Below are 72,089 nucleotides of genomic sequence, written 5' to 3'. Positions count from 1 at the left end.
CTTTTATGTAAGATAGAGGCTTGCTTGAACTCGCGACCGATCTCTCCACTTAGTGACGATCCGTCCGATTATACCGCTTTGACACCTGGTCATTTTCTTATCGGCCGACCGCTCACGAGCATACCGGAGGAATCCGTCCTCGAAATCAATGCGAATCGGTTGTCGCGATGGCAACACGTACAATTAATGCTCGAACAGATCTGGCGTTCTTGGTCGTCGGACTATTTACATTCATTGCAACAGCGCGTGAAATGGACCGAATCTCACGATAATCCGAAGGTTGACGAGTTAGTTTTACTTAAGAGTAACCTACTCCCTCCTTCAAAGTGGGAACTCGCAAGGATTCAGCAGGTCCATCCCGGACTTGACGGTCGCGTTCGCGTCGTCACATTACGCACCGCCAATTCCGAGCTAAAACGACCAATAACCCAGATCTGTCGGTTGCCCGCGTCTATCAGTCCGCCGGGAACCGCGGAATCCCGTTAGAATTAAGCTCGTTCGTTTTTCATTAGATTTAAGGACATTGTAAAAATAGGTTAAGTTCTCAAATGTATATATTGTATATAACGCTTTGAACCAAGACGTTCCCACGCTCCTCTATGCGACCTTGTCAACCCCCGTTTGTTTCGCATTCCGTCGAATGCGAGGCGGGCGGCATGTTGAGAATTGGATAAATGCGAGCTGAAAATTCTCGAACTTCGACGAGACAGCAAGCATTATTCGAGAACGCTTGAAAGGCTCCAAATCGCGACGGTTTCCTCCCCCCCTTTTTTTGTGTGTTTTCGAGCAAACGGCACAGGTGTTTCTCGCGTGATCGCAAGCACCGCGACCAATAGACGATTTGGAGCCAACGAGCGTTTCTCACGTCACCGAATTCCTCGACGCGAAGCTCCGGCCGCGATCCCTCGCCTGCTCCGTCCGGGACGGCAGTGAGCCATCATAACTCGCACGCGATACATGATCGACGTCGAGAAAACGGAGGAATGTAGCGAGTGCGAAATCGCGAGTGCGAAGTCCAGTGTAACCCACTTTAATAAAAAGGACTGACTGTTATTTCGTGTACTCATTTTTGTACTTTCCACGGCGCGCACCGCGAAAACGTCGAGCGGTCCACTGACAATACATATATAAATTATGTTGTACATATCACATCATTTATCCCCCTTTTTTGCGTAACGATACAAAAAATATATATATTTTTTATTATTACTTACTAGTGATAAGTATACCAAGTATCACATGTGTTCAGTTCTAATAATATCATTAGTAGTATTATAATAATAAACAAAACTTAAAACCATTTATTAAATCAAGTATCACATGTGTTGAATTCTAATAATATCATTAGTAGTATTATAATAATAAACAAAACTTAAAACCATTTATTAAATCAAATATCACATGTGTTAAATTCTAATAATATCATTAGTAGTATTATAATAATAAACAAAACTTAAAACCATTTATTAAATTTTTCTCAAAAGAAACAAAATAAACTTGAAGGAAAAATGAAATAAACTTAAAGGAACTTAAAAACTTAAAAAATAAGTTATTACTTATATATAAACAAATTGTGCAAAAATAAATGATATTTGTAATAAATTATTTTTTACTCAAAATATCTACCATTTTTTCAAATGAGTCAAGAAGTCTCTCACGTATCTGCATGTTTTTTTATGTCTTCTTTTAATTGCTCCTTCGGTTAGCTTTTTATCTTCTTTTAAGTCTTCTATTAATTTTTCCGTATTAGATGTTTGTCGAAGTTTTTCTAAACAAAATAGAATATTATTACCACTTGCATAAGATAAATACACGACTTGTTTGAATATGTAATCATCTTACTAGGCTTTTCGTTTGTACTCGAACAGCTATCGTCACTGGACGTACATTCAGATTGCGACAGTGTCCTTTTTCCAGTTGATGATACAATGCTTACAGGGGACATAAATGGCTTTTCACCTAGTAAAGTATCCATATGCTGGAAAAAGATTTTAATTAATAAGTTACTTATATATTAAATATTGTCGAGACAGTGCCATAAGTTAAATAACTTACAGAGAAATATGTCCATGATCGGGTTCCATTGCCGGATTTATTATTGTGATCTTTCACGGCTTTGTATGTTCGTTTTAGTCCAGAAAATTTAGACAAACATTGTGCTCCTGTCACATTATGGCCATGTTTCATCATTTCGCCCGCAATTAAGGACCATACTTTTTTTGAGACATTTTTCCACTGACGAAATTATTTTGTCTTATATTATATTCTTCAAGCAATAATAGAATAGTTTCATGTGGCCATTTAAAACCTATAAAAACAATTGTATTTAAAAAAAGAAATTATTATATAAAGTTACTAGTAAAAAAGTTATGAAAAGTACCTCCAATTTCTTCATTTGAAGTATTGTGCAATTTTTCGTGTACTTCGATAGTATTATTATTGTTAGTATTATTATCGGAAGTATTATTATCTTTGATAGTATTATTATTGGAAATATCCTGTATCTCTTCATTAATACTTTCATCTAAATAAAGAAATTATAAATAAATTTATTATTAAATAAATATTACATACATAACTAATATATAAACTTACATATACATTTTTTTTTTTTTACTTACTTTTATTAGTTTCTACAGAGGATTGTAATTGAGAGGTAGCTCCGTATATATATTGTTGTGCAAAATCAGGATCTGTAATAAGACAAACTTTGTACATGCACATTTTTAGATCATTTGAGAAGTAAAATTAGATAATTAATTTGGTATACTAATTTTGTATTTTAACAAAATTTGTTCAATTAAATATTACGTTATATATATATTCAATTTACCACTTCGAATTCTTTGATGAATTTGGGGAGTTTCCGTAATGTTATATATAACACCATCAATTAAATATTGTTCCTCTTGGAAGTCCATATTTCAGGCACTTACAAACTCTGTATTATATTACGTTAAATACTAGTCTTAAGGCCAATTCCACAAATTACTTTAACTGGACGTTCACATTCAGATTGCGACAGTGTCCTTTTTTTCCAGTTGATGATACAATGCTTACAGAGGACATGAATGGCTTTTCAGCTAGTAAAGTATTCATATGCTAAAAAAAGATTTTAATTAACAAGTTACTTATATAGATTAAATATTGTCGAGACAGTTCCATAAGTTAAATAACTTATATAGAGAAATATGTTTAAGTTTAATTAACGATACCCAATAGGAATATGTTTGTTTAATATAAAACAAATTGTGCATGAAAAGGAACGTGATTTTAAAGGTAGTATGGGCAGGACTCAGAGAAGAGTCTTTCGTTCACGAAAATGAACTTTAATACAACTCTTAAGACTAATACAAATGATCTGTAGGTCGGTAGTTAGATTTAGCACAAGCAACGATATCCGAAGTATCCACACGCAATGGATTTAGCGAATTTGCGGAATGTCAGTCAATACAAAATACTCAATACAAAAAAAATTATAACATCGGTTATACAGCCTATGATAAGATTTTCTTTGCATTGACTAAAGTTTAAGGTTATGTATCTATCTAACTTAAATTTAAGATCAATACTTACGTATTGAAACGTACAAAAGAGCTTGTACGATGAGTATTCCCCGAGAGTCAATTCCTTTATCAATTTCTTCACAATGCTGTTCACGATAAAAATTAAAAGAGTTATGAATATCCGTCTTAAAGAGAATGAAACGTGAAAAGTAACGTTCATTTAAAATTTATTCAAACAAATTTGCATAGCTGCATAATCATATGCATAATGAAAATTATCTAATTGCTTGGATGTAATTATGTAGCTGTGCTAATTTGTTGGTTAGGCTCTTACCGATGCGACAACACAACGTTCCTTTTGGACGCTTATACGCATAAAGCGCTCACGCTTTCGCTGCCCTACCTCGATGGAATAAGCGTTTGTGAGCACGAGTTATGACGTCACGCTGACGTCATCAATGTTCTTACAAGCGCTCACAGCCCCAAAAGGAACAGCGTAAGCAACGCTTATAAGCGCTTTAAGCGTGTAAGCGCCCAAAAGGAACGCACCCAAAATCATATATTGCATATTCTGGTAGGGCACGGTCCACAGAATATTTAAATAACAAAAAAACCCGAGCAACAAATTCTTTTACTTAATTTTTAGCCATCGAAGTCGTAGGTAACGGTCGACGCGGAGATAAATAATTTGTTTATTTGCAGTTAGGGGCAAGCAACAAAATCATACGTTGCATATTCGGGTAGGGCACGGTCCATAGAATATTTAAATAACAAAAAGACCCGAGCAACAAATTCTTTTACTTAGTTTTTAGCCATCCAAGTCGTAGATAACGGTCGAAGATGCAATATTTATTAGTGGCATTGTTTACAGAACCTTATATTTCGAAAATTTGTTTACGCTATCTTAAAGCAACAAAAAAGCAACAAATTCTGGTGTATTTGTTTTTTGGATTTGAGCACTCTATATGTGTTTTTTAGTATGTGGTGGGGCTAGAACTTGTGTCAAGCTGGCCCCCCCATGCGAAAAAAATATATAGTGCTCTCAAATCGAAAAAACGTTTATACCAGAATTTGTTGCTATTTTGTTGCTTTAAGATAGCGTGAAAACATTTTGGAAATATAACGTTGTTTAAGATGTAGTCAATATAGTGCTGTCTGTTAAGTATTCGGATATACGTATTTTCTAAAAAAACGTTATATTTCAAAAATGTTTTCACACTATCTTGGAGCAACAAAAAAGCAACAAATTCTGGTGTATTAGTTTTTTGGATTTCAGCACTCTATATAGGTTTTTTATTATGGGGGGGGGGCTAGCTTGACGACAAGCTGGCCCCACCCATTTTGATCGCGATTTCCTGCTAAACGGTTTGAGCAACAAAATCCGGACTAGAGCAACAAATTAGCACATAATTAGCACTAAATTTTTTAATAGGTCCGGATTTTTTTGCGATGGTGGGGGGGCTAACTTGATAGGGGTCGTGTGTGCAACACGGTCGTGTGTGCAATACGGTCGTGTGCAATGCGCTGTGTGCAATATGATCGTGTAGACAAAGCGACGTGTGCGCAATAATGCCTGTAGGCAATCGCTCTGTGGGCAAATTGAAATGTGTGCTATCGGGATTGTGTGCAATGGGTGTGTGCAAACGAAGCTGTAGCCAATCGTTTTGTAGGCAAATGGAACCCTTTTTTTCTTTTTTTAACATGGGTGAAATCTTCCACTACTGGAATCCTCACGCCGCGATGGCAACCAGTCATGGATCCAGTCGGGGAGCGCCCTAAGGCAACCGGTCATGGATCTGTAGCGAATTGCCGCTACTGCAATTAATGTTCTGTCGGTTAGATTAATAAGATGCACTTTTATTGAGGCTATTATATAAGTTTATTTAATATCACAAAGTACAGGAGACTCGAGTGTAACGAGTACGACGCAACTTATCTTACACAGGACGCTAACGCGTATGTGTGTGTCGGTGTTCTACAAGAGACTGTCGCAGTAGCGCAGCAACGGAGGGGCTCGGCTTTCCACAATCACGAACTCACTAGATGAGTAGTGGGGAAACTCGACGGTCGCCACATACTCCCCCCCGAGTGTTAACGAAAGGAGAATAATATTGCACAGTAGTTACGTTGCTTACTTGCTAATTGAAGTGTAACAATATAATTGAAACGCTGAACTTACTACTAATAATGCTACGCTAATGCTAGACTTATAGACTAAAGGGTTTACAATAGTATAAGGGAAAAAACGCTAAAATTACGAATACGCAATGAAAAGAATTATGGCTCTTTATTTAGATTAAATCGTACTTGCTTTTTTTGGGCCGGATACGTTCTCATTAGTTTAGGCGGTTGCTCTACCGAAGGGGAACAATTACTAGGCTGATTGGAAGTAGAAGAAACGTCTGTTGAAGATGTTTCGTTAACGTTATCCCTTAAAAAATGCGCGGGCTTAAGACGTTCTACAGAAACACTGAGCGGTCGATTATTGACTTCAATTACATAGACTTTATCGGAATCTCTTCGCAGAATTTTGAAAGGGCCAGAATACGGTCGTTCCAGAGGTCTTTTAACTGCGTCGTGTCGTAGAAAAACATGAGAACACGAGTTCAATTCCTTAAAGAAAAATGCGCGCTTTTTGTAGTGGTGAGCCACCGGAACAGGTTTTACTTGGCGCATGAATTCTCGAAAGTCGTTAATAAAGATCTGAGGATCTGGAGAAAAGTCTTCCTGAAGAAAGAATTCTCCGGGCACTCGAAGAATGGTGCCATAAACATATTCAGCTGGAGAAGCTTGCGTATCCAAACGTATATGCGTTCGTAGTCCAAGGAGGACGGTTGGAAGGGTGTTGACCCAATTTTCTGTACCATGGCACATTAAGGCTGCTTTTAGTGAGCGGTGCCAGCGCTCAACCATACCATTTGATTGAGGGTGGTAAGAGGTTGTACGAATGCGCTTGCAGCCTATTAAAGATAACAAAGCTGCGAAAAGCTGAGATTCAAATTGAGCTCCTTGATCGGTTGTTAAAATTTTGGGAGCGCCAAAGCGAGTAATCCAATGATCGTAAAATGTTCTAGCTATTGTTTGGGCTGTAATGTTAGCTAACGGAATTGCTTCCGGCCAGCGAGAGAATCTATCGATCATGGTGAGGCAGTATCTATAGCCGTTGATAAGTGGTAAGGGACCAATAATGTCTAAGTGAATGTGCTCAAAACGCCCATCAGGAGCGATAAAAGAAGCAGGAACTTGTTTGACATGACGAGAGACTTTAGATTGTTGACAGTCCAAACAGCTATGTGCCCATTTGGTGACGTCACGATGTAGGTTAGGCCAAATGTATCGTTGACGTATGATGCGGTCAGTGACCTTGGCATTGGGGTGGGCAGAATTATGAAATAAATCAAAGACCTCTTTCCTAAGAGATGCTGGAATGTAAGAACGGATAACTTCTCCTGACAATTCACAGTAGAGCTCTGTATTAGGAGAACCCCATACAAATTTTTTAAATTTGAGGGACGATGTGTTAGAAGCGAGTAAATGTTTAAGCTCGTCATCTTCTTTTTGTCGAGCGGCAAGATCAACTAACTCAAATTCGGTAGGTAAGCAGAATGCTTCGATTCGCGATAAACTATCAGCTACCACATTATCGGGACCAGGAAGGTAATCGATGTTGGTGGAAAATTGAGCTATAAAGGATAGTTGTCGCACTTGCCTCGGGGAGGCTTTATCCGAGCGCTGTTTAAACGCGTAAATTAAAGGCTTATGGTCAGTTAGGATCTTAAAAGCACGACCTTCGAGGAAGTGCCGAAAAAATTTTATGGATTCGTAGATCGCGGTAAGTTCGCGGTCATATGCACTATATTTTTTCTGCGATTCGGTAAATTTTCGAGAGAAAAAAGATAACGGTTTCCAGGTATTCTCGATATTCTGCTCGAGGACTGCTCCCATAGCAAAGTCTGAGGCGTCGGTAACTAATCGCGTTTTTGCGTTGGTGGAAGGATGCGCTAGGAAAGCTGCGTTGGCCAGGTCTGATTTAGCTGTTTCGAACGCTTTTTCGGCATCAGGAGTCCAAATGATTTCGCGCTTATCGTTCTTTCGCGAGTCTTTCAGGTAGACGTGGAGCGGAGCTTGAACGCGCGCTGCCTGAGGGAGGCTACGCCTGTAGAAATTTAAGGCCTAAAAATCGACGAAGTTCGACGATGGTACGCGGTTTAGGTAAGTTTTGGATGGCGGCAACTCTTTCTGGAGTAGGCTTAATGCCGTCACGGTTAACCGTGTAACCTAAAAAATTTACTTGTGGGACGCCTAGAATGCATTTAGATGGGTTTAAAAATAATCCGTATTCTTTAACCCTTAAATGCCACCCGGGGTCCAGCGGACCCCAGACCCTTTAGAATGATATATTTTCAAATGTTCCCGCCAAATATGGAGCTCATATTTATTTATTTATTATTTTTTATTTTTTTGATTTTGGAGCCAACATTTTAACTGTTGGCGATCTTAATTTTTTATACTATGTTGAAATTGAAATTTTAACAATATAAGCATTTTATTCTCTTTTCTAAGCCTTGAACAACATTGAAAATAATTTTCATAACTAAATATCAAAAAATCAATAAGTAAGGAGACATTTTTCATGCTGGGGTCTTTTAGACCCCATGTGTCATTTACGAGATTCTTGAGAGGTGTGGCATTTAAGGGTTAAGTCTCTGAAAAACTATACGAAGATGTTTCTTATGCTCTTCTTCTGAGGAGGATGCAATAAGAATATCATCAATATACGCGAAGACGAAATCTAAATCTCTAAGTGCTTGATGAATGTAACGTTGAAACGTTTGCGCCGCGTTACGAAGACCAAAAGTCATGTAAACATATTCAAACAACCCGAATGGGGTGATAACGGCTGTTTTAGGTATATCTTCTTTAGCCACCGGGATCTGGTGGTACGCTTTAAAAAGATCTAAAACCGAAAAAATGGTTTTTCCTGCAAGGTTGGCAGAGAAATCGTGGAGGTGAGGAACGGGATATAGGTCTGGTTTTGTTATCGCATTTGCCCGGCGGTAATCACCACATATTCGCCACTCACCGTTCTTTTTGCGAACGAGGTGAATCGGGCTGGCCCAAGGGCTACTAGAAGGTCTGCAATTGCCTAACTCCATGAGACGTTTAAATTCCGCCTTAGCCGCCGCCAATTTATCTGGCGGTAAACGCCGAGGACGTTCTGCGACTGGTGGACCAGAAGTTAGAATGTGATGTTCAACGTCACGAGTTCCAGATAGAATTAGTTGACTAACCCCCGTTATCTCAGGGAATTCTGAAAGAATATCCGCGAAATTGGCTTTGCGATTTACCGTTGATATCTTGTTTTTCCGAACGACTCGAATTTCACCCGTAGTGAAGAGCTTAGTGCTAGTGTCGATAAGTCGACTATTATGTAGGTCAACCAGGAGTTGATAATGTTTTAAACAATCCGCGCCTAAGATTGCATTAGGGACTGCCGCCACGCGAAAATTCCAAACTATAGGTCGCCGTAGACCGAAATCTAAAGCAAGGCGACGTTCGCCATAAGTGTTGATACTCGAATTATTAGCCGCAAATAATTTAAGTTCAAACGGCGTTTTTTTATCGAGAAACGTTGCGGGGAGAATTGAAATTTCCGCGCCGGTGTCGATAAGGAATTGTTGGCCTGTAATGCGGTCGAACACGTGAAGACGGCTTTGCTTCGCCCCGTTACCCCCGACCGTCTCTGTGCGAGGAGAGAATTTTAGTTTTCCTGCTTAAGGGGATCCTATAGTGGCAGTAGTTACCGACATTTGCAGTTTAGTGGAATTCTTTGAATTGGCTTTACAGAATTGCAAGTTTTTGGTTTAGAATTAAAGTACACACAAAAATCTATTTCCCGATACACGATTTCATATCAGAAACGAAAATTTTGGGCACATACAGCTGTCACCTGACGACAATATTTGCTTAAACAAAAATACTGCAGTTTATATATACAAAATGATACCCAAGGGAAGTAGCGACAACATTTACGAACAATTTCGTGTAAATAAAACTAAGATTGAATGCCTAGAAAAAAAGATTTTCACTAACGCAGCTTTATTGATGCAAAGGCACATGCAGATTGACAGAATGAGCTGTATTGAGGGTAAAAGTAGTTGCCGGATCTTGTAAGAGATGGCGCTGCAATCGCTGACAAAAACAGACATATCGTACAGACAAGGATAGATATCTCTCATTCTGTCAATCTGCATGTGCCTTTGCATAAAACTGCCTTAGTAAAAATATTTTTTTCTAGGCATTCAATCTTAGTTTTATTTACACGAAATTGTTTGTAAATGTTGTCGCTACTTCCTTTGTGTATCATTTTGCATACACTGCAGTATTTTTGTTCAAGCAAATAGTGTTATCAGGGCCGCGTTCCGTTACGTGCATATGCGCGCATTTATCTATAGTATACGTAACGTTTACTATGTTCATGCGCGCATTATGCGAGAAACGGAACGCACCCTAGGTGACAGCTGTATGTGCGCAAATCTTTCTTTCTCTTCTATATGTATATGTAATTTACATGCACGCACCCATTCATTTCTCTCTCTCTCTCTCTCTCTCTCCCTCTCCCTCTCCCTCTCCCTCTCCCTCTCCCTCTCCCTCTCCCTCTCCCTCTCCCTCTCCCTCTCCCTCTCCCTCTCCCTCTCCCTCTCCCTCTCCCTCTCCTCTCCCTCTCCCTCTCCCTCTCCCTCTCCCTCTCCCTCTCCCTCTCCCTCTCCCTCTCCCTCTCCCTCTCCCTCTCCCTCTCCCTCTCCCTCTCCCTCTCCCTCTCCCTCTCCCTCTCCCTCTCCCTCTCCCTCTCCCTCTCCCTCTCCCTCTCCCTCTCCCTCTCCCTCTCCCTCTCCCTCTCCCTCTCCCTCCCTCTCCCTCTCCCTCTCCCTCTCCCTCTCCCTCTCCCTCTCCCTCTCCCTCTCCCTCTCCTCTCTCTCTCTCTCTCTCTCTCTCTCTCTCTCTCTCTCTCTCTCTCTCTCTCTCTCTCTCTCTCCATGTGCATACTCTCTGCATATGCCTTTGCGTAAAGCTGCGTTAGTGAAAATCTTTTTTTCTAGGCATTCAATCTTAGTTTTATTTACACCAAATTGTTCGTAAATGTTGTCGCTACTTCCCTTGTGTATCATTTTGTACATATAAACTGCAGTATTTTTGTTTAAGCAAATATTGTCTTCAGGTTATAGTTGTATGTGCCCAAATTTTTAATTTTGTTTTGTTTCTGATATAAAATTGTGTATCGGGAAATAGATTTTCGTACGTACTTCTCTGTACAAAAATTTTGTAATTCTGTAAAGCCAATTCAAAGATTTCTTCTAATTAAAAATGTCGGTAATTACTGCTACTATATTACTGCTAGTAAACAAAATTTGTCGAAAAGGTAGTCACTGGGAAGAAAGGTTGTACTATAACGTGGCCTACACTAGCAGTAAATTCTCCTAAATAAGAAAAAACAGCGACTCAGGGCCGTCTTTATACATATATATCTACGATGTGTAAAGACTGCCCCGTCATGTAATCGCTGTTTTTGAGAATTTACTTTCACGCGTATGCATATAAATATATTTTAAAATAATCTAAAATTGAAAACACAGCTTTATTTTATAATTAATTTCTCATTATCATTGCAATAATCATTATTTTCATATATCAGCAGATATTTTGTGTACGTATTAATAAATATGAAAAAACACAGGTCAAAGATATAAATATTAATAAAACAATTTGTTAATTTATATTTCATAGTATTGCTATATAATATTAACAATGTTAATTATACATTAATACTGCATTATATATAAAAAGAATTATACTTATACGTAATACGTTCAATATTTTGTGCATATATAAAATACACTCCCACGAAGACCGAAACGTTCAAAACGCAAGAAGTTATCTGGCAATTAGTGCATATTGAACACAAAGTGAAATAAAGCAGTTAGTTTTGTGATCTGCTACGTTCCTTTCTTTGTAACAAGTTGCTGTTTTCAACGCTTCAGAATAGCTCTAAAAGTATAAAAAATAAAAATACTTCACTTATAGATATTTTGATAAAATAATAGAGAAATACAGAATAGAGTCGGGTAATATGGAATACTAAACGATATCAGACTTATAAGTTTCGCAAAACAAACAGCAGTGGAATTATTAGCTGCTGAACATACTGGCAGTGTAACACAAAGTCTCGTTGTAGTTAGTGATAAGATAGTATTAGTGAGATATTTATCCATTGTTTATTGTAATATAAAATAATGTTAAACTTAATTGTTTTAATTGTTTCTGTATAATTAGAAAGAATTACGTATTATATTATTAACGCTTATACTAATGTTTTATTATATAATAAAGTATCTGTATACACAGAGAAAAAAGAGAGGAAAAAAAGAGAAAAAGATTAACTTGAAATGGTACATATCCATATTTTCTAACATCTCTCCTTCATATACAAGCATATATATGTTATTCCGTCTCATTCAAGCGTGATTAAAATTGACGAGTGGACTGTCAAAGATGCGATCGCCCTCTTTCTTGATCTCACATATGGATACACCCGAAGCATCCAAACACCGGAGCACGTCAATAAACTGAGCATAACGGACTTTATTTATATACATATTAATCGGATCGACTCTCAAAATATGGATCAGAGATGTCGTTGATATTGACACATTTCAGTGGCTCAATAATTGCTACTAGGGGGGCTGTCGAAGCCACAAAGTCGACCAATGCGGATGCCAGCGTAAAATGGATGACCAGTCGCTAAAGCGCGGGAGAAAGAGGCAAGGGAGAGAGTTCTCTCCCTCTCCTCCCTCCCTCCCTTTCTCTCTCTCTCTCTCTCTCTCTCTCCCTCTCTCTCTCTCTCTCTCTCTCTCTCTCTCTCTCTCTCTCTCTCTCTCTCTCTATCTATCTCAGAGCATACCGTAAGGACGCGCAACTTTACATGTAGGGGTGGTACACTTCCGCCACATATGGCGTATGTTCTGCCGGGAGTGTCGGGTATTCCGGCGATGTGTACGCTGGCAGCGTGTACGCTGGCAGCGTGTACGCTGACGGAGTGTACCCTGGCGCCGTGTACGCTGGCGCCGTGTGCGCTGGCGCCGTGTGCGCTGGCGCCGTGTACGCTGCCTGCGTGTACGCTGCTGGCGGCATGTACGCAGGCGGTGCGTACGCTGGTTGCAGCGGCGGCGGTGCGTACGCTGGTTGCAGCGGCGGCGGTGCGTACGCTGGTCGCGGCGGTGTATACGCTAATTGCGGCAGTGTATACGCTAGTTGCGGCGGTGCATACGCTGGTTGAGGCGGTGGCGGTGGCGGTGGCGGTGCATACGCTACTAGCGGCGGTGGTGTGTAGACTGCAGGTGCGCGCGACAGGTACGCCGACGGAGTATAGACTGGCTGCGCATCGTACCTCGCCATGTTTCGCTCTCTCCGCTCTTTCTTCTGGACCGCCCGACGCACCGCTTGATTCAAATACTGAAAAATATAATTTTAGAGTAATATTTCATTTGTCGTAGAACAAATTTTTTAAGCTTAGCTACAAAGTAAAAAATTTCTACATAACAGGCTCGAGAACTTTTCTATCTTACAATTAATCAACATGCTTGAAAAATTTGTCGTACGACAAATGAAAAAGTACCCTTATATATATAAATACAAACGTACGCGTACGTGCATGCGTACATGTGCGTATATTTTATATTTATATGTATAAGGGTATGCGTGAGCAAACGAACGAACCTGTGAACAAATCTAAGAACAAATGGACGAACATGCAAATAAATGACTGGATAAACGGGCGATCGAACGGGCAACCAAGCGCGCGGATAACTCGGCGAATAAACGGAAAGACAGGCGACCGGATGAACGGACGATCGAACGGGCAAACGGGCGCGCGGATAACTCGGCGAATGAACAGAAAGACAGGCGACCGGATGAACGGGCGATCGAACGGGCAAACGGGCGCGCGGATAACTCGGCGAATGAACGGAAAGCCAGGCGACCGGATGAACGGGCGATCAAACGGACAAACGGGCGCGCGGACAACCCGGCGAACGAATACCACTTACATCCTGTTCACACGAGGCATTTTTGCCGCGCGATTGCTGCCGACGTTTGCACGAATCGCGCTATTGCAAGGCGAGGTGCGACAACGCGTGCATACGCACGTATGCGAAGCGGACGAGTGTCTACGATACGCAAAACGCAAGACACACGCACAGTCTACATGTCAATCTAACCTTTGTGTATAGAGGTTACATTGACATGTAGACTGTGCGTGTGTCTTGCGTTTTGCGAATTGCGGCCTATGTAGACCGGGCTTCATGCGAACATTGACGCGTGGCGGAAATCGTGCAACATTCGCGCGGCAAAAACGCCTCGTGTGAACAGGCTCTTACCTTGCGTAATGCAATCGTTGACGTTGATAGCATTCTCGCCGAGGTTGACGCTGACGGAATCACCGCCGCTGTCGGCATTCCTACCGCTGTTGACGCTGGCGGGATCATCGCCGTCGCTGTCGGCATCCCTACCGCTGTTGACACTGGCGGGATCATCGCCGTCGCTATCCCTGCCGACGTTGTCGCCGACGGCACTCCTGCCGATGTTGACGCTGGCGGGATCATCGCCGTCGCTGTCGGCATCCCTACCGCTGTTGACGCTGGCGGGATCATCGCCGTCGCTGTCGGCATCCCTGCCGACGTTGTCGCCGACGGCATTCCTGCCGATGTTGTTGCCGATGGGTTCGTCGCCGTCGCCACGTTTACTGATATTGACGGCGACGGCGATGATACCGTTGCCGTCGAATCAGCACCTTCGCTTTTTGCTATAAAAAAAAGAAAATTATTACTTTTAATATTATGTAAATGTATGTATATATGTATATCTTACATTTTATATAAGAAATACGACTTATATTGTACATACGCTTACCTTTCCGAGTATATGGTCGGCGCGAATGATCGCGAATCTTACGAGGCGCGAGGCGCGATCTTCCGTCGCTGCTGGTCGCTGCACAACTGAGCTCGACTAGTGCACACATGGAAGGAGCCATGTACGTGTGCGCTCGAAGCGCTCACGTACACGGCTCCTTCCATGTGTGGGCTACCTTCGCTACGTGTTTGGAAAAAAACAGCGTCTTGAAACTCGAAACTGAAACGACGAAGCGAGGCCTACCGGCATACCCAGTCGGTTGAAAACAAATAAATATCTTGTAGACGAAAATGTTTTACTTATAGAAAATTACAAACACGATGGATGTTTCACTTTCTTCCTGATTAGTGATTCACATACACATCACATACACAAGAAATACTTTTTACGTAACGATTTGCGTTATTAGAGGCAAACATATTCGATACGTTTGCGAGAAAAAAAAGGCTTTGTACCTTATATTACCACTTTCAATTTTATTATGTAATACATTATCTTTTCACTTCTTCTTATTCTTTATTAATTAATTAGTTCTTATATTAAAATACTATTTCGTTTCATTATAAGAGAATAAAGAATACATAAGAAACTTTTACATTCAGAAAAAATTATGTGTATATATATATATATATATCACTTTTGTTACAGTTTACGAGTAAAGTTAATTACAAGGAGAGGATATATATGTCATGGATTTCACTGATTTTTATTTTCTTGCATTTGCATGAATCTACTCGAAAATAAATCTATCCGTGTCGATCGTGTCAGCTGAATTAGAGCGAGGAGAGAATAATATTCTCTCTCGCTCGCTCGCTCGGCACGTTGAACTTGGCCGCGGCCGCGGCCGCAGTGTTTGGAAATATAGGATCAGTGGCATGCGGTAGCGTGTAATTGAAAAATGAAAGCAATATTTTTGTATAAACTTTACTTTTATTTCACAATCGTTGCAAATACATTATACGCGTGTCTACATATGTGCTAAATATTTATTTCACATAGAAAATAACACATATCTGTATATGTATAAAATAGTTAAAAAATTCGCTTTTTATTAAAGAATTTTTTTTATGCTTCAAATATGGAGCGATCGGTAGTGTACGCGTGTTATAAGACATATAGAGAGATACGTCATACTATATGGGACATTCAGTGAAAGTAAGAATAAGTAATATTGGGAACGCGGGATCGCAATCTACGCTGTTCAATTTCTCTTTTTTTGGATATATTGATCGTAGGCCCAAACAAACAAATACGTGTCTTCTCTTTTTCAGAACATTTCTCGGAAAAAATCTGCCAAAATTATTGGAGTAGGTCAGAGTCAAGACATGAAAATTTCAGCGAGAATGCGCATATATATGTACAAGATTATTCCTGTAATGAATATTAAATATTAGAATACGTAAATATAGAGCTACCTGGAGTATATAGCAGCCTCGATAGTATTAGCTGAGTCAGAGCGAGAAAGGAATGATATTCTCTCTCTCTCGCTCGCGCTCGCGCACGCCCGGCGCGCCGAACTCTGCCGCGCGGTTGCCGGATAACAAGCTCGAGCGTAAACAAATGCAGTGAGCCGAACGATTCCGTTACAATAAACGTGATATAACGTGCTTCACTGACAATACATTTTTGTGCTTGTGAACTATTATTGTGCTTGTGAACTATACAATGGGTTTGTATAGCAAGAAGTCTGTATCTGTCTTCAGGCTCTCTCGGAAGAGAGCATATATTCTAAGGTAAGCATGTGAGACATTTTATATGAGACATTTACTACGTTTTCGCGAGTGTTACTTCTGTAGTAACTTACTCAATGTATCATAACTTACAAATACTACGTTTATGCGAGCGTTTCTTTTGTAGTAACTTACGATAATTCCTTCGCGTAAACGGGATTTTGTAGTAACTTACGATAATTTACTCCGCGTAAATGAGTGATATATCGTAAGTTACTACAGAAGTAACGCTCGCGTAAACGTAGTAAAAGTTACTATACAAGTAACGTTCGCGTAGTGACAGAACAGACAGACAGACAGACAGACAGACAGACAGATAGACAGTTTTTATTATAATCTGACATCTTTTTATTTAAAAATAGAAGTTTTGTTTACTACTGATTTGTATTTATATTTTTTGTACAATGGTGTATTTATATTCGTGAATTAGAATAGCATAAAGAAGAAAATTGTCAAAAAAGTCTTATAAACAATTGCCATTAGAAGTACTACCTTTACAGGTATACAGATTATTGGCCAATCATATTTCGGCTGTCTGGCTTTGTCAATTATTTATCGATCAAAGAAAAAGATTAAAATACTTCTAATATAATAGGTAAATATAGGTAAACGAATAGATTACAAATACTCTAATGTTTTTGATATTTTTTAATATTGATATTGTCGTATTGGCACAAATTGTAATATTTATCTGTGTAACCAATAATATTGTTGCGCTGCGCTCCGCTATCTCAGAGACACTCGCGTTCGCTCCGCGCACTCCCGGGCTCGCGTGAAAAGAGAGACAACACTTTATTAGGAAAGGAACTCAAGGGTTTATTAGAAACTCTGTACAAGCGTTTCAGGTGGAGAACACGTCCGAACGATCCGAGTCTCCCCGTAGATCTGACAGTCGTTGTTATTACACAGATCAATACATCCCGTCGTTAGGAAACGCGCTTCGGCTTGAAGCTACTCGTGAGCGAAGTTCAGGCTTCTCGTGAGCGAAGTTCCGCGCGCAACGGGTGTTCCAGCACGGGTGCAACACTGCCCCCCTTCTTCCTAGATTGTCGTCCCGACAATCCTCAGAAGGGCAGTGCCCCGATACACGACTTCCCGGGCACCAGGTTGGCCCCTTGTTCTACCCCGGGCTGCTGCCACAGGTTAACGAACTGCCCTCTCCTGGTCCCTCGCCGTAAAACACCTCGAGGTAGGCTTCGCTTTTTTCGGCTTCCCGGGAAAGAGCTGGCCAGACTCCTCCCCTCCGACACCAGGGCGAACCATCCTCTTCTGCAGGAACATCCCCCGACGTTACCGCTCTTCCTCGAAATCTTCGGACAAGGGGGGGGGGGAAACTGTTGTGGACCCAACGTCTTAAAGACTCCCCGAGTCCCTGTCTCGGCATTTGCCCTACGTCCCACGGAAAAAACCACAACTCAAAAGAACCGTGGGCGAGACAGTCTTCTTAAAGAATTTCTCTTCTAAAGGAGTCTTGGCCGTTGTTCCGCCGCGGTGGTTCAGGTCGAGATCTCACAAGTCCTCTCAAACCGCAGACTCCCTCTAGAGAAAACCAAAATAATCACGCAGTAAATTCTAAACAGAACAACTTTTCAAATTAAAAAAAATTCAACACTTCATTAAAGAAACTTTTTATTTACAACCATCTACAATCTTACATCAATTTAATTATTATTTTCTTGTTTATTTCTTCTTCTTTTTTGGGGGGGGCTCCGATCTACTCTAACCTTTCCTTAACTATACTTTTCTCTCACAGTAAAGAGCTAATCTATCCGAATGAACAACCTTTCTTTTGTGTCTGGGAGATTTCTGAATGCAGTATACCACGTCACTAAGTTTATTTTTTATGCAAAAGGGTCTTTCCCAATTGCTTTGCAATTTCGGGGCTTTTCCTTTCGTCCTACGAGGATTGTAGAACCAGACTTTCTGCCCCTCTTGAAAAAGAATTTGCCTGGCTCCCCGATCGTACCAGGACTTAACCCGAGAAAACTTGATATTCATACGTGCCCTAACACCAGAATGGATTTCCTCAAGTTTTCCCTTTAGATTTCCAATAAACCTCCCGACTGACTGCTCCTCCTCCCCACGAAGCTTTGGTGGACTACCCTGTAACAGATCTAAAGGTAATTTAAGATCTCGAGCAAAACATAATTCGGCAGGAGTTACACCAGTGGTTTCGTGTTTCGAAGATCTGTAAGCTAACAAGAACATGGGAACCCAACGATCCCAATCTCGTTGATTCTCAGAAATGTACTTTGCCAGATAATTAGTAATGGTTTGATGCTGACGCTCAACCTGTCCATCCGACTGAGGATGCAAAGCAGTAGTCCTCGTCTTCCTAATTCCAAGAAGATCCATCAACTCCGTAAAAAGTTTTGATTCGAAATTCCTTCCTTGGTCCGTATGTACTTCTAAGGGGACTCCATATCTAGAAACAAACTGATTAGTAAAGATTTCTGCTACTGTTCTAGCTCTTATGTTCTTCAATGGGAACGCCTCCACCCATTTAGAGAAACAATCTACAACGACAAGGAGATATTTATTTCCTGATGCAGTTGTTGGAAGGGGGCCAAGAATATCCATTTGGATTCTCTCAAATGGTGTCTCAACATTGTAAATCTGCAAAGGGGATTTCCCTTTCCCGATGGGGCCTTTTTTGGAAATGCAAACCTTACAAGATTTGCACCAATCTTCCACGTCTTGTTTGCAAGTTGCCCAATAAAAACGCTTCCGGATTTTCTCCAACGTTTTATTAATACCAAAATGTCCTCCCGAAGGAGAATCGTGGGCCTCTCTCAGAATCTCCTTAACCCGACTTCGGGGAACAACAAGCTGAAAAAAAACTTGTTTTCAGATTTGGGGTCTCCCACCTCTTATATAGGATTCCTTCTTCTAAAACTAGAGCGTCCCAATGTAACCAGTAGATTTGAGCGGAAACGTCCCTGTCAGGGATTTCAGTACGTGGAGGACGGATTCCAGTTTCCTTAGCTCGAAGAATGAATGTAATTCCCGTGTCCTCACCTTGTTCCTTACGCCAGACCTCTGGGGTCTCTCTCTGAAGAATCAAACGCGCAACCACCTTGTCCTGTTCTTCGAAATTTTTCTTCTCAACTCTCTCACAATAACCACAGCCAAACTTTTCACACTGACGCCTAGATAGTCCGTCAGCATTCTTATGGGATTCTCCTTTACGATGGATAACCTCAAATTCGAATTGCTGGAGCCTTTCCAACCATCGCGCTAACTGCCCTTCCAAATCTCTGAAGGACATAAGCCATTTCAAAGAAACATGGTCGGTTCGGATTAAAAATTTCCGTCCTAAAAGATAATGACGGAAAAATTTAAAAGAGTCCACAACCGCCAAAAGCTCTCGGCGGGTTACACAATAATTTCTCTCCGCCTTATTAAGAACTCGACTGTAATAGGCTATAATTCTCTCCTTCCCTTCTTGTCTTTGCGACAAAACCGCGCCGATACCGATATTTGAAGCATCGGTATCTAAAACAAATTCTCCCTCTCCTTCAGGAAAAGAAAGGGCCGGAGGAGAAGATAAAACTCGCTTTAATTCCTCAAAAACTCTTTGATGCTCCTCCTTCCAAACAAACTTAGTTTGGTTTCCCGTGAGGGAGTAAAGGGATTTCGCCAAAGAAGAAAATCCTTTAATAAACTTCCGGTAGTACGAGCAAAATCCTAAGAAACTCCGCAATTGTTTTCTCGTATGCGGTACTGGCCAATCTTTAACCGCGGTTATCTTTTCAGGATCCGTAGTTATGCCTTCCGCCGAAATAACATGTCCCAAATATCTAACGCTTCTACTAAAAAGAGTGCATTTATTTGGATTCAACTTCAGATTAACTTCCCTTAGGCGTAAAAGCACCGTCTCAAGATTTCTCAGCATTTCGGAAAAACTTTTACCAAAAATAATTACATTATCTAGATAAACTAAACAAATTTTATTCAAAAATTGTTTAAGGACTTTTTCCATAAAACGCTGAAACGTAGCGGGGGCGTTACAAAGGCCAAAAGGCATAACGGTGAACTGCCAGAGACCGTTACCGATAGAAAACGCTGTCTTTTCTTTGTCTTCAGGACGGATTTTCACTTGCCAGTATCCGCTTTTTAAGTCTAAAGTGCAAAACCAGATGTTACCTGATAACTGGTCGAAAATGTCGTCTATTCTGGGAAGAGGAAAAGAATCCTTTTTGGTTACAGCATTAACTTTCCTGTAATCCACGCAAAATCTGATAGAGCCATCTTTCTTTTTGACAAGAACTACAGGTGAGATCCAGGGGCTTTGCGATTCCTCAATCACCCCTTGTTTCCTCATATCCTCAATAATCTTATTCACCTCTTCCCGCATTTGGATTGGAATACGACGGGGAACCTGCTTTATGGGAGAAGAATCTTTCACATCTACAGCATGTTTAACAATATCACAATTCCCTGCAATAATTTCCTTAGAAAACACATCCTGAAAATCACTCAGAAATTGGGCAAAAATCTCCTTTTGGGACTCATTTAGATATAGAGAATTATTCACAAAAAGTTCTTCTAAGATAGACAAATCTCCTCCAGAAGAACCTTCCACTCGAGAACAATTGAAGACTTTCTCTTTATTTAAATCGGGATCAACAAAGACAGATTCAAAAACATTTTCCAAATTTACTTTTTTAAGAAAATCCTTTCCTAATAAGCATTCATCAGAAATCTCTGCTACAAACATAAGAACTTCAACAGAATATTTACCTAATTGAACATTAACTTTAACTTTATATTCTAAAGGAACCCTTTCTCCAGTTGGATACCTCAGATTGCAATTCTCTACTTTAATTCTTTCTATTTTATCTTCAACCATTTTAGAATTAACAACAGAAACATCGGAGCCCGTGTCTATCTTAAAGGAACAACACTTATTGTTTAGTAAACCATTATAACAGAAATCTTTTTCATTTATCTTATCAACTACCACATTTTTTAAACGAAAAACTTTCGGGGTATTTCTCGCAAGAGTTGAGCCCGCCCCGTCAAGCTCAACTAAACCGCGTTTCCCTCTTCGGGGCATTCAGATCGAAAATGCCCCGTTTTTCCGCACGTCCAACATTCCCTTCAGTCGGCGCCAAATTTGCTGCCGCGCGAGTTTCCCTTCCGGCTTCTCCAGCCTTTCTCTTTTTCCTCCTCCTTTCCTTCCTTCTTCCCTTCAACCTCCTTCCGCGCGTCCTTCCTCTCCTCCTTCTCAAAATTCTTTCCAAAATATTCCCTCCTTCTTTCGAAACTATTCCCCTGAATAATTTTTACCGCTTTTGCCCTTTCGACGGCTGCTTTTAAGGAGGTTAATCCCTCCAACTGGAGAGTCCTCCTCAGAAAGCCGTCAGATATTGCAGAAACAAATTGCGCGCACGCGATCTTATCTCGAACCGAAAAAGAACACTCGGGGTAAGCTAATCGCGACAGTCTTTCCAATTCCGCGCCAAGAGAAGCCAAATCTTCTCCATTTCTCTGCTTTCGGCCCGTAAATTGCGTATAAAAGTTTTGCGACAAACCCCCCTCGCCGAAACGCAACTCCAATTTCGATTTTAGTTCTTCGAAACATAAATTTTCTAAATTTTCGACCGACTCTAATACCGTCCGCGCTTTTCCCCTAAGACTCGCGGCCAACGCAACGGATTTTGACGCGTCGTCCCAATTATTCGCACGCGCGATGAGAAGAAATTGGGAGAGGAATTCTCGCAGCGGCGTCGAGCCGTCAAACGTGTCGGGTTTCAACTTGAAGCCCAATTCCGTACGCGCACAACTTCCACGCGTTTTTTCCGCGACGGCTCGCGCTCTCGCGTCTACAAAATCTACACGCGTCACTTCCGCGACCGCGGCGGCCCGCGCTCCCGTATCTCCGGTTGCGTTAGATAAGGAACTTAGCTGCGGGAGTTCTCGACGCTGTGGCTCCGCTTCCCGCTGTCGCAGCAACGCCGCATAATCCTCACGCATCTGGCGGATCTCCTGCATCATCGCCTGCAGTGTCACCACTTCCGCTGAGAGCTGAGGGGCGCTCGAGCCGGGTCGTATCTCCGTCTCTGTCTCGAGCCGTGGAGCTCTCGGCCTCGGGGTTCCCATCCGCGCTCTCTTTCTCGTCGAGGGAGCTGTCGTGGGCTCGGTGCTCGTCATCGTGTCTTCGCTCGTCCGTCTCCAGTAGATCCGTCTGATCTGAACGATCCGTGCGATCCGTGCGATCCCGGACGAGCCCCCAAAATGTTGCGCTGCGCTCCGCTATCTCAGAGACACTCGCGTTCGCTCCGCGCACTCCCGGGCTCGCGTGAAAAGAGAGACAACACTTTATTAGGAAAGGAACTCAAGGGTTTATTAGAAACTCTGTACAAGCGTTTCAGGTGGAGAACACGTCCGAACGATCCGAGTCTCCCCGTAGATCCGACAGTCGTTGTTATTACACAGATCAATACATCCCGTCGTTAGGGAACGCGCTTCGGCTTGAAGCTACTCGTGAGCGAAGTTCAGGCTTCTCGTGAGCGAAGTTCCGCGCGCAACGGGTGTTCCAGCACGGGTGCAACAATATATTACTGATATAATAGTAATGAATTATAAATGTACTTTATTTCAATACTTGTTATTGATAACGTTAATGAATAAAAAATTGCAATTTTTATAACATGCAACATGTGGTATTATATACACAAGAAGCAAAACCTAATTTGTTTTTTCATGTGCTTATATAGGGCATGAGTACTAACACATTGATAATAATGAACGATTTACGACAAGCAACGATTCATAACATGGTTGGCCAATCTTTATACCTGTAAGAATATTGTTTGAAATTAAAAATGACACGTACTTATTGATCACTTTTTCAACAATTTTTGTACTGCAGTTCTTTGATGCGCGTATTTTGGAACATTCTATTTTAGAGCTCGGCAAGAAATGCATTTCTCGACCGATTTTCAGCTGGCTCTGTTTAGCGCTTACTTCGTTGTCCCGCGCACTGTCTACAGCCTTGTGTCCACATTATTAGAAATCGCTCCGAGATCTCGAACGGAGAAAGAATTAACTAATCGTATTGGTCAATTGCTGAATTATTCAAATATGATATTTCTAGTATTGGGACACAAGGCTTACGAACCGCTTGAAGGCGCTCAGGCGCTTATAATTTGTAAACAATAGCTTTCCATGTTACCCATGAGGTGTCTATTGTTGACATGTTTTTTTTTAAGTGGTATCTCCAGTAGGCCTAATCCACTGATGACTGAAACGACTCTTTCTAATTGAACAGAAGCAGAATTCAATAATTATTAAAATAAAAAAAATTCAGGACGACTTTCGGGAACATTGATCTGCATATTGCACGTATCAAGCCGCATAAGACGCGGTAAAAAATCGTCGATGCCAATTAATCACCGACATGCAATATGCAGATCGATGTTTCCGCTCTCACCTGTAAAAGATTCCGAAAGTTGGCCTGAATTTTTTTTATTTCAATAATTATTGAATTCTGTTTCTGTTTAATTTGAGAGTCGTTACAGTCAGCAGTGGATTAGGCCTACTGAAGATACAACTAAAAAAAGAAACGTGTCAACAATATTACCTCATAAGTGACATGGAAAACTATTTTTTGCAAATTATATGCGTTTGAGCGGCTCGTATAGACTGCGCGCGAGACGATAAGATAAAGGGGAGCACTAGACGGAGTCAACTGAAAAAAGTTGAGAAGTATATTTCTTGCCGAACTCTGTTCTATTTCATGTATCTCACAACAGACATTTAAACAAAACTTCTATTTACAATTAAATACAAAAAAATGTGAAATAAAAATATCATAAATGAGAATGATAAGCATTTGTCTTCCACGAGACGTAACATGAAATTACATGATACACTGAAAGAATAAGAAATTACATAATTTTGAATATTAGAATATATGATTCATTCTGTCAAATAAGTATTTTTTACTTCATGGATTCAAATATTTTCAAAAATTTTTTTTCATTTGTCAATCGAAAACTCACAATCAAATATCTTCTGATTTTTCATGTAAATTTATGAAATTATAAGAAATAATATTTGATTTCTTCTTTATTATATTTGTTTCTGTTTAAACTGTTATCAATTTATTTAGAAATAATTTATTTACAAATTTATTTATAAATTAAGTAACGTAAATGAAAATTTTTCTTTTGTTATATACTCTCCAAATATTGATATAAATTTTTTATTATATTTTTTCTATTATCGGCAAAAAAAAATTGCTAAAACTTGTTCTTTTTAATTTGTTCTCTGTCAACTTCTCCATAAATTTTGACAAAAATTTTTTTAAATATTCAGCTCAATGTCTATATGTACAGAAAGAAATTGTTGGACCAGCTATTATATTAGCAGCCAAGATATAAAAGTTTGTGATTATAAAATTTTCTTATTTCAAAATTTTATTTGTAAATTTTCTGATGTATCAGATTTTTTTGGAATAACGTTTGCGTTGATAATAAATTTTTCTTGCTTTTACAGACAAAAAATTAATAATTTACACAATAGAAAGATTCATATCTTGGCTGTCAATCGTTGGTAAACAATTTCTTTGTCTAAATAGACATTGAACTAACGAATATTTTAAACAATAGTTGTCTTGAGACAGAAAAAATAAAACAGACAGAAAAAATAAAAACTACAAAGAACTCCGCACTTTTTCTATGTAAAATACATCTCGACTGATTTTCTTCAAATTCCGTATACAATAAGACGTATCATTAGGTAGATCAATTACAAAAAAATTTGTTCAAAAAATCACTTTTTTGAGCTGTTGAAGCGATATATCTTATAATGATACTGAGTCCGTATTGTACAATATTTTGAGTTTCGCATTGGAAAAAATACGCGTAAAAAAAAGAGATGTAACGATATGTAGAATTGTATGTATATATTCTCGTTTTTGGAGATTTCTCGTGATATTCAATTTGACCAAAAAACGCATATTCGAAAAGTACGAATTGGAGAAATCTGAGTAACATACAATCAAACTATTGTAATATTTGGTATGGAAATATATAATTAATCCATGACAAGATTGACATAGAAAACGATATGATTTCAACTTTGTCATGGAAGCACTTCTCGAATCTGAGTTTTTGGGTCAAATAGAATATCGAGAAACCTTCATAATTCTAGATATCGTTACATCTTTTTCTTTTTTTAACATAAATGATTCACAATGCAAATTTCAAAATATTGTATAATACGAACTCTGCATCATTATCAGATATATCTTCAACGACTCGAAAAAGTAATTTTTTTGAAAAATCTTTTTTGTTTTCATCTACCTAATGATACGTCTAATGGTATACGGAATTTTAAGAAAATCAATCAAGACCAATTTTTTTGTCGCTTTTCCGCGATGCCGATTGGTTCTCTATTTGCGCTTACTTTATGAGTGGCTGTCATGGCATATTTTGACAGTTTTGTGGTTATAATATAATAGTAACAGTATAATACATTTTAAAGCCAAATGGCGCGCGCGTAACGTGCTTCTGTGATTTCTAGTACATAAAAAAAGAGCGGCGTCCTTTACGTGTTTTTTTGACGATAACAGAGAACAGTATAAATAAAAAAGTTTGTTACTAAAATATTTGGAGAGTATATGAGAACAAAAAAATTATATTACTTTATCGATAATTTTTTCTACACAATGTAGACAGAAGAACCAAAATATGAATTATAAACAGGAAGATTTTGATGTCATTTTTCAGCAGGCAAACAAAAAATTTCAGACCCCGAAGTAAAAAAGTAGCTTATTTGACAGAAAAGCTCATGTATTTTATTGAATTCAACATTTATGTAATTTCTTATTACTTTTAGTACATAATGTAATTTCAAGCATACATCGTGTAGCAGACAAATGCTTCAATCATTGTAACTTTATAATAAAACAATGGTTTTCAAAAATTGTATATGTTATTTTTTTTACTATTACATAACGTCAAAATACACTGGTTAACAAAATTATTGCAACACTAAATTCATATTGAAATTTCTAATAAGCATAACTCTGTCATAATTTTCGTATTTGAAATATTTTTTAGAAGGTAAAGTCCGTACAAGGAACATTCGCTAAATATTGAAATTACTTTTGTCACCTTCTGCTATCTAAGTAAGGACATTTTGTCTTCAAAAAATTGCATAATTTGACGCAATGTACGGGATGAAATGAATTTTTTCGCAAATGTCATGATAACCATCGTGAAATAAATACAATATAAAATGTAGCGAATGTTTTTTAGTACAGACTAAAAGAAAAGTTTTTCAAATACAACAATTCCTCGCGGAGATATGCCTATTTGAAGTTATGCGAAATTTTGATATGAATTTAGTGTTGTGATAATTATGTTGATCAGTGTAATATTAAAAATTCTAGATATTGTCTTTCGTGATTTAGAAGAAGTAGAACCTCTGAAAAATAAAAATGCAGTCCTTTGCGTAACTTCTTAAATTGAAAATTGTATACAAGTGTTATCTTTGTAGTTAGTACTAATAATTGTAATAATATAATGCCAGATGCGTCTATTCTGACGGTACTGGTTGCATGTGAAACAGTAGTTACAAAAAATGCTAGAAGCGTCTATTCCGACGGTACTAGTTGCATGTAAAGTAGTAATTAGAAACAAATACCAGAAGCGTCTATTTTGACGGGACTGGTTTATATGTCTAAATACCAGAAGCGTCTATTCCGACAGCACTGGTTGCATGGAAAATAGTAATTAGAAACAAATACCAGAAGTGTCTATTTTGACGGGACTGGTTTATATGTCTAAATACCAGAAGCGTCTATTCCGACAGCACTGGTTGCATGGAAAGTAGTAATTAGAAACAAATACCAGAAGCGTCTATTTTGACGGGACTGGTTGCATGTGGTAATTAGAAATAAATACCAGAAGTGTCTGTTCTGACTGTACTAGTTTCATTGAAAATCAGGAGCGTCTGCTCTGACAGTATTGGCAATAACAAATTCCCAAAGTATTTATTTGAAATATATAATAATAAAGAAGTAAAGGACTGTTGTAATTTTTCAGAGGTTTATGTTTTACAATTAGTACACATCAATCAATATTTTATAAAATGTTTTTTTATTTATTATTGTGTATATTAATGTTTATTATTTTTTGCAGGCGACAGTTACTACAGAGGCTACGCGAAGGAGAAAGTGTAGATGAAAGTGTAGGAAAAAGTGTAGATGAAAGTGTAGGAGAAAGTGTAGGCACTGAGGGTACGAAGGAATCTACCAATGTCCAGAAATCAGTAGAATCACTGATAACTCCTGGTACGATGGATATAGAGCTTCGTACCCAAGAAACGTGCCCGGATGTAACATTAAAATCCCCAGGTATGTACGAAAATGTCCATTATTGCGAAAATGACGATACTCTTGTCATCGACAATAAAGGCATGGATATAAATCGTATCCAAGAGCATGAGCCTGAAGGTCGTCGCATTATGGACATTTCTTTTTTCTTGAAAGAAATGCATAGAACATTTGATGATCATGCGCGAGGAATAGAGTGCCTATTTAAAGATTGGAAACTCGTAAATTCTGTTCGCTGTGGGTTTCTCACGCAATTCTTCTTCAAATGTCAAATGTGCCACTTTAAAACCAGTATTTGGTCGGAACCCACACAATCCGAAGAATTGTTAGATATTAATAAAGCTGCTGTAGCCGGAACAGTCACAGTTGGAATTGGTTATGCCCAACTGGAAGAGCAATGTGCAGCCATGAACATTCCTTGCATGGCTAAAGCGACATACATTAAATATCGCGAAAATTTAGTCGATGATTTTGCACAAACGGCCTTGCAAAATATGAAAATGGCAGGCGAGGTTGAAAAACAACTCGCTATAGAAAACAATGAAACAATAAATGGTATTCCGTATATAACAGTTGTTGCGGATGGCAGTTGGATGAAGAGATCGTACGGCAAAGCCTACGATTCACCTTCTGGTGTAGGTGCCATAATCGGTCACCGTACAAAAAAAGTTTTCTTCGTTGGCATCCGCAACAAATATTGCACGGTATGCGACGTAGCGGAGCGAAATAATTGTGAACCGAAAGCTCATAAATGCTACAAAAATTTTGATCGCTACGCAAGCTCCACAAGTATGGAGAGCGATGCCATTGCGGAAGGTTTTAACAGTAGCCTCGAAATGCATGGATTGATATATAAAACAGTTATCGCCGATGGCGACAGCAATGTGTATCAATCTATACTCCACAATAATCCGTATCGCGAAGTGATGATAACGGTAAAAAAAATAGAATGTACCAATCATCTGCTTCGTAATTTGTGCAGAAAATTACAAACCGTGGCTGAAACAACACAACCAAAAACGCAACAGAAGCGTGGTTTTGTACAGCTTAGAAATGTTATAAAGAGTAACATTTTACCAATACGAAAAGAGGTAATGGAAGTAACTTCTTTACGAAGAGAAGAAAACCAACCTCATCATTTGAAGGCTATGGAATTAAAAAAAGATATATTGAACATTCTTAGCCATATGTTTGGTGAGCATAAACGGTGTAAAGAACGCGGTCGTAAATGCGAAGATGACCGTGAAACGAAGAAAAACCTCGTACCGTTACTGAAACTGCACGGTCTCTACCAAAAAATGGAGAGTGCTCTTATGTATCTAAGTGCTCATGCCGAGAGCTTGCTGTTTAATATGACGAATAATCCTGCAGAATTGTTTAATTCGGTAATCTGCAAAGAAATTGGCGGAAAGCGCATTCATTTTGGCAAACGAGGCTCTTATAATGCTAGAATTGCGGGAGCAGTTTTGCAATACAATACGCAGCAAGTCCTTACAAAACTGCATGAAGGCTTGGGTAAAACAGTTCCTCCTGTTGTCGAGAAACTGGAGACGCGACGACGAATAAAAGTTGCGAGAAACAGAGAATCTCGACAAATAGATGGAAGGCATAAGAGACTCAAGCGAGAATCTGGAACAGATTGCCATTATGGCCCACAATCGCAAAAACCAGATCTTCCAGATCATGTATTTCAACAACTTCGGCAAAATCATTTAGAGAAGTTGTCTGAAAATGGAAAAAACTGGAAGCAGATTGAACGCGATACGATAGATCAAAGTGAATCTGAGCTGTGGTTATCACTGAGACGTGAAATGTTGACAGCATCCAATTTTGGAATCGTATGTCGTATGAGACCGACAACGTCTTGCGCAACAACAGTAAAAAACATTTTGTTTCCTCCGTGCATTGATACTGCAGCCATGCAATACGGTCGCGATCAAGAAGAGATTGCGAGGAAAGAGTTAGCCGCAAAACTCAAGAAACATATACAATCTTGCGGATTATTTATTGATTGTGAAAATCCATTTTTGGGTGCTTCTCCTGATGGACTCATTGATGAAAATGGTCTGGTGGAGATTAAATGTCCTATGTCGGCTGAACATTTAACAGTGGAAGAAGCCATAAAGACATTACCCACCTTGAAAGGCATCTTTGATAAAAAAGATGGAGATAAAATAAATCGAAACCATCGCTTTTTTTATCAAATTCAAGGTCAATTGAATATAACGCAACGAGAGTATTGCATTTTTGCCGTATGGACACCAAAAAGCATAAAAATAGTGCATGTAAATAGAGACAATGCTTTTTGGGAAACTAATATGCTGCCTTTCTTAAAACGCTTCTATCATGAATGCATGCTTCCGGAAATATTGGATAGTCGCCATAACAGGCACATGTCAATAAGGGATCCGAGTTATATTATAGAAGCACAGGAAGCAAGTAAAAAATTAAGTAGTCGAAAAACTATTGAGCAAAATGCAGTAAAGAGCGAAATGTCATTAATGAAAATAACGAAACGTTAAAATGTGACATTTCGCCGATGAAAACAGCAATTACCACTGCTATGATTGCTCGAGATATGGAGCAGGATGATGATTGTACATATATTGGTACAAGCTACAAACAAGATATAACCGAAGAGGATAAGGCAAGACGAATACTAAATTTAGATGAAGTTATTATACCTATTTCCATAGTGGAAAAGAATGTCTTGTCTTTCGACGAACTAACGGACGAATCGATAGATGAATTTTTACGCATTGTGAGAAAAAATACTCCCTTTGAAACGCAAAGTGTACAGTATCAAGGATTGCCTGATTATATTGACGCTAGTAAGAGCGATTTAAGCTTACAAATAATTGGAGGAAAAAATCTATACTCTGAAGAGGGAATTCAACACTGGCGATGTATATTTTGTGATGGCACCAAACTGTTTGTATATGACAGTATACCTGGCTGTACATACGACAGATTGGTGCTCAAGGAAAAAGAATATATAAAGCGTCGATATCCAAAAATAAGGCAAAGTGATATTATTTTTGAGAAAGTCGATGCACAACCAGACGGTACAAGTTGCGGAATTTACGCCGCAGCTTTTGCCACAACTGTAGCCTTAGGAGGCAATCCTTGTGATGAAAAATATTCCAAGGACGTAAGTGCATGAGACAACACTTTATGAAAATTATAGAGGGAGATGAACTGTTGCCTTTCCCAAGACGATGAAAACATACGATCTAATATTATTTAGAAAGTTACGTACACTGTAATAATATTTCGAAAGATATTTGAATATCGAAAACATACCTGGGTAAAAAAATAAAAATAAAAATAATAAAAAAATATAAAAAAATGCAAAGAAATAAAAATAAAAATAAAATTAAAACAATACAAAAAATACAAAAATAAAATAAAAATAAATGTCAGAAGCGTCTATTCGGACGGTACTGATTATAATAAAAATCAGATTCGTTTATTCCGACGGTACTGACAAAATTAATGCCAGAAGCGTCTGTTGTAACGTTACTGAATTTTACAAATGTATCATTTGCAAATAAAAATCGGAGAGACGAAAGAAAGATATTGGTTGCGTTCTCACGGGAATGGGCGTTGGAGGGGCCCATTCTATAATCTCAATATTTAATTTTTTTTTAAATAATATTAATATTTGTTTATATTAAAATATTAATTATTAATTACTAATAATATTATTATTTTTTATTATTTATTATTATTAATAATATAATTTTATACATTGTAGTTTTGAAAATTGTGCATTGCAAATTAGATCGCAATTTGAACTGAGGTGATTGCGTCGCAAAGTGTTAAACTCAGATAGGTTTTGCTTTGCAATGTACTATTTTCAAAATAAATGTATAATAATAGATAAAAAGTAAATTATATTAATGAGCTTGCATGTAAAAGAACAAGAAATATTTTATAAAGTATACTTCCCATAATATGGTTGAAGTCACTTTGCGACGCGATCATAACTCAGTTTAAATTGCGATTCACTCGAATTATTAATTCGTGTTGTTTATTACTAATTAACATTACAATATTATATAACATTATTTTACTTTCAGATTTAATAAATAATTTCTTTTATTATATTGATATTAATCTATGTACGTAGAGTTATTTATTGTTACACAGAGATTAGACTTGACATGTCTGAAGGGCGGATCACTAAACGAAGAGGCGTGGCTAGCGTTGAATCAACGCCATTATATTGCAGCAGGTAACGTATGCACAGTGGAGGTTTTAGTGAGTAGGAATCTCACACTATCCCGAAAAACCGGGGTGCCTTTTAAAGGTTTCCTCCGCTTAAAAAAAAAAAAAAAAAAGCCATCTTACTAAACACAAGGTAACATAACATCAATGATCATCAATATATAATATTCATAGTTTTGCATGCAATTTTTTTATATACAATATTTTTTATATTATCTGGTACATTTTTTTTTCTAATTAGACTGATTGCTGATATATCTTTTAATATGCATAAAAATATATTTTTAAATAATTTCTTTTATTATATTGATATTAATCTATGTACGTAGAGTTATTTATTGTTACACAGAGATTAGACTTGACATGTCTGAAGGGCGGATCACTTTAAACGAAGAGGCGTGGCTAGCGTTGAATCAACGCCATTATATTGCAGCAGGTAACGTATGCACAGTGGAGGTTTTAGTGAGTAGGAATCTCACACTATCCCGAAAAACCGGGGTGCCTTTTAAAGGTTTCCTCCGCTTTAAAAAAAAAAAAAAAAAAAAAAAGCCATCTCACTAAACACAAGGTAACATAACATCAATGATCATCATTATATAATATTCATAGTTTTGCATGCAATTATTTTATATACGATTTTTTGTATATTATCTGGTACATCTTTTTTTCTAATTAGACTAATTGCTAATATATCTTTTAATATGCATAAAAATATATTTTTAAATTTTTAGTGCTTCTGCATTTTAGTGCTTCAGATTTTTTGCCATCACCTATTACTTCAGACTATCAATCTTACTGAAAAGGAAGCTGTAGATTTAAACAAATAATGGAGAATTATGAATAATATGAGGTTTCCAACGCCGAGCTTTTTATGTAAACTCTTTCAAAGGATCTATCCATTCTTGATGGGGTAAAATAATAACTTGTAGAACAAATGCAATAAATATTAAAATTATAGTATTGATTTATGTAACTAATTTTATTCTGTCTTTTACTCTCTCTCCCTCTCTCCATCCCTGTCCCTCTCTCTCTTAGTACACTGGGTAGCGTACACTTAGTATGGTAAAATCAGGATTTTTTAGAAGTGTGGTGTTAAAATTCTAGGGTATATTTGAAGAAAGAAAAACGGTAATGTTATTTAGGACAAAAAACTCTATTTATTATTTCGTTGATAAAATGTTGGGAAATATAAACGAAAATACATATATAAATGAAATACATTTTTTTTATTGTTACTGTCGAAAGTAAATAATATTACATAAAACCAGTAATGCAATAATTGAACATAGATATACATACACACGCACACGCATACGCAATCGCACATACATACGCATACGCACATACATATATTATTTTTATTATTGTTTCTGTGGGCCCCAGGCCCCGTCCACGATGACGATATCACGGACATGGGACGTCTCCAGGATCATGCTCCGATTACTTTGTACTAACAATAAGAATAATTCTGCATAAATTTTTTTTTTGTGCTTTTATATCATATGTATTTTTCAAGCAAAGTGCATTTGCAGAATTTATCCGATGGAAGATGTATACACATACACACACACACACACACACACACACACACACACACACACACACACACACACACACACACATGTGTTTATATATGTATATATATATCTTCCATCGCGTAAATTCTGCAAATGAACTTTGCTTGAAAAATACATATGATATAAAGACACAAAAGAAATTTATGCAGAATTATTCTTAGTACAAAGTAATCGGAGCACGATTCTGGAGACGTCCCGTGTCCGCGATATTGTCATCGTGGACGAGGCTCCGGGCCCAGAGAAAAAATAATCGTACTAACGATAGACCCCCGATATTGTCGTACAAAATGTATATATGTCTACCTATCCCACTATCCCTAGCTTCTTCTCCTCTGTATATTATAATGAAAAAAACGTATCCAACTGAAAAAGGCCCGTTTAGCGAGATAGGAAGCCGATGCCAGTCTCACGCGAAAAGCGAACGTCGAATTTATAACACAATGGCTGCGTTCGGGAAGCGCGCTATTAGCGCTATTGCATCATTCTATCTTTATCGTTCATCAGGTGTAAAACAAGGATAAAATAAGCAAATAGCACTAATAGTGTCTTCCTGAACGCACCCAATAAATTAGTATTTAGCATCTCGAATTTCTATCAAGAAACGAGACAGGTCATTTTTTTGTTTTCTAACCGAATTTCACTAATATCTAAACGTCAGAAACGCACGTGGTCCGAGTTAGCACAGTCCGACAGATTTCTTCCTATAGACGGCATAGTTGCCAAAATATATTTCATGCGTGAAAAGAAAATTAATCTGCAAAAATCAAATAATATTATGAGCGCGAAAAAATATACACGAAGAATTTATTTTAAGAGTCAGAAAGATTAAAAAAACGCGACAAAGTTTTTTCCCTCCAGATGAAATTCCAACGTGCGCTTCTAAGGTCAACGCGCATCCTTTGCTAAACGAATGAATTCATACACATTTTGCTGCCAGATTTTTATTGACGTGATGCAGACGGGTGTACATCTGAGCCTCAATAAAACGCGAGTAATCGTAAATCAATTATGCGAAAGATATTAGATCTTATATATTCGTCAATAAAGTTATAAAATCCGCAAACAATGCGAAAATTTGCGCATAGTCCCTCGTGATCAAATATAAATGCATCGCGTCGCTTCGCTAATGATCGGATAAACACTTTCTCGAAAACGCAACAAAATATTTGCTCCACGAAATAAGCTCGCACAAATCGCATCTGACAAAACTTAAATTTAACAATTATACATAAAATCAAAAGCTATAAATTAGTTGTTTTTTTTAACAAGAGAAGTTGAGACACGTAGCGATAAAATTGAATGAATTCTCAACACGATAAAAATAAGTTTAATAATTTTCTTCTACGGTTTTCGTTTTCTTTTTAAGAAATAAAGATGTTAAAAAAAATCAATATAAAGTAATATGTTACAAGTTTCTCTTGTAAATTTTCAAAAGGAGGAAAGCAAATTTGAAAGAATAATATGATAAATCAACATTCTCTGAATACATATTAGAAACCATTTTTTAATATACAATTTCTTTTATATTATCTGGTACATCTTTTTTTCTAATTAGACTGATTGCTAATATATCTTTTAATATGCATAAAAATATATATTTAAATTCTTAGTGCTTCTGCATGATAGTGCAATAATTTCAGATTTTTTGCCATCACCTATTACTTCAGACTATCAATCTTACTGAAAAGGAAGCTGCGTAGATTTAAACAAATAATGGAGAATTATGAATAATATGAGGTTTCCAACGCTGAGCTTTTTATGTAAACTCTTTCAAAGGATCTATCCATTCTTGATGGGGTAAAATAATAACTTCTATAACAAATGCAATAAATATTAAATTTATAGTATTGATTTATATAATTAATTTTATTCTGTCTTTATATAGAAAAATATACACTCATTCTTAGCATCAGAGTAGAGGGTAACGCAGCTGACGAACAGTATAGATAATAACAAACTGAATAAAAATCTTAATTATTAATATCATTATGTTATAATAATTAAGATTTTTATTCAGTTTGTTATTTATACTGTTCATCAGCTGCGTTACCCTCTACTCTGATGCTAAGACTGAGTGTATATTTTTCTATATAAAGATAGAATAAAATTAGTTATATAAATCAATACTATAAATTTAATATTTATTGCATTTGTTATAGAAGTTATTATTCTACCCCATCAAGAATGGATAGATCCTTCGAAAGAGTTTTACATCATTCATTTACATTACAAGAAAAAAATTATTAGAGGTGCAAGAGATGCAGTAAATTGCCCAGTCTAATAAGTACCCGCGTCAATACATACTATGTATACTAATTCACATTCTCAATTATGCTACTGTTATTATTTGTCATCAGACAATTATAAACATACACATAATAATTAGATACATATTATATATATATATATATATATACGCACACGTGTGCATAAGAATATATGTAATTTATAAAAAGCGGGTGCTTATTAGCCTTGATACGTTACTGCCTTCTGCTACGGACGGCCAGAAAGCATTTTCAGGTTCAGGCCGTATTGCTAAAGAATCCATAGACGCGGCAACGCCGCGCGGCGTTGCCGCGTCTATAGCATATGCCTCTCTACCACCGTGCGTCCGTGTGAGCAATTCAGTGGTGTGTGTACGTGTACGGAGTTTCGCGTTGTCACCACCAGTGGCACCACCTTACGTGGTGGCGTTTGCTTTAGTCTACATTACCGACGTCGAGGAAGTTCGGCCGTCGCTATAGGATCCCCTTAAGTGTAGGTTCTTGCCACGAACATGGCTTGCGACAGGATGTCGCCTTGGTTCCATATTTACGGTGGATATAACAAAGACCGGGTTTTTTTGCACCCTGCGATTGCGCGGAAGAACGACCTCTAGACTTAGATCGATTACGTCGCGATTTAAACACCTCTTTATTAAGAGCCGCGAGTTGCTTAGTAATTTGATTTAATTTTTTATCGATGCTGGATGCAGGTGCTGCATCTTTCGCTTGGGTTACCGAAGCGACGAACGGTACTACCGACGTACTCGGGTTATTGGTCTCGGAAATTCTATCCGCTATTTCGGCCAGCTTTTGCAAATCCTGCTCGTTAATCGCGGCTAGAATCGCTTTGTAAGAGTCAGGAAGTTGCTCGATAAACAAAGATCTGAGCACCGCTGGGCTGCACTGACCGTTATTAAGATTTTTCATGTGATTAAGAAGGTGTGACGGTTTTTGATCGCCTAACACCTGACCTTTTAATAGGCTTCGCAAGCGAGATTCGGACGAAGTCGCGTAAACGGATAAGACACGTTCTTTGAGACGCTCGAATAGATTATCAGGGGGTGGATCCGCTTTAAGTAAGTCCGAGATGTGTGCAACTACCTCAGTATTGACGCCAGTTAACAAATAGTCGGCTTTGGTTCGGTCGACAGTAATTCCCGCCACGCGCAATGACGCCTCGACTTGCAAAATCCATGCTTCCGGCTCACTTTTCCAAAATGGCGGAATTTTCGGAACGCGGTATGATTCCACACGCGCCGGTTCCGACATGATTACGGCGGAATAGAGCGCGATTCGAAGTGTTACAAAGGTACGCGCGAGGTTACGTTACAAACGCGCGTTAAATATACACAACTCACGCGTCGACAATAAACGCTTACTCGTGGGGACGGCCCACACGAGACACGAGATCGCATGCGCTGATAACACAAATAATTGAGAGAGCAACGTTACAGAACGATGTCTCGACGACTACGACGGCTGCGACGGGCTGCGATGAGCTGCGATGTACCGTTGTACCGGTGCGGAAGGTCAACCGCTAGGAACAGCCTCGCCAAGGAAGAAAATCGGTTGAACGGGCTGCCCAATGATGCACTAACGTTGAACGAGTCTTGACCAATAGCGTGTCGTGCGTAATGGCGCGCTGTTGTTGCTAGGGGCTTAAATGCCGGCGAAAAAAAAAAAACTTGCGTCTGCACCTAGTATGCGTCGATCTCCTTTTCAGGGTACTAGCTGTACACAGGCTGAATCTGAAACAGAGAAAAATGCCGTCGGGTGTCCTCCCGACAAGGTCGATGGACACGAGACGGGCCTCGACGAGAAACTTCTCGAACGTGCACTGAACCGAACAAATCACGTCGGGGTCACCAATTGTAGCGAATTGCCGCTACTGCAATTAATGTTCTGTCGGTTAGATTAATAAGATGCACTTTTATTGAGGCTATTATATAAGTTTATTTAATATCACAAAGTACAGGAGACTCGAGTGTAACGAGTACGACGCAACTTATCTTACACAGGACGCTAACGCGTATGTGTGTGTCGGTGTTCTACAAGAGACTGTCGCAGTAGCGCAGCAACGGAGGGGCTCGGCTTTCCACAATCACGAACTCACTAGATGAGTAGTGGGGAAACTCGACGGTCGCCACAGATCCACTCAGTGGAGCGCCATCACATGGAAGCGTAGCGGCAACCAGTCAAGGAGTCCAATCAGGGAGCGCCCGTGGGCAACCAGTCATGGACACATCCTATCGGGGAGCACTCTCCGGAGTTTGCACCAGTAGCCCCCCTTACGGAGGGAAGACCCGCCCGCCCCTGGATGGGACGGGGGAGTGTCGGATTCCACGCGCGCATACCGCCAACGGTCCTACGCACGCAGCCTACCGACTAAAACACCCATGAACGACCCTAACACTGTACTATGCTGGGGGGGTCCCGGGAAAACGCAATGATCACATCCATGGACCCCCCCGCACCTCGCCCCACAGGGCGATCCCTGTTTCCTATTTACTACAAACGGATGAGTGCCGTCACCCTCATCCGCAAGCAAACCCTCCTTAGGGGGCGTAACAACCAGAGGTGGTCGGGGAGCGCCGCGGCAATCGGTCAAGGACCCCATTCGGGGAGCGCCAAGGCAACCAGTCACTAACTCCAGGTGGCGAGCACCAAAGCAACCAGTCGTGGAGTCAATCGGGGAGCGCTCCGGCAACCAGTCCTGGAGTCCGTCCGAAAACGCCGCAGCAACCAGTCACACCTCCATCCGGCTGTCCACCCCCCTGCGTAAACGAGTCGCGACCTAAGAAAAAACGTGAGGGGAAAAACAACAACCCCATCCCCTCCGAAAAAAGAAAAACGGAGGCCCAGAACCGGGACCAAAGTTTCGAACCCAAGTCCCAAAATAAAGTGCCGGCACAAGCCGGTCTGGCGGGCAAGTAGGGGCCAGCCCCACAGGCCGGACCCCAAACGCCCCCCCATTCCTCCCCACCGGACAATTGATCCCCGCGCACGAAGGGAGAGGCAGGTAATGGGACCCCCGCCCTTTTTATCATTGGCCCGAGTGGCCCGACGGGCATCGGGAACGGAACGAAACCGAGGCCCGAACCCCCCGCCGCCCCGACGCGGCCCAGCCAGCCCCCAATTACACGTCACCCTTGACTGTCGCCAACCGAATCAAGACGACGACGGGGAACAGCCCCCACGCTCCCAACCCGAACAACCCGTCCCCCCCAACGCGAGTCAAGTCCGTTCAATACCCCCTTGGGGGAGCCAAGGGCCCAACACGCAGACGGAGTTTTACAACCAGGCCGTGGACCTCGACCATAACTGCACCGCCCACTCGTCTACCCTCCCTCCTTGGCTTTTTTATCGAGGGGTCCCACCTCTATGTCGGTGGGGCGGGAAGCGGGATAAGCGGCGTACGCGCGTACGGCAACCACATCTCGCCCCTCTCGGTCCCGACCTACCGTGGTTTTTTCAAGAGGTATCCATTCCTCACCCTCCTGGCTTTTTTATCGAGGTGTCCCTCCTCTAGGCCGGTGGGGGGAGTCCAGCCACGCCCGCCAGCACGTGAGCGCCCAAAGGCTTCGCGCGTCCAACGCCACGCTCAGCCAGGTGCCCCGTCCGGCGGCACACAGCTGCCCCATGTCCCCCTTTCGGTTCCGGCCCCCCGCTGCCATTTTTATTGAGGTGCCCGTGCCTCTAGGTCGGCAAGGATGGTAACTAACCACAGCCACCAGAACGAGAGCGCCACCCCCCAGGCACGCCCAGCCCCCACGGCGCCCGAGGCAAGGCGACCAACAAGCATCGTGACAACCAGTCAGAGGTTGTGACCGGAACAACGAATGGAATTACTAAAATTGAAATATAGCCACTTACTACTTGGGCTGTGTTTACAGTCGCCACTGTATTTTCGGGCTTAAATACAGAAACCTGGTTCAACTGCGTTGCCCCGTCCTTCCTTCTCAGCAAGATGGCTGTCGTTTCTACGTCGCGGGCGCGTTCAAGGCCGTCGGCCACGCTCTTGTTAAGCGAAGCGTATATACGGAATATCGGATAGGATCTTCACTGGGGTCGCGAATTAATGCTTTTTGTTTATTATAAACAAATAATAATTTATTAAAATAAATCGTACAGCAATCTCTCTTAGCGCGCGTGTTTGCTCGATCGCGTGTAATTACGTCGAGTTTTACCGAAACGCCGCTTTCTCGGTTAATGCGGATCTTAATGATCAATATAAGCGCAATAGGAATTTCCCGTATCACGCACTCACTGTCTCTAACAATAATTCAATCACGCTACTGACGCTAGCGGATAACGGGATAAGAACGCCTTTTTCGATTTGTATGACGCAACAGGCTTGCACGTGTTAACGTCTCGAAAGTTCGCGACGGACTGTCCGGGAGGAACGGGTCGAGTTCTCCCACCTTAGACTCACGCATGCGCCGAGTCCTCATTTTAGGCGCGCAACCTTCGCATTGGCGGCACATACCTTAGGGTGTAGATGGTACGACTCCATCTGCACTTCGCTTACCGAGTCGCTCTTGTGACTCGGCACCTTATCATGAAATGCTACACTAAAGTGCAACGGCGCGACTTGGCTTTCGCACTCGCGTGAACCAAACGCGTCGCTGCACGCAAACTTCGCGCAAGGGAACCAAAAGTCACTCGATTTGCACCGAGTGACTCTCAACGTCACAATAGACGAATCCTATGAAACCAGGTAAGTATTAATTTTCTCTTTCTTTCAGGTACCCGGGATCGCTATGGAATCGTCTCATCTAATCACCGAAGTCGGTGTAATAAAGGTAAGTATAAAAGGTAAGTATAACGCGGTTTAATATTACCGCACGCATAATCATATAATAATGAATTCTTAAATCGACAGGGAATAATGTTTAAGTATCAAAATCATGAATATAATATCAAATTGGCTGAATGCCGTCTAAAAGTGTAGAAAGTTCACAAAAGTGTAAGAAAGTGTAACTGAATATAATGAAAATCAATGCAATATGCCATGTTAAATAAATCTTTGCCTGGAATGACTCCATTTGGCTGTTCTCTCTTCCGTGAGACGTAACTGTAAATAATATATGTGAAACTCAATAAATTTAATAAATCTGCACTTGGAGTGCTAAAAGTGTATCAAAAGTGTAATCGCCGTGTCTGGCTCCTCTCGCACGCTTATCCTAAGACGTCGAGTGTAGAGAGTGTTTATAAAGTGTAGCACCTTTCGGTGACTTCGTCTTGCCCGCTGAAATCTATCATGCAGGTGTAAAAAGTGTCAAAAGTGTTATAAAAGTGTAGGGCCTTTATCAGCTCGTCTCGCACGCTGAAACTAACATGCAAGTGTAAAAAGTGTAAAAAGTGTAATCAAAAGTGTAGAGCCTTCGCTGGCTCGTCTCGCACGCTGAAACTGACATGCAAGTGTAGAAAGTGTAAAAAGTGTAAACAAAGGTGTAGAGCCTTCGCTGGCTCGTCTCGCACGCTGATTCTAAGAAACAGGTGTAGGTGGTGTATAAAAGTGTACTAAAAGTGTAACCGCTTGAAACGCGTTAAATTATGTGAACCTTCGCTATGTACTCGGGAATTCGTCCCGCTCGTTATTAATGGTAACATTATGAACGAAATTATGTAAATTATAAATGAACATCAAATAAATGAGATGACTATTGTCACTCGCGGATCACTCGTGGATCGACTCCTGCTCCTAATATTAATATGTATAGTGTGAATAATATGTGTAGTGTAATAATTATATCTGGATCTGGGAAGTTAACGAATAATGCATAAAATATAATGAATGAAACTACGATGTACTCTTTGAATTTCATCTTGTTGTAATTAGGGTAAATAATATGATTCTGATTGCACTTTGTGCGAATATGTGAGTAATAAGATGCAAACTACTGCAATTGCAAATAGAATGAAAATGAATGTCAATACTATTAGTTTAAACTTATCTGGGTCTATATTAACGGATGTTTATTTATTTTGGGATTAGGATATATTTTGTTAGGTGATTAATATCATGTAATAAGTGTTATTTCTTTTATTGTTATTTTTCTGTACTTTTTATGTCAAGTGTACTTGAGTGTATGTATTATTTATTATGTGTTGTCGCTAATGCGCTGGCTCGTTGCCATGTATATATCTTAAAACCTAATTGTACTTTGTGTACTTTTACTCAATAAAATGATAAAAAACAATATAAAATAAAATTGACTCGAATCTCTCAATGTTAATTCGCGCAGGTACATTAATGAAAGGATATCTTTGTTACGCTACAATTGGGTGTAGACGCCCTTGGTCATCTGGTTCAGCTGGTCAGTTCCCTCCGGTTGCGGCTCCTGCCGTACCTCCTCCTCTGCTGCGAACAACTGGCTTCCGGGCGATGACGTTTCCGGGATGCGGATATTGCCTCTCGCCATCAGCCTCTCCACTTCCTCATCGGCGAGTTCCACGAATTGTGGAGACTCGTTTATGTCCTCCTCTCCCGTCAGGTTCCTCTGGGTCAGATTTAGGTGTGTTTCGTTTTTCTGGTGCGCCTCTACTATCTGCACCTGCTGCCCCTTCTGCTCCTCGTTCTCGTTCTGCGCCACCCTGGGTTCCCCTTTGTTGTGGGACATGTCGGGTGTGTCGGCGATGACGTCCCGGCTCTTGGCAGAAACGAAGGGTTTATCCTTCGATTTCAAGGTCCACTCGGGGAGCGCCGAAGCAACCAGTCATGGACCCCCTCGGGGAGCGCCACAGCCCGCCACGCCCCACCCCCGCTAAGGAGGGAGCGCCACCATAGACGGCGGAATGCCCCGCCCGGCGGCACATGACCAGCACCGCCTTTCTCGGTTCCGACCAACCGCGGCCGTTTTCATCGAGGTGCCCGTCCCTCTAGGTTGATGAAGTGCAAAAAGTGATCCCATCCGCCAGCACGTGAATGTCCGCAAACCGAGCATCCCGCCCGGCGGTATGTAGACCACCGTACCACCTCTCTCGGTTCCAACCAACCGTGGTTCTTAATTTCGTCGGAAATGAGGTATCCATTCCTTTCCCTCTTTGGTTTTTTCTCAAGGTGTCCATCCTCTATGTCGGTGAAGCGGAATTAGCGATCGCATCCACCGGTGCAATCACGCCTCCGGTCCTCCAGGCGGGTGCCCTAGGTCTCACCAGGAACGATCCGCCCGACGGCATGCAACCGCCACACCACCTCTCCCGGTCCCGACCGACCGCGGTCAATTTTTTAACGAAGTAACCACCTTCGAGTCGGACCTTTCTCGAGGTGACCAACCTCTAGGCCGGTGAGGTGCGTAGCCACTCCCTCGGCTAGCCAGTCAGGAGCGCGAGCACCTCTTTCGGTCCAAGGCCGACCGGGCGTTTACAATCAGGGTCGCCTTCCCCTATCGACTTTTGGAGCCCTTGTAGCCGACACCGTCAAACTAGTCGGGCTCCTAAGAAGGTCAGCCGCCCCCCCCCCAGTTTCCATCGGGGTCTTCTTTCCTCTAGGGACAGTTGAGCCAGGCCCCCACTCTGTCGGCATACCGACGTGCAATGAGTGAGAAATCCAGCCCCTCCACCCGTTGGTTTTTCTTTCGAAGTATCCGTCCTCTAGGCCGGCGGAGTGGTCACCCACCCCTATCGACCCCGGCCGATCGGGCGTTTGATACCGGGTCGCCTTCCCCCATCGATCATTATAGTCCGAGTAGCCGACGCCAGTCTAACTAGTCGGTTCTCTAAGCAGGGGTATCGAACCCCCGGTTTATATTCTGGGTAGCCTTCCCATAGGACGGCTGGGTAACAGAGCGATGATTGTCCCTCACGTTTCCGTCCAACCGGGCGATTTTTAAAGAGGCCGTCTACCTCCCAAGCTCCTAAAGGGGCTCCCCGCTCCGCAGTAGCCCTTAGGCCACAACGGCTTACGGTTTATGGGAACAGGCACCCCCGAGCCCCTACCCTGCCGGAGCACCGGCGTGCAATGGGTGAAGACCAAGGACCACCCGTCCCACACAAGACCGGTGAGGGGAGTGTACTCCCCTCTAATGATCCCGGCCGACCAGGCGCTTGAAGTCGGGGTCGCCAACCCCTACCAGGAGAAGAAGACCGAAGTCACCCAGGCTGGGGAGCCTGGGTCGATCCTCTAAGCAGGGCTCCCGGACCCCCGGTTTACTGTCTGGGTTTTCCTTCCCATAGAGCGGCCGGGTCACAGAGCCTAGACTCGTCCCTTACGGTCCCACTCGACCGGGCGAACTTATTATAGAGGTCGCCTACCTCGCGAGTCCCCGGAGGGACTCCCGGTCTCCGCCAGCCCAAAGACTGACAGAGATTACGGTGATGATGTGCTCGGGACCCCGGATGCGCAAGGGGATTGTCCCGATTGCGCACATTACAAATCGGACACGACAATATTTCCCGATCGGACACATTCCCGATCGGACACGGTAACGATCGGACACGGTGTCGATCGGACACGGTGCCGATCGGACACGGTGCCGATCGGACACGGTGCCGATCGGACACGGTGCCGATCGGACACATTTAGTTGCATTCGGACACGGTGTCGATTGCACACGGTGCCGATCGGACACGGTAACGATTGCACACGGTGCCGATTGCACACGGTAACGATTGTACACGGTGTCGATCGGACACGGTGTCGATTGCACACGGTGCCGATCGGACACGGTAACGATTGCACACGGTGCCGATTGCACACGGTAACGATTGCACACGGTGTCGATCGGACACGGTGTCGATTGCACACGTTAACGATTACACACGGTAACGATTGCACACGGTAACGATTGCACACGGTAACGATTGCACACGGTAACGATTGCACACGGTGTCGATCGGACACGGTAACGATTGCACACGGTGTCGATCGGACACGGTAACGATTGCACACGGTAACGATTGCACACGGTAACGATTGCACACGGTAACGATTGCACACGGTAACGATTGCACACGGTGTCGATCGGACACGGTAACGATTGCACACGGTAACGATTGCACACGGTAACGATTGCACACGGTGTCGATCGGACACGGTAACGATTGCACACGGTAACGATTGCACACGGTGTCGATCGGACACGGTAACGATTGCACACGGTAACGATTGCACACGGTGTCGATCGGACACGGTAACGATTGCACACGGTGTCGATCGGACACGGTGTCGATTGCACACGGTAACGATTGCACACGGTGTCGATCGGACACGGTAACGATCGGACACGGTCCCGTTTGGAAATAAAATACGAAAGTTTATATATATATGTTTGAGATTGTAAAACAATAATAAACTAAAAAACTGTAGCATTACGCGAGGTTAAAAAATCTGTGATCGTTCTATGTATTTATATTAATTATTTACAGATAGCACATTAAGCGGTAGGCAGGTTAAAAATCTATATAAGGATACGTATTATACTCTAATGTCGTATACTTCAAGTATGAAGTCGATTGACATATTTCCTAACCTCAAGCCGTCCTCTTATTAGAGTGCTTCATTATATTGCTTTTACAGTCTCGAACAGTACATAAAATTTCGAAATATTTGTTCTCTTTTAGACTAAGTGGCGTTAAGTGAGTATACTTTTGTCAAATAAAAAATAACTTGTTTATCTTAATAATTTGAAGTTAATTCTTCCTCTTTATACATAATAAGATACACTAGTGTTACTTATTAATAATGTGAGATTGCAGTTTACTGATTTACAGCAATGTTTTAGCAATGATTTAATAGAGATTTAGCTCCTTTTTCTTTCAGTGTAGCGCAATAAATAATTATTTTACTGTCAGAAATGACGTATCTCTGTATCTACGTAATTTACAGGAGCACTGTAAAGGCATGCATTTACAGTGAGGACTCCAATTTCAAATCTGAACATTATTTGCTGTTTGCTAACCTTTAATGTGTTATGTTTAGCAGCTGGTAAAGGTACATACTATTGTTGACATTTCTATTAAAATTACTTGTGTACGAAACTCTAATTTATAATGTTTTTAATTTAGATTATTAAGTATCACTTTCCTTCAACTTGATAGAAGCTGGGGATGAGATATTCTATGCATCTATAGTAATTACATAAGCCTGGAATATCCTCAGATATTAAAGAAAAAATCCATTTACAAACCATAAGATTCCGTTAAGCGAGAGTTGATTATTATTGTCTCCGTTTTCAGAATCTTGTGAAATGTTATGGAATCATCTACTGTGATTAACTTGGTTGCTGTGTTTATCATGGAAGGATCAATGTGCTTCTAATCTTTACACATGTTTGCAGAATGTATAAAGCGTTTATATTTTTAGGCAGGTAAAACCTGTGTATACTTTATTAATCATCTTTAACGAATTATCCACAGAATGCAGCGTAATATATTATCTAAGCCGTGGTATTTAAATAATGTACGTGTCGTGCATGTTATGAGCATATTCTCACAAATAAATATAAATTGGTAAGTAAAATTTGATAAAATTAAGCTTATAATTATAGTTGTAATATATAATATATATATATATATATATATATATATAATATTGCTTTCCGACATTTTACTTCGACTCGTATATATACACTATCTTATGATCAAACATAAATGCCATTCTACAAAAATTCTTTCAAGATAAAGGTTTGCTTTCCCAAAAACTCCAATGGCTACAAGGATGTATGATACATAAATGTTGATACTTCTGTATATAACGTTGCACAAGATTCTAGTAAAGGATATAATCATAAACTCCCGCTTAATGGACTCTCGGACATTGTAAGTGAATTTTCTTTTGATACCTAAAAACATTTGATAGCTTACCCTACAAGTTACTACGGACGCATAGGATATTTTTTCAGCCTTTTCAAGTATAAAATAGATATTTAACAATCTTAATTCAAAACATTACGTTAAAATTGTACAATATCTTATTAAAATCCAGTAAATAGCAAATAATTTTGAAATTAAAAAGCAGTGTTCTAAACGCATCTCTTAAAGCACCGATACATAATGTTATATTAATAAATATTTAGATACACTAAATAACACTTAGTCAAAATTGTGATGTACCTAATTACATATAAAGTGAATTTAAAGGGCCAAAAAATCCATAGTTTGTTTTATTATACATATAAATGCATTCGTAAATATGGTATTGCAGATAGGAACTGTATATTATTAGACTTTTTAAGTAAAATATTTGTGACGCATATAATGCAGTATACCTATAATATTTTGGGTATTTATATGTATTAATATACTATTTTCTGATACATATATGGACTGAATAGCAACATAAACATTTAACCAATCTTTTATTATACACATTGACAGCACAGAATTATTGCTTCTTGAATAAACACGGAAATTTAATAGAGTGATGATGATATTGTCATATATCACATGATTCAATAGTAGAGACCATAATGTTGAACTTTATAGAATAGTATCATCAACTCTTATTAGTAAAATTGATGTGTTTATTGAAGAAACAATGATTCTGTACTGTCAACTTGCATGTTAGATTGATTAAATGTTTATATTGCTGTTCAATTAATGTATGTACTAGAAAATAGTATTTTAGCATTAATACTAAAATCCTGAATACTGTATTACCTGCATGGCACAAATAATTTATTTAAAAAGTTTAATAAGATATAATTTTTATCTGCTTACAAACTCTTGACCTTTTAAATTCCATTAATAAATAATTACATACATTACTATTTTGAATATGTGTTATGTGCTGCATCCAAATACGTCTTATTAATAGAAGGTTATCCATCAGTTATAAAAGAGATACACTTACAGTGTAAGATGTCGTGTTTTTAATCTCAAGATTATTTGCTGTATATATAAAATATATATATACATAGAATGCACGAGAATTTTTTACACAATTCATGATCATGTATCCTCTATTAGAGTCCTGTGGAACATTATGGGAGTATCAACATACATCCATGTAGCGTTTGAAAGTTTTAAAAAACCAGTCTTTTACCCTGAAAGAACATTTGCAGAATAGCATTTAATATTTGTGGAATGTTATGGAAGTATCAACATATTTCCGTGTAGCCTATGGAAGTTTTAGAAAACTAGTTCTCTATCCTGAAGGAATATTTGTAGATTGGCTTTTATGTTATATTACTATAGGTAACATATACAAATCAAAGTGAAATACATATTTTAACATATGGCAATTGGAAAGCAATATTATTATGTATAATATATGTGTCACAACTATGACTAGAAGCTTAATTTTATCAAATTTTACTTACCAATTTATATATTTGTGAGAATACGCTGGTAACAGACATGACACATACATTATTTAAATACCGTGATACAGATAATTTATATGCTGCATTCTGTAGATAAATCATTAAGATTATATTAAAGATTATTTTAAAGTGTACAGATACATACACAGATATTACCTGGCAAATAATATAAATGATATGTATTCTGCAAACATGTGACACTAGAAGTGCATTGATCCTTCGATAGATACAGCAACTAAATTAGTGATAATGGATGATTCCATAACATTTCACAAGATTCTGAAAGCGGAGACAATAATAATGAACTCTCGCTTAACAGAATCTCATGGTTTGTAAATGGATTTTTGTTTAATATCTAGACATCCAAGGCCTGCTGTGTAATTACTATAGATGCACAGAACATCTCTCCCCAGCTCCTATAAAAGTTGAAGAAAATTGATAATTAATAATCTAAATTAAAAACATAAATTTTGTATACAAGTAATTTTAGTAGAAATGTTGTCAGCAATATCGTACCATTGCCAGCTACTAAACATATCTCATTAAAGGTTAGCAAACAGCAAATAATGTTCAAATTTAAAATTAGAGTCCACACTGTAAATGCATGCTTTTACGGTACTCCTGTGTATTGCGTAGATACAGAGATACGTCATTTCTCAGTAAAATAATGATCTGTTGTGCCACTGAAAGAAAAGGAAGCTAATTAACTATTAAATCATTGCTAACACATTGCTATAAATCAGTAAACTGCAATCTCAGATTATTAACAAATATTTAAATGCAATAAGCAACTGTAATGTAACTTATTACGTATAAAGAGGAAGAATGTACTTTTAATTATTAAGATAAGCAACTGACCTCATATCTGGACGAAAGTATGCTCATTCAACACAACTTTATGTGAAAGACAAAAAACATTAAAATATTTTATGTGTTTGGAGACAGAAGTAATGTTAAAGCACTGAAATCTGACAGCGTGAGGTTAGGAAATATGTCATGTCAATCTATAGATGTAGTATATATACTGCATGGCTGCACTAGTTCAACATAGAAAGCAGACCTAAGGCCTGTTCTTTTCAGCTGAACTTTTTGCACGGTTCATCTTTTCTCTTTTTCTCTCCAACGTGAAAAGAAAAAGATGAAAGATAAACCGTTCACAAATTCAGCTGAAAAGGACAGGCCCTAATAGGCCGGTATTCATAGTTGAATTAGATCTCTAAAAAAGTAGGTATACTCGTCCGCCATTTTTCTTCCAATGGAATGTGAAAGGTTATGTTTTTGTAAACGTCAATCCGCTTTTCGGTGTCGCGATTAATATAAAAATTTAACTTGAAGTTAGTTTTCTTTATTCTGATTAATTAAATTTCAATCCAATCTCAATCCCAATCCGTAGTCTGATCACGGCTGATAAAGCCTTGTATCCACAATACTAGAAGTTGCTCCAAGATCTCGGACGGAGAAAAAATTGATCAATCACATTTAAACAATTCGGCAATTGACCAATGCTTTGGTTAATTCTTTCTCCGTCCATGATCTTGGAGCGATTTCTAGCATCGTGGCACAAGGCTTTAAAGGCTTCTACACACAAATTGCCATAACCATAAACATAAAACGTAAACGTAAGCTGAAATCCAATCAAAATATTGCTTTAGCTTTATGTATTCTACAAGACGATACAGAATTGAAATTCTACTTCCTTCTGCTTACGGCCAACTGTATCATCATTTCAATTATTTTCTAGAATACATAAAGCTAAAGCAATATACTAATTGGTTCTTCAGCTTATGTTTACGTTTTACATGTATGGCTATGGCTATTCATGTGCGAAAGCTCTTAAAACGGGGAGCACACACTTCTGGATAACGCATAAAGCGTAAGCATAAGAAAATTGATTGGTCTATATACATGTGCATAAGGAAATAGACCAATCAATTTTCTTACGCTTACGCATTAGTGCTGGTCTCTACAACCATGCTTTAAAGGATATTTAAGGTCTATCCAGACAAACTTGCATAAGTGCATAACCATATGCATAAAGAAACGGATTGGTCTATTTCCTTATGCACATGCATATGAACCAATCAATTCTCTTATGCTTATGTTTATGCGCTATGCAAGTTTGTCTGGATTGACCTTTAAGCGGGGAGCACACACTTCTGCACAACGCATAATACGTAAGCATAAGAAAACTGATTGGTCTATTTCCTTATGCACATGTGTATGGACCAATCAATTTTCTTATGCTTACGCATTATGCGTTGTGCAGAAGTGTGTGCTCCCCGCTTTAAGCTCTAAGCCGTAAGAAATTAACCAATCACAATGGAATGTGAGGAGAATACTCGATTGTAAGTGCTGGTCTACAACTTTGCTTTAAAGGATATTTAAGCTCTAAGCCGTAAGAAATTGACCAATAACAATGGAATTTGAGGAGAATATTCGACTGTGATTGGTCAATTTCTTACGGCTTATAGCTTAAGTACCCTTTAAAGCAAGGTTGTAGACCAGCACTAATTAGTCAATTTCTTACGGCTGCACATTCATGAGCAAATTGTCGCATATGATCGCATGCTCTTAAGTATTTAAATCTCTGTTTATGGAAACCTTTTACACCAAAAACGTATGGGTTTTTTGGATGTACATTAGCTTTATCTCGGCATTGTATAAATAATTGTATACAATTTAATAGATCAAAATGTAATAAGACAGGAACAGGACGACCTAATTTTCCTCTAATTTGAAATCGTACATATTTGCGTGCAATTGCTTTTGCTGAATTTGAGAGAGACTTAAAAAGATCTGGATCACTTTGTTCATTTAAACTTTCATAGTTATAAAAATCTTCTAATAGTATTCTTTGCATTTCACCAGCGCGTTTTCTGTTATATATTTGCATAGAAATTAATGTACATTGACCCAGAGTTAACCATACATTATATGAAAATTCTTCCTTCAAAATATTGTATGCTTCATGTCTCTTACTGTTTACATAATTGTAAAGCTTTTTTATATCGCTTATACTTGGAGCTACTTCTTTTTTTTGTCGTATCATATGTGCTCTCGTTTCCATTACTGTTTTGTTAACTGAATGGCTAAAATCTTCTTTACGAAGAGAAAGAAAATCTTCAACTAGAGCCTTTTTAACAGGATCATGATTTTTAATACACTGTGAGCGCCATAATTCTCCAACTTCTTTTAATAATGTACCTAACTGAAATGCTGTATAAGCAGCCTCAAATTTCTGAGTTTCTGTATTATATCGAGCTACTTGATATACTGCTTTAATACAGTCATCGTAATATTTTGGTTCATATAGTGAGGCAAAATCTGTAATTTCATTGTTTATTTCTTTTAATGCTTTTAAAAATCGTCCAAGTGTTCGTAATCGATTTCGCACCATATCGTGTTGATGCTGCGGTTTGTATTTCATACAAAGTTTGTTACCATATCGAATAATTAATTCGTCATATCTTATAAGACGCGTAATAGAATCTTCTCTTAACACTGGAAAGATCACTTTTTTTAGAGTTTGAGAAGCTATTTCATTAATTCTACCGAGGATTGCTCGTCCAAGGACTGTTATTATTCGATTTTTAGAATGTTTTACATTTACACACTTTCGAACATGATTTCGTAAAGTATTTTTAGAAAAAAATCCATGACATTTGATACACACTCCATATTCATTAGCTGTTTTGTCAAACTTTATATTCGGTCTTCTAACAACATGTAACTTGCCATCATTTAACATTTTGTTCGTGTTAAATTGAAATTCTCCTTTTCGACGTATTGTTTCAATTATTTTTTTACGTTCAAGACATCCTTTCGGTAATGCAGCGAATTTCTTAACATCTTCTTCATTACGATGTACACTTTCTAAATGTCTTGCAATTTTTGCTTTTGGTAACTTACAATAAAAACAGTAATATTTTTTTGTGCCACTACGAGAATTATCAATTGTAAGTTGTGCATCATCACATCCTGATACACCCGATGCATTTGCGGTTGTTGATAAATTAAAAGTAGTCGATTCGTTTAAGCTATTGTTACATGCACTTGCTTCATTTTCGTTTATAAGTTCATCATTGCTTTCATAATCTGTGTAGCTAGCTGAATCTTCTGATGGTTCATAATCTTTGTCAAAGTAGTTCTCATCTTCGATATTTTCACTATTTTTCTCCGGATTATTCTCCACTTGTTCTTCTATTATAGTATTTCCTAATTCCACTAAACATAAAACATTACTGTATATATAACTTTATTAAATATGTAAAGATGTAAATACGTGTAAATAAAATTTTAATAAAACTTATATATAATTTTTATGACAAAATTTTACTTATTATTAACTAACTTTGGGTAATATCTTCAATTTCAGGAAAATTTTCAAAGTAGTTCTCACCTTCGATATTTTCACTATTTTTCTCCAGATTATTCTCCACTTGTTCTTCTATTATAGTATTTCCTAATTCCACTAAACATAAAACATTACTGTATATATAACTTTATTAAATATGTAAAGATGTAAATACGTGTAAATAAAATTTTAATAAAACTTATATATAATTTTTATGACAAAATTTTACTTATTAACTAACTTTGGGTAATATCTTCAATTTCAGGAAAATTTTCTAATGTATATGTATTATTGAAAGGCATCAATTCATCCATTATAAAAGAAGTATCATTAATACTACTACAATCTAGCAAACAGTTTCCTATTTCTTCATTGTTATAATTACTTTGTTGTAAAATTAATGATTTGTCCGATACAGTTAAATTTGGCGAGTTACTTTCAGACTGATACCTGCAATCAAACATAAATAATTTATATAGATTCTTTATATATGCATAAAAATAAATGCATGATATATTTCGATGCAAATTAGTCACAAAAATAAAAATTGAAATAAAAAACTAAAATATCTCTAATTCCTTAACAAGTTCAGGAACATGTTTTGTCTGAATACTGCTTCAATCTATTCCAAGAAAAATGTGTGTAATACTTTCAACAATATAACAATTTATAAAACAAATAGTATGTATAATACACAGAAAAAATAGCAAATAAAGCGTAACCATAAAATAATATGTAAGACATGGCAAAAAGAATATAAAGCATAGCGTTAAAATAAAACTAGATTAATTATTAGTTTTTGATGTTTTGGTTTTATGAAACATTAATTGATATAAATATTTATAGAAATAGTAAAGAGAAATGTTTTCTTCTAATAGAAAAATAATGCTGTTTGTAGAAAGAAACAATTTAAAAAAAATTTTAATATAAACAATTAATTCTTCATTTAAGTACTTTTTTAATTAAAGTACTTTTAATTAAAGTACTTTTTTTAAATATAATTTTGAATTTAAAAATCAAATATTTACAAAATTGTAATTATAACTATTTTAGATAAAATTATTTAAATTAAAGAGTTTTAACTATATATTTTATTTCTTTATGAAATATTTGTGATGCGCTATGTCGTACATATATTTTACATACTTGTCTTCAAAAGTGTCTTGTTGCCATAATTTGCCGCATACATCTGAAATAACTAGTAAATTATTCGTATTTTATTAAATTAAAATTTTTCATTTTATTATTGTGCAACATTAGGAAAACTTTATTTACCTGCATACTTCCAGTTCTGTAATTGTTTCAGATTTATTTTTTCTGTCATTACATATTAGTTGCTTGCTTGAATTTTCATTATATGACAAGTTTTTATAAAATGCGCGATTAAACGCAGCAAGCAGAAATTGAGAACGATCTATAAAAGCGGCAGATGTTAAAATAAAATATCAATTATTTCAAAATAAGAAACTAAAGGAAAAACTGATAGGTAAATGAATATGTATATGTCACATGACATTTCAATTAAAAATACCAAAACTTCTATCAGATTTTTATTTCTATCTTATTTTTAATTCTATAAATTTTACATACTTATTATAATACTGTTTTGTATTTTTTTTTACATATTATTTTATTAATTTAGAGATAGTTATTGGGTTATCATTAATAAATTGTTTAATTTAATAAGTTAAAAATAATTAGAGAAATAAACTATATTGTCTATTGATTAAATATTATTATAATGTAAAACTTAATAATTTTTTAAGTTTACATACATAAGTATGTAAAATTTATAGAATTAAAAATTAATATGTAGATACCTTTTATATAAAAGTTCGATAATATTTTATTTTCTATTATGGTTGGAATCTGACGTTCTCTGAAGTGCGTTACTTGATCTAATTTTGAGAAAATATTACATAGTTAGTAGTTTTACAAATATTAGACACATTTAAAAATATACATTAAAGTTAAGACTTATTCGTAATAGTACTCTAATAGTTTTATAATAGATTTATTACTCTGTATTATTCATTTTCTTACTCGTTTTTCTGATAACTTTCGTCAAATAAATGTAAGGAATATTCATATTTAAATTATTCGCAATATTTTTAAGTACACCATAGTTTCCTGAAAAAGAATAAAAATATTGATAACATTTATATGTTTAAAAAATTAAATTACATTTTTGCACTTATAAAAAATTACTGGTTACAATAAAAGATACATTCCACTCAACACTACAAATGCTTCGAAGCACTTCTTTTCTCCTTTCTCTCAATAAAGAAAGAAGCAGAAGAAGGATGCTTCAAAGTGTTTGTAGCATCAAATGAACCGCAGCTGTGACAATTGTGTTTAAGTTAGAATATACGTACCATGCTTAGCTATTATAACGTCATGTTTCTTTTTTCTGTTTGTGCACACATAGTGCTTTCGATTTCTTTTATTAAGAAATAATGTATTTTTGCCATGTTTTCTATAAAAAAAAACAGTGAATTTGCTTAAGGTAAATGTACCAATGCCGGGACGCTTAAGACCGATGTCTGGACACCTTTATTATTTCAGTTTTTAAGTAAGTATAACGCGAATTAAAATTAAAGACAAAACTATAATACGAAAAAAATACTTTTATTTATGATTCTTCGATTCGAATTTGCATTATAACTTATTTAAGAACTAAAATGATAAAAATGTCCAGACACAGGTACGTGTCCGGGCATTGGTACATTTACCTTAAATACAACAAACTTTGTATGCACATTGAAGACTATCATTACCTAACCTAAATTAAACTTTCTTACCTCAGCTTATCTAAATACAAAAAACGCAGAGAAACTTGATTCAATATTCAATATTTGGGTGCATTTGTTTACGCAAGGCTGCGTGCAGAAACATCACCCAAGTGCTAAAAATCCTACAGCATATGTTACGTGCACTATAAATTTTCAGCGCTCGGGTGATGTTTCTGCACGCAGCCCTGTGTAAACGAATGCACCCTTTATTCCGTCAAACAACGAAACGTTACGTTTACATACTAATAACGTCTACCTAATCTTTGATTTCCACGTATACGTTGCCGCGCTTTACAGTCATCAAATACAAAATGACATAGATGCATATGCATAGCATGAGAATGTTCAGACCAATGAGCATGCATTGTAAATTAAGGTCGGTATTCATAGTCGATTCGTATATTTAAGATCGTTTTAAGTATGGTCAGAGGCAGACTTGAGACATCGTCCAACCAATAAAATGTCAGTATTAGCATCTTAAACGTGAAATTTCATGGGCAGTGAAAAGCAGCAGCAGATCGTACTGATTTGCTACAAAATAGAGAAGTTCTCGAGTTTCTAGAACTTCTCTATTTTATAGCCAATCAGTACGATCTGCTGCTGCTTTTCACTGCTCATGAAATTTCACCTTAAGACATTACTTAAAACAATCTTGAAATAAGAATCTTGAAATAAGAATCTTGAATTAAGATCCGACTATGAATAACGGCTTAAGTGGTTCATATTGAACGTTCATTAGTTTAAACAGTCTTATGCTATACATATGCAGCTATGTTATTTTGACAGCTATTAATTTTATTAGAAATATATGTATGTGTATATATGTAATGTTTAATAGTAAAAAATAATAAATAATAAAAGAATAGTATAAACTATTATTTATTTTATTAGTAAGAGATAGTAAGAATTAATATAATAAACGATAAAAATATATTTTCATTAAAAATAATACATAAAAAATACAAAAATATCCTGCACAAAATTTATAGTAATAAAAACTAGCGTCAATTTGTAGTTGACAGTAAAATTAACTATTATTTTGTCTATATATTATTTTAAAAAATGGATGTGTAAAATAGTGTAATGATAATAATATTTAGTTATTATACATTTATTATATTATATTATCATACACACGTTCACACGCACGCACACACACACACACACACACACACACACACACACAAATTGTATGTATAACAATTATTTTGAGGACAATTTATGTACACAATGATTACTTTAAGAACTAATCATAAGGTGTTCCAACTATACATCTAAAGTCCCCAAAGTAATCAATATATATCTAACAGTCCCCAAAGTAATCAATATACATCTAAAAGTCCCCAAAGTAATCAATATACATCTAAAAGTCCCCAAAGTAATCAATATACATCTAAAAGTCCCCAAAGTAATCAATATACATCTGAAAGTCCCTAAAATAATCATTATATATTTTTTTATGCATATATCCGTTACTAGTAATCATATATTGAGTACAATCAAAATACACGAATCAATAACCAATTACGCATCGCATATAACCATTATTAAAATATGTCCTTGAAGTAATCAATTTGCATATATATATATATATATATATATATATATATATATATATCCTTCTTATCAATTAATTTTTTTAAATAATTAAATTACTTTCAGTATTATTACATTCAGTTTTACAGGCAAAAGTCGCTGTATATTTAGAGAAAGAATTACAAAAGTTAATAATATTAAACTTATTGTTAGATATATAATAGATTAGATCATAATCTATTAGATTATAATAAGCTCATGTGTAAAATAATTCTTAGTAATTAGCATTTTTATAAACATGCTGTTCCTATCTTGTCAAATTGCAGTATAAATTAATACCTATGTTTTTGTTTTAATATCGTTCTTCTAATTATTATACATGAATAATAGTTTGCAATAAGTATATAAATGTCATTTTTTAATTTTTTGAACTATCTAAAAAACTATTAAAATATAATTTTATTTTTATTATGTCGTTTTTCTTAAGTTACTCTTCATTAATTACTGAGTTATCAATTTGTTATTAAACAAGGTTACTCAATTATTTCCTTTTTTAACATTTCTATAATTTTATAAAATAAAAGATATTTGAACATATCTAATAATATATTTTTGTTTAATATATTTTTGTTTAATATATCTTTAATATATATTCTATCTATATATTTTTTACAAATAGAATATTTGAAAATGATTATTTATTATTTCAGATTCAGAAAATGAAATTTCAACTAATGTAAGCTATGATAAAGATTCGGATTATGAACCATCTATTCATAGTGAGAGTTCAAATAATACATATACATCCGATATTGAAAATGGACAAAATTGTGAAATTAATGATTTAGAAGTTGCTAATGAATCTGATACATCACAGAATTGTTCAGAAAGTGCAAATGAAAACAATGAGTTAGTAGAATACAGAACCTGTAAAGATGATGAATTATTTGTAGAATTGTCTCGAGGGCCAAAAGGAGATAAAAAATCTAATTTTTGCTTTTACTGCAATACTATGCAAACTAAAATTGCTCGGCATCTAGAGTTGAAACACAAAAATGAAGAAGAAGTAAAAAAGTTCTTATCACTTCCAAAAAAATCTAGGGAACGGAGAGAAGTGATAAGTCAAATAAGAAAAAAGGGTAACTTTAAATTTAACACACAAGCAGATGTAAATAGTGGTTCTATGATTGTTATAAGAAGACCTACTAAAAGCGAGAAACAATGTGGTTCTTACTTCTTGCCATGTTCCAATTGTAAAGGCCATTATGCAATACATAATCTCAGGCATCATTATCGTATTTGCGCTAAGAAAAAAGATACAGTTCGAAATATATTGAAACTAGCACGAAGTGCTGCACAATCTGTTCATAATCGAGCAAGCATTAAATTAAGAAAAGATATTCTTCCAGTAATGCGACATGATAATATTTACAACTTAATAAAATATGACTTACTTATTATACTATATGGAAATTACCTTTGTCAAATTCATAGATTACAGCATTTAGGAGATCACATACGACAACAGTTACGACTTGTTGGACGATTTTTAGAAGCAGTGAGATCAATTGAATCAAAAATAGAAGAATTACAAATGTTATTTGATCCGAAATATTATGATATCGCTATAGAAGCAGTAAATATAGTTGCTAAATATAATAAAGATACAGAATCATATGAAATACCATATAATGCTACAACTTTAGGTACATGTTTAAAAAAATTATGTAAGATCTTAATCAATGAATTTATTAAACAACATGAATATGAAAAACAAAAACTAGCCAAAAATTTTCTCAAGATTTTAGAAGTCGAATATGGTAGTACTGTTAATAAAACAGTTGCAGAAACAAAAAATAACAACGATCGAAAAAAAATAGTAAATCTCCCAAAAACATCAGATATCAAAAAGTTAACTGACTATTTAGAAGAAAAAAGAATATCCTGCATGCGAGAAATAAAAAATAAATTTACCTTTCATACTTGGAAGTCACTCGCTGAAACAATATTAATAATAATTCAAGTCTTTAATCGGCGCCGAGCAGGAGAAATAGAGAGAGCTTATATTGTTGATTATAAAAACTTTATAAACATTACAGAAAAAGATGAATTATATAAGAAGTTACCAGAAAAAGAAAAAAAGTCTGCTCCAAAATACATTCGTTTCATTATTCGTGGCAAATTAAATCGCAATGTTCCAGTCATTTTAAATACGAAAATGAAAGAGACTATAGAAGTATTGTTAAAATATCGAAAGTTGGCAGGAGTAAGCTCTAAAAATCCATATATATTCGGATTACCTGGTACAGATAAAAACCGATTTATGTATTAAGGGCGAGTAAATTGATGCGTGAATTTTCTAATGCATGTGGAGCTGAGAACAGAAAAAGCTTACGAGGAACTATTTTACGTAAAGATATGGCTACCAAATGTGCAAATTTACCAGATACTGAAATTTCTCGTGTTGCCGATTTTATGGGTCATCATAAGGATATACATAAAAATATTTACAGACAACCTGTACCGGAATTAGATATTTTAAATATGGCCCAAATTTTAGAGAAAACTCAAGATATATCTGCAAGTAACACTACAAATTCTACAAACAATATTGATACTACAAACACTTCGATAATATCTGACAGTACAAGAGATATTAATACTTCAGAGAATAGTATTAATAAAATTAAAAGCACAGGTATTTTAATAACTTATATACAGTTTTAGAGTAATTACGAGAAATATAAACTTTTAAAATATTATATTTGGCAATTATATTAAGTTGCACCATATGGGATTATTGATATTCAATATATTTGATAACTCGATATTTATTTGCGTTTAGTCTAAAAATCCTAAATTTGTTAAAAAATAGAATGCACAATTGATGCTAATATTGCATACTTTGATGGTATTTATTTTTTTATATAAGTATAGCATTTTTGATAAATAGAAACAGCAATTTTATATGATGCAACCTAATCTATTATACATCATAAATGAGAAAATAAAACTTTATTATATTTTTTTTCATGTAAAATTCATTCTTAATAATATAATCGAAGATGAAACTGAAAGTGCCACATTGCCACATGTTACAAATTCAGAGAAGACTTTGTTAAAACAAAAGAATATAAATAACCATACTATAAAAAGAAAAAGTAATTCAGGCAAAGAATGTACTGAAAAAAAGAAACGGTGCAGTAAGTCACTTTCAATATTGTAGTTATGATAAATAAAATTATTTAAAAAATTGTAAATGTTCTTTTCTTACTAAAATTATTACTTATCTTAATTTCTGACAATATATTTTTTAATTTATATGTATACTTATCTCCATTTTCGACAATATTTGTACATAATAATTTATCGATTTGTACATAATAATTTATTTTTAGCACCTCCTTATGGAAAGACCATAAGAATACGTTGGACGGAAGAAGAAAAGAAAACAGGTTTTTTCCTATTTGGAAAAATTATTAACAAGTTTATTAACAATCCTTCTTTAAAAATTAAATTACCTTCTTTACAAGAAATTGCATTAAAAACACGCAACAATATTTTAAAACATTGTCAGCCAGCAGTAATAAAGACTTGGATGTACAATTACATTGTAAAAGAACGCAAAAATGCAAAAAATGCTAAAAAATAGCGGTACTAATGTATCATTTTCATCAAGATCATTATTCGGTGAAATATTGGTATGAAAATATACATATAATAAAGCATCGAAGAATTAGATTTATTATAAAAATGTTTCCTTTTTTTTTGTTTTTTTAAAAAAGTTTATTTACTTTAATACAATGTGAATAGGTGAGGCAATTAGAGCCAAGCGCGGTAGTCAAAGCGCAAACCAATTTAAAAGTAATAAATAGATGTATTAACGAACGTTTCGACACATTTTTCGTGTCCTCTTCAGCGTTAAAAGTTACATAGTCAAAAACGAAGATTTACAGAAAGTCGAGTATAAGGCGTAGTCATCGACAAATAAAGTATAAAGGACGCAGTCTAAGAATAAAATTAAATCAGGATGTACCATAGTCGAAAGCCCGACATGCCGGTGTGCAATCGCTCCACATCCATCTCATCCTCGAATAATCTCGCCCGGTTGAAAGACCAAGTGGGTGAAAGATTCGAACCATGCCTGTACCATTAACGAAGTCACGATGTGGCAAGGGCATAAATTATCTATGTTGATTAGATGACTAATGAATTTACTTACGGAGCAACTGCAGACCAGAATATCGCACCGCGAAAGCGACACACGCCTCACATTGTAACGAGCTTAACCGTTCGACGCGTCGCGAGTGAGTGAAGCATCGGTAGGAAGGTTAACATAATATACACCGAGGGAGGGGATAGATTATCGTATACAGTCGTTCTAAATTTTTGACAGTCTCTCGATCACATTTAGATACGTGTCCGGCAGACCCTCAGCATCAGTCTGCAAATTCAACCCTTTCGCCTGCCTTTTTATACATATCATCTCAGAAACTGAACGTTTATATAATAGGATTCGTGGTCTAAAATTTCAACGTTCTTCCAATCGAAATCGTGATTACATTCTACTCTATGCTCGGTTATGACAGAATGATTCGGAGTATTCCAATTAATATGATTACGATGCTCCCTAATTCTAGTTTGCAATTGCCTACTAGTTTGGCCCACGTAAGAAGCATCGCAATCATTACAATTAATCTTATATACTACGTTACATTTATTAGACCGTGGGAGACTATCCTTCTGCGCCTTGATGAATGTGCGCATCTTATTTAGGCTGTTATACGACAGTCTCACGTTCAATTCCCTTATGGCGTTCTTAAATTTTTCTGTAATCGTCGGGATGTACGGTAAAGTGAAAAAAGGAGCAACCTCCTCTTCATTCCGTCTCACATTCATATTCGAGTCTCTGTTAAATAAAAACTTAAGACGCTCGCGCAAGATCCCATAGATGAATTCCAGTGGATAACAATTATTAAGTAAGATTCCAATGACCAGACTGAGATTCTTAGCATGCAAGGACGGGTGCGATAACAAAAATGCTCTATCTATTAAGCCTATGGCCGTCCCTCTTTTTTGGCATACCGGATGCTGTGACAAAAAATTTAGATACCTGCCAGAAAAGGTTGGTTTATGGAACCAATCAAATGTTAGCCTATTGTTGTTCAACATCATCGTGATCTCCAAAAAATTTAACTTGTCATCTTCACCGATTTCTATGGTGAATTTCAGCCTAGGATGGAAGGAATTAAAAACATCTAAGGTATGCTGCAGCAAAGTCGACGGTGCCGCCAGTGTTATGTCGTCAATGTATCTCTTATAAAAAGGAGGGATGTATTTTAAGGTGCAAAGAGCTATAGTTTCCAAATCCTGTAACACAATGTCAGCAGCCATGGGGGAAAGAGGAGAACCCATGGGAACCCCGAAAGTTTGCCGATAAATTTTCCCATTGAACATAAAAAAGGTGGAATTTAATATCAGCCTGACCGCAGTAAAAAACTCCGATTTCGGTATATTGCAATTTTTGGCAATAAAATTCCATCTGACCGATATGCTGTCCAGAACCCTTTCAATGGGTACATTCGTAAATAAGGAAACAACATCCAATGAGATCAATTTGTAGCCATCGTTGACATGTATGCTCGCAAGTTCTTCCACTAAATCGATGCTATTCTTTACAAAGCTGCGGGCTATCGGGAAGCTTTTGAACATTATACGGTGGAGGAAGGAGGCCAGATCATATAGAGGGCTATTTATAGAGGGCTATTTATAGAGGATTTATAGAGATTAGACCGTCGTGAGACAGGTTAGTTTTACCCTACTGATGACCAGTCATTGCGATAGTAATCCTGCTCAGTACGAGAGGAACCGCAGGTTCGGACATTTGGTTCACGCACTCGGTCGAGCGGCCGGTGGTGCGAAGCTACCATCCGTGGGATTATGCCTGAACGCCTCTAAGGCCGTATCCTCTCTAGTCAAAGGTGGCAATGATATCTCTAGGAGTCTCGTGAGTCGAAAGGCTCAAAACAATGTGACACACTACTAGGCGGGCCGGTCCTCGCGGTCCGGTCGTCGCACGAGCCCGGTTTGCCGTACGGCGCCTCTGCCCGTCGTCGGGATCTCACCGCTTACGACGGCACGGCGTCTAACGGTCGAACATGAGTTTCGCGAGTTCGATGTCGAGACTCGGAATCGTCTGTAGACGACTTAGGTACCTGGCGGGGTGTTGTACTCGGTAGAGCAGTTACCACACTGCGATCTGTTGAGACTCAGCCCTCGGCTTGGGGATTATTTACTTTAATAATCGATCTTGAGAGAAATTATATATATAAGTTTAGAATTATGAATGAACTTAAAAACATTTTTTTAGTTTTTATAATCTACATACTATACTATAATAAAATGTTATTTTTTCAATTAGTTAATCAGATAACAAAATTGAACAATAAAGCCTGATTAAAAAAGAGTGATACAAGTGGAATATTAATTTAGAAACTATTACCTGTAAAAGAAATATTTTTATTACAGTATTTTTATTATAAAAATATTTTTTGTTAATTGAAAAAAATTGATTTATTTTATTAACATATTTTGAGAAAACATTTATAAAATATTTCTGTTTTTGCTTGAAAATGTATCATAATTTTAGTTCCTATAATACACATATGATAAAATATATTTTTAATTTTAATTAATTAAATAGCATGTATGTGAAAATCAAGAGACTATGTATTTTATATACTATTATAATAATAAAATCAAACAAAATACGGAAACGTATACTACGTTGTTAATAATAAACTTTCATTTACTTGTTCCTTTTTGCTAAATTTTACATTAACTAATTATTATGCTACGATTGCTTTCTGGAAAAAAAAATAATACTTTCAAATAATATATGACGATTTATTTAGATACTCTAACTTTTCAGAAACAAGAAAGGTGTTGTTTTAAAAGTTGTTCACATATCTATTGTATTATATATTATGTATTTATATTGTACATTATGTATTTCTATCTTATTTTTCTGTCAACATTGTTTAAAATTATACTTTTGCAAAAAGATATGAGTAAGATATTGCCTGATTACGGTTACAAACATTAGTATGTATGTTAAATACAATAGATAATTGAAAGAAGAGAAAATATTATCACAGAAAGGAAGTATATTAGCAAATTTAGTTGCTGTATTAACAAAAAGAGAGATAACTAATATAATTATTCAATTTTAAAAGATTTCTTTACTTCTTGTTAAGTTATAACTCTCAATGCAAAAAATTTTAGGTGCATTTTTGCTGTAGTAATCCCTTTTTCCATGGTCTTGTAACCTAACGATTATTTCCAGGACACAAGCAAATTTTTTAAAAATAATGCGATAATAAACACACAAATGAATAATCTTGGAAAATTTAATTAAACAAGACTTAGGAAAAAAACGTATAGTAAAGAATATTCATTCACGTGTTTAATATCACATTATTTACAAAAATTTGTCTGTGGCTTGGAAACAAACATTATATCACGAAATAACACATTTCTCAACAATTTCACGCATTTTACATATCTACATTTGGAAACGCCATCAAGCAATACAAACTCACAAAAGACGTTAATCGACATCGTTTACAGACGTAAATATTTATGTAACGCGTTAATTATTGAAAAAAAAAAACAGAAAATATATTCTTGTGACCTAATGATCGTTTCCAGGACAAAACAAAAATTTAAAAATATGGTTATAATAAACACAGGAATGAATAACGCGCTTTGGAAAATTTATTTAAAAGGAATTTAGCAAAAAAAACGTACAGTAAAGAATCAATTAATCATTCATGTGTTTCATTTCACATTATAAAAATTTGTCTATGGCTTGGAAACAAACATTATATCATGAAGTAATATTTACACATTTTTCAACAACTTCACGTATTTTACGTGCATATCAACATTTGGAAACGCCATTAACTTACGTTTTTTTTTGCCGAGGTATGTAATTCTTAATAATATTGATAATGAAGACAATGTATAAAAACGTAATTCTATATAATAAAAGTATGGGACCATTAAGGCCAACGCTTGAATTATTTTTTGGAAAATTGATCGACATATTAGTAAAAAATCACGAAAATTACTTGCATATTCTGTTTAATCTTTCAAAAAGCATTCCAGATGTAGAGATTTCATTCTTATTATTTATTCAATAAATAATTCTTCGCCAGTGGTATAATAATAAAAACGAGATTTTGTCGGCCTGACTGGCAATCAATTCAATGTATTAAAACGACGTTTCGACCCGTGCTTTGGGTCCTTATCAAGTTACAATATAGCAATGCTGGAACAACACAATTGTTCGTGTTAAACAACAATAATGTACAAAGGTAGAGGTATAAATCTAAAACTTACATAATTGCGCGTCAAATTATAAATCTAACAATCATCGTTGTAATGTGGTCCGAGAAACATGACCGTAGCGTACAGAGCCCGGAGAGCGACTGACATATACAAAATAAATAGACGCGAACTAACACCGATAATATAGATGTCAAATTTCAAAGCGAAGATATAATACGGTCATAGACTAATGGTAGATTTTCCGTGTCTTTTTGCGAGTTAATAGAATCAGTATGTTTTTTGATAAACAGCATTTCGGCAATTTCACGTTTTTTCAGATTAGGTTCTTTATGTAAAATTTTTGCATCTTGCCACTTGAAATTGTGGTCAAAATCTAATCTGTGCTTACTGACAACTGAGTGCTGGTTGGGACGCTTGTTAATGTCCGCACAGTGTTCTTTAATGCGGGTCTCCAGATGTCTTTTGGTTTGACCTATATAAAAAGCGCTACATCCAGAACACTCGAGTTTATAGACAACGCCCGTACATTTCTTATCATCCAATCTGTCCTTTCCTTTTTTAATCATCGCGTCTAATTTTTTAGGTACAGTGTATAAGGTGTTTACACCGTAATTGCCGAAGGTCCTTCGTAAGCCTTCACTAAAGGCTTTTACATAAGGAATTGGCACGTAATATTTTAGATCTGGGATGCTGCGCTCTCTGTCAACATTGACGGAACCGTTGACATTACTCAAACGTACATTAATTTCCGCCCGTCTCTTCCGAATATGTTTATTCACAAGCGCATCAGGGAAACAATTGTTAGACAGAATGGATTTCACGAAGGAGATGTTGTCGTCGTGAAACTGTTCATCTGACAGAAGTAAAGCATGGTCGACTAAATTAAGGATCGTGTTTATTTTGTATTTCTGCGGATGACTAGAGAAATAATTTATGTAACGGCCCGAAAACGTAGGCTTTCGATACCAGTTCGTAATTAATCGATTATCGTGTCTAAAAACCATCGTGTCTAAAAAACTCAGGCAGTTATTCTTTTCCAATTCATACGTGAATTTGAGCCGAGGATGATAGTTATTAAACGCAGTGACAACGTCATCAAGTATTGCCCTCGGAATACACATAAAAATGTCATCAACATAACGATGGAATATTGTAACACGAGAGCCAAAAGGGCGAAGGCAACAACTTTCTAAGTCATCCATGACTATATCAGCCAAGATCGGAGAGAGGGGAGAACCCATTGGGCTGCCGAAGATCTGCTCGTAGAATTCGCCGTTAAAAGAAAAACTGGTGGAACCGAGAACCAACTTGACAGCGTGTAGGAACTGATCAAGATTCATCCGAGTCCCCCCCGATATTGCATCCCACCTCTTCCTAATTCCGGTTAAAACGAGATCCGTGGGTATGTTGGTAAACAGCGCAACAACGTCGAGAGAGACTAGGACGTGGTCAGGAGGGATGCACCGTCGCTTGATGCTCTCCACAAACGACCAGCTGTCCTTAACATGAGAAATCGGTTTCGTGATTTTCTTATTGAGGATATTATGTAGATAGGAAGCAATATTATATAAGGGGCTTCCAATGGCCGATACAATTATACGCAGCGGGTAACCCTCCTTATGGATCTTCGGGAGCCCATAGCAACGTGGAAGGTTGCCATTCGTACAATTTAGTGCGTTATAAACTCTCGCGTCAATAATGTCGTTGTTCAGCCATGATTTAACTAAACTATTGAGATTCGAAGTGATTTTTCTTATCGGATCTCTGTTCAATCTTCTGTATGTAGATGAGTCACTAAGTAGCGCTTGCATTTGCGAGATATAATCCTGTGTGTTTAAAATGACAGTAGTCTGCCCCTTATCCGCGTTAGTGACCAACAGGTCAGAGTTAACCCTAAGATACTTATTACAATCTGAAACCTGCGACAAAATGTATCTATCAACAGAGTTGAATCTCTTATTCGTTTTTATGAAATCGTGTAGTGAATTAGAAACCAAACAACGCACCTCGTTAACTTTTTCATCGGCAATCACATATTTCTTTTGTTCAAAATTTTTAAGGACCTCTAAAACAATTCTAGAGCGGTCATTTTTATCGTGTGGATTGACCGGTAGTCCAAACTTACTGCCAAGACTTAGAATCTTTAAAACATTATCCGGGATCTGCTTATTGCTGATATTGACTATCCATTTACTGTGGTTAAAATTGAGGAAAGTCTCTAATAGTTCATTGTGTCTAGCTTTTAAGTTGTTAAATTTGTTGATTAATTTATGTTTGGTCATGTTATCGAAGTACGCTATCTTGTTTCTATTGGATGAGAAAAATTCAGTTATTATAGCTATCGGTAAAGACGCACGCAACACTTCTTCGATCCTTCGACCCTCAGAATGTAAATAAGCGATCGTGTAATTGATATCCTTTATCTCTAAGTTCAATAACCAACACTGAAAACGATGTCTATGATTATCCAACGCTCGGCTCAGACGTGTGTTACACAGTTTAATATTGTACCGGAGATGTAAGATGTGGGGCGGAAACATGCCTCTCCGTCTGCAGCGAAGTAAAAATCTTAGTTGTTGTTTCGTAGAACATAATTTGTGTTGTAAATTAATCCATGATTTCAGCAGCAAAGCTTTGTCTGATCCATACAGTCGAGAGATCTTCTTGTAAAAACCTTCCTTTGGATGGGACACCATTACTAGGCCAGGTGTATCAAATTCAATAAATAATTCTTTGCCAGTGGTATAATAATAAAAACGAGATTTTGTCGGCCTGACTGGCAATCAATTCAATGTATTAAAACGACGTTTCGACCCGTGCTTTGGGTCCTTATCAAGTTACAATATAGCAATGCTGGAACAACACAATTGTTCGTGTTAAACAACAATAATGTACAAAGGTAGAGGTATAAATCTAAAATTACATAATTGCGCGTCAAATTATAAATCTAACAATCATCGTTGTAATGTGGTCCGAGAAACATGACCGTAGCGTACAGAGCCCGGAGAGCGACTGACATATACAAAATAAATAGACGCGAACTAACACCGATAATATAGATGTCAAATTTCAAAGCGAAGATATAATACGGTCATAGACTAATGGTAGATTTTCCGTGTCTTTTTGCGAGTTAATAGAATCAGTATGTTTTTTGATAAACAGCATTTCGGCAATTTCACGTTTTTTCAGATTAGGTTCTTTATGTAAAATTTTTACATCTTGCCACTTGAAATTGTGGTCAAAATCTAATCTGTGCTTACTGACAACTGAGTGCTGGTTGGGACGCTTGTTAATGTCCGCACAGTGTTCTTTAATGCGGGTCTCCAGATGTCTTTTGGTTTGACCTATATAACAAGCGCTACATCCAGAACACTCGAGTTTATAGACAACGCCCGTACATTTCTTATCATCCAATCTGTCCTTTCCTTTTTAATCATCGCGTCTAATTTTTTAGGTACAGTGTATAAGGTGTTTACACCGTAATTGCCGAAGGTCCTTCGTAAGCCTTCACTAAAGGCTTTTACATAAGGAATTGGCACGTAATATTTTAGATCTGGGATGCTGCGCTATTATTTATGAATTACGTATTTTTACATCTTTATTGTCACCATTATTAAAAATGACACCTTTATGGAAAGACTTAAGGTGACATTACCGAATCGCATTTACAAATATTTTATGTACCATAAATGCGTTAACTTATTACAAATGGTAGAATTACAATTTTGTAGCCTAACGTTTGTTCCCAGGACTTAAGCAAATTTTTATAAACAATGTGAAAATTAAGAAACAATCTTGAATAACAATGTAATCTCGGAGTACATTTCTCCTTCGTTTGATCCAAGTATTTTCTAAATTTCTATTTAATTGTTCTATTTAGATGTTCTGATTAATATTACAGGAAACAATCCAGGCGTTGGTCTAGAAACTTGCACTTTAGTTATGTATGAATTACGTCTTTCTACGTTATGTTTCTTGTCAACATTGATCTCAAAAATTATATTTTTGTGAAAAGACATAAATCGACATTGTTTACAGATGTAAATATTTATGTAACGCGTTAATTATTGAAAAAAAAAAAAAACAGAAAATATATTCTTGTGACCTAATGATCGTTTCCAGGACAAAACATAATTAAAAAAATATGGTTATAATAAACACAGGAATGAATAACTCGCTTTGGAAAATTTATTTAAAAGGAATTTAGCAAAAAAACGTACAGTAAAGAATCAATTAATCATTCATGTGTTTCATTTCACATTATTTACAAAAATTTGTCTGTGGCTTGGAAACAAACATTATATCATGAAGTAATATTTACACATTTTTCAACAACCACGCATTTTACGTGCATTTCAACATTTGGAAACGCCATTAACTTACGTTTTTCTTTGCCGAGGTATGTAATTCTTATAGTAATATTGATAATAAAGACAATGTATAAAAACGTAATTCTATATAATAAAGGTATGCGACCATTAAGGCCAACGCTTGAATTGTTTTCTGGAAAATTGATCGACATATTAGTAAAAAATCGCGAAAATTATTTGCATATTCTGTTTAATCTTCCAAAAAGCATTCCAGATGTAGAGACTTTCATTCTTATTATTTATGAATTACGTATTTTTACATCTTTATTGTCAACATTGTTAAGAATGACTCATTTACGGAAAGATGTAAGCTGACAACTGCTTCACACTGATTAGTCAATTAATAGCAATTTATATTTTATTATAGAAATTTAACGTTTAACAGCATATAATTTTTTATAATATTTAATGGAAGTCAATTAAAAAGGTCATAAAAAGATCTTTCATTAGTTTAATCAATATTTTTCAAATATTTTATCATATTTGAATAATATCGTTTATATAGTTTATGTTTGTTCTGGAACATACCATTATGCACAAAACTTTTCCAGGACAGTCCTGGAAGTTATCACTGTTCTGGAAACTGTCATTTAAAAAGTGTCTTGGAAGACTTGAAAACGTAATATCTAGAGAATGGAAAGAGATATTTAACTTTTTGAGATCAGAATAAGTTTGAATCATAATTCTTTATTAAAATATACTAAAAAATTTAAGTGTTTCGGAACAAACCCTTTGACATATATATATATATATATATATATATATATGTTTTAGATAAAAGTTGGAGGGTTCAGAAGTGTCAATAAATATTCTTATTCGATTTATGGGTCCAACACTAGCCCCAAAATCTAATAAGATCGTTTATTGGCTCCCTTTGAACTCTTCAACTTTTATCTGAAACATTTTTCCAATAAACCAATATTTTCTGAGACAATTGGTGAAGATAAGTAGCACATAAAATAAAATTCACCCTATACAGGGTATAACAAAAAGGTTGTCTATTACTTTAAGGATAAATAGTACATATCAAAATAATGAAAAAAGTTCCTATCAACATAGGTCCGCAAATGATCTTCTACCGAGTTCTGGACATTACTACTTTTAAGCTTAATTGGAAAGATAAGGCTCTGTTGGATGTTCAAAGTATTATTACAAATTGAACAATGGATTGAGATCGCAATGCTTTGTACATGTAAATTTCAATACATACTGTGTTGTGTGAATTGTTGACAGTACTTGTTTGAATTTGACATGTCGGTGGCCACTCACGGGTGACAAGATATTCTAAGTGTGGCCTCCTCTAGGTGCCAGCTATAAGGAGGAGGATATTAGGCGTAAAAATACTCGTTGAATATCTTGTCAGTACTTTCTACGATTCACACAACACAGTAGGTATTTAAATTTACATGTACAAAGCATTGCAATCTCGAGCCATTATTCAATTTGTAATAATACTTTGTGTAGTTGCTGAAGATGGTCCGAATATGAATCGAAACGTACGTTAATTTCTATGAAGAATAAATATAATTTCGCACGGTCAACAGCGATCGGGTCTTAATTTGCCCGTTTCCTTCCATGTGTAGACATCCAACAGATCCTTATCTCTCCAACTAAATTAATTAGGTTTGTAATTAATCGTTAATAATGTCCTTTAAGAGGCGACTGTCCTTGTATTGTTAATTGTCATTTGTTATCAATCATGAATTTCGTTGATTTCAGATGAACATAAATATGAAGATTAAAGGAAAATCAAAAAATAGTATTATCTGTGACTATGCCTATGATGGATATGTTTATAATATCAACAAATGTGTACGAGGTACGACGTACAGATGCTATGCTCGTCGTACTACTGGATGCTGTCGATTGATAAAAGTTGGCGAAAATGTTCAAGTGATCATTATTCCTTTTCATGATCATACATCTGATAATGCAAGAATGCAGAAATATTTATTGAAACAAGAGAAGTTACATTTACCTCGTAAAACCTTACAAACTCCCAAAGATATTTTTGACGATGTTTCTCGAAGGTAAATACAAATCGCAAAATATTAATATTTAACATTATACTATCATGTTATAATAATAACTAATAATTAATCTCATGTTTGTAAAATGATTGATATATGAATACATATTTCAGAAATCTTGAGGCAGCTACACTTATGACTTTCAAATCGATTAAAAGCCAACTAAATAGAGAAAGAATAAAGAGCAGGTCAAAATTGCCACAATTTATAGCTATGCTTGCTGATGAATTAAACCATTATACACTAATAAGCCATATTTACAAAGGGAGTGTAACCACAAGTGATGGAAAAAAAGCTTTTTTCTCCGATGATAAACTGCTCACTGCACTTAAATTATCCATTGAAATTTACTGTGATGGTACATTTTCTGTAAGTTTACATGGATGTTGGTTTCATCTGAACCAAGTATTTAAATTTACAATTATTACTTTAATTTATTTACTAATTACATTTTTTTATTAATTATTTATGCTTGTTATTGCAGGCACTACAAAGAAAGTGGAATCATTTAGGTTTACGTAATTCTCCCAGTGTTATACTGTCTATGACAATGACAATACCATTGCTACCAGAACAGTACTTTACAAAAGCCTATCATATATTATGCAATACCTGTGAAGAAAATGACCCTGACTATGAGAAGATAAAAGAATTCTTAATTTACGTTGAAAAGACGTGGTTATCTAAGGCTTTAAAAATAAGCGTGCATGAATGCCCTGTCAAAACAAACAATGCCGTTGAAAGTTTTTATAATGTAATAAATAAAA

General features: G+C 37.0%; 4 protein-coding genes and 4 long non-coding RNA genes across 8 annotated transcripts in view; 1 reads left to right on the top strand and 7 right to left on the bottom strand.

Annotated features, from left to right (window-relative positions):
- Window positions 1–486, top strand: part of LOC139781844 (uncharacterized) — a 5,250-nt gene extending 4,764 nt beyond the window's left edge. Inside the window, exon 1 of the mRNA XM_071720739.1 lies at window positions 1–486. This exon is cut by the window's left edge and continues 4,764 nt beyond it. Coding sequence (XP_071576840.1) covers window positions 1–486 — 486 coding nt within the window.
- A 1,136-nt stretch (window positions 487–1,622) lies between these two features.
- LOC139781849 (uncharacterized) lies at window positions 1,623–2,228 on the bottom strand. The gene is made up of 3 exons (XM_071720743.1): window positions 2,056–2,228; window positions 1,843–1,978; window positions 1,623–1,768 (listed from the first exon to the last, which is right to left on the bottom strand). The coding sequence occupies exons 1-3, from the start codon at window positions 2,188–2,190 to the stop codon at window positions 1,623–1,625; spliced, it is 417 nt and encodes a 138-aa protein (XP_071576844.1). The 5' UTR covers window positions 2,191–2,228.
- Window positions 2,229–50,403: 48,175 nt separating this feature from the next.
- On the bottom strand, window positions 50,404–52,830 carry LOC139781843 (uncharacterized). Its single transcript, XM_071720738.1, has 2 exons — window positions 52,484–52,830; window positions 50,404–52,103 (listed from the first exon to the last, which is right to left on the bottom strand). Exons 1-2 carry the CDS (start codon window positions 52,704–52,706, stop codon window positions 50,404–50,406), a joined length of 1,923 nt encoding a protein of 640 aa, XP_071576839.1. The 5' UTR covers window positions 52,707–52,830.
- A 1,233-nt stretch (window positions 52,831–54,063) lies between these two features.
- Window positions 54,064–54,676, bottom strand: LOC139781850 (uncharacterized). Its single transcript, XR_011720705.1, has 3 exons — window positions 54,618–54,676; window positions 54,286–54,372; window positions 54,064–54,140 (listed from the first exon to the last, which is right to left on the bottom strand). It is a non-coding gene; the product is annotated as an uncharacterized lncRNA (long non-coding RNA).
- A 5,751-nt stretch (window positions 54,677–60,427) lies between these two features.
- LOC139781854 (uncharacterized) lies at window positions 60,428–60,870 on the bottom strand. The gene is made up of 2 exons (XR_011720708.1): window positions 60,793–60,870; window positions 60,428–60,714 (listed from the first exon to the last, which is right to left on the bottom strand). It is a non-coding gene; the product is annotated as an uncharacterized lncRNA (long non-coding RNA).
- Window positions 60,871–61,052: 182 nt separating this feature from the next.
- LOC139781842 (uncharacterized) lies at window positions 61,053–62,282 on the bottom strand. Its single transcript, XM_071720737.1, has one exon. The coding sequence runs from the start codon at window positions 62,280–62,282 to the stop codon at window positions 61,053–61,055; it is 1,230 nt and encodes a 409-aa protein (XP_071576838.1).
- Window positions 62,283–64,811: 2,529 nt separating this feature from the next.
- LOC139781851 (uncharacterized) lies at window positions 64,812–67,232 on the bottom strand. Its single transcript, XR_011720706.1, has 2 exons — window positions 64,974–67,232; window positions 64,812–64,902 (listed from the first exon to the last, which is right to left on the bottom strand). It is a non-coding gene; the product is annotated as an uncharacterized lncRNA (long non-coding RNA).
- Window positions 67,233–67,684: 452 nt separating this feature from the next.
- Window positions 67,685–68,261, bottom strand: LOC139781852 (uncharacterized). The gene is made up of 2 exons (XR_011720707.1): window positions 67,846–68,261; window positions 67,685–67,775 (listed from the first exon to the last, which is right to left on the bottom strand). It is a non-coding gene; the product is annotated as an uncharacterized lncRNA (long non-coding RNA).
- Window positions 68,262–72,089: the final 3,828 nt, after the last annotated feature.

The sequence above is a fragment of the Temnothorax nylanderi genome, unplaced genomic scaffold (assembly GCF_030848795.1).
Source record: "Temnothorax nylanderi isolate EJ_2023f unplaced genomic scaffold, tnyl_v1.0 TNYL_tig0368_pilon, whole genome shotgun sequence".
Lineage (NCBI taxonomy): Eukaryota > Metazoa > Arthropoda > Insecta > Hymenoptera > Formicidae > Temnothorax > Temnothorax nylanderi.
This window is presented reverse-complemented; position numbering and strand designations above follow the sequence as displayed.

Excerpts from the sequence above, each read along its gene's own strand:
- LOC139781849 (XM_071720743.1), bottom strand. The coding sequence starts at position 2,190 with ATGATGAAACATGGCCATAATGTGACAGGAGCACAATGTTTGTCTAAA. Across the intron at positions 1,979-2,055 it reads GATCATGGACATATTTCTCT|CATATGGATACTTTACTAGG; the intron begins GTAAGTTATTTA and ends ATCTTTTTCCAG. Across the intron at positions 1,769-1,842 it reads GAGTACAAACGAAAAGCCTA|AAAAACTTCGACAAACATCT; the intron begins GTAAGATGATTA and ends TATTTTGTTTAG.
- LOC139781843 (XM_071720738.1), bottom strand. The coding sequence starts at position 52,706 with ATGTTTGATTGCAGGTATCAGTCTGAAAGTAACTCGCCAAATTTAACT. Across the intron at positions 52,104-52,483 it reads AATTGAAGATATTACCCAAA|GAAATACTATAATAGAAGAA; the intron begins GTTAGTTAATAA and ends TAGTGGAATTAG.
- LOC139781842 (XM_071720737.1), bottom strand. The coding sequence starts at position 62,282 with ATGTTCAAAAGCTTCCCGATAGCCCGCAGCTTTGTAAAGAATAGCATC.